The 71,941-nt window shown below is 44.2% G+C and overlaps 2 protein-coding genes across 2 annotated transcripts; both read left to right on the top strand.

The window, feature by feature from the left end:
- Positions 1-16,256: 16,256 nt before the first annotated feature.
- BCL2A1 (BCL2 related protein A1) lies at positions 16,257-22,360 on the top strand. Its single transcript, XM_068991529.1, has 2 exons — positions 16,257-16,813; positions 22,147-22,360. Exons 1-2 carry the CDS (start codon positions 16,301-16,303, stop codon positions 22,252-22,254), a joined length of 621 nt encoding a protein of 206 aa, XP_068847630.1. The 5' UTR covers positions 16,257-16,300; the 3' UTR covers positions 22,255-22,360.
- Positions 22,361-34,422: 12,062 nt separating this feature from the next.
- MTHFS (methenyltetrahydrofolate synthetase) lies at positions 34,423-60,207 on the top strand. The gene is made up of 3 exons (XM_068991250.1): positions 34,423-34,580; positions 50,320-50,581; positions 58,693-60,207. The coding sequence occupies exons 1-3, from the start codon at positions 34,461-34,463 to the stop codon at positions 58,914-58,916; spliced, it is 606 nt and encodes a 201-aa protein (XP_068847351.1). The 5' UTR covers positions 34,423-34,460; the 3' UTR covers positions 58,917-60,207.
- Positions 60,208-71,941: the final 11,734 nt, after the last annotated feature.

The raw sequence follows: 71,941 nt of genomic DNA, 5'->3' as shown, positions 1-71,941 counted from the left end.
ACAGCTCAAGGAATTTTTACAGAGTATAAACCCATGTAATCACCACTCAGATCAAGACAGAAACTTACAGCAAAATGAAAGACTTCCCAGTGTCTTTTCAAATCACTTAGCCTCCTTCCTAAGAGAACTACTATTCTAAATCTGTTTCTCTCTTCTCTGTTGGGGGATATCTGAGTTGTTTCCGTTTTTCACTATCATGAATAAGTTGCTATGAGCACTCTCTTATACACAGCTCCTAGCACATCTCTCCTAGGCTGCAGACCCCTTGGACTGCCTCCCTTGGCTATCCCTGCAGCATGTCCTGGGCAGCTCTCCTCCTCTCCAAGAGACACGCCCTCCCTCTTGGGTGTCTGAGAGTGTGTCGTTTACCTCCTGCGCGCCGCCAGCTTCCTCATCCCCCTGTCGCTAGTCATTGCTGGTCTGCTTCACAAATGCCTCTCCCCCATCTTTTCCTCTGCATCCTCAGGAGCTCTGCTTTTATTTGGGTCCCAAGTATCTCTCTCCTAGCTACACAAGCATTGTGTGTGTGCATGCTCAGTCGTGTCTGACTCTTTGCTACCCTATGGACTGTAGGTCGCCAGGCTCCTCTGTCCATGGGATTCTCCAGGCAAGAATACTGGAGTGGGTTGCCATGTCTTGCTCCAGGGTGTCTTTTCTGTCTCCTACATTGCTGGGTGGGTTTTTTACCATTAGAGCCACCTAGGAAGACCACACAAGCATTACAAAATCATGAAAGAATCCTAGGTCTTCCCTAGTGGTTCAGTGGCTAAGACTCCACACTCCCAATGCAGGTCCTCTGGGTTTTATCCTTGAGCATGGAACTAGATCCCACATGACTCCATATAGACCTGTTGCAGCCAAATAATTAAAAATGAATATTGAAAAGAAAAAAACCCAAAGCATCCTACCCGGCCTTCATCCTTCCCAGTCCTCTCCCATCCAGCGTCTCCTCTGTTTCTGAAATGTTTTTTCTCAAATGCAAATTTGACCTTGTCAGTGCCTTACTTCAAGCCCCACTATCCACAAGATAAGTACTACTCTTGTTACATGGCTTAAGACTCTATGACCTGGGCCCCTGACCACTGCTCCTCTTTCTTCCCTTGGTTTTTGATGCTCCGTTTGCAGGGCACCTTCGTAGGATGATACTGAGCTTGCCCTTGACGTCTATTCTCTTTCCCACCCTATCTCTCCATGCCTCCTTCTCAGCCTGATAAACTCCTACACATGCTAGAGTGCCAGTTCCCTGGTAATCTCGTGGGGAGGCTCTCCAACCTGCCCTGTGTTCCCTTCTATCAGAGCACTTGGCACGTGGGATTACAATGCTCATGCACTTGGCCATCTCCTTTCTAGACTGTGAACAACTCAAAGGACAACCTCTTCCCTTCCAAATCTCTGGTGCCTCCCAAACAGCTGTGACAGACAAGGGATTTCTTAAAATACAAAGGACTTTATTGTAAACAAAAGAGATAGCCACTTAGATTTGCAGGTGTTTCCCCATGAAGGGTTGCTATTGCCCTTGCCAGAGGCTTGGATTTTTTTCAATTGAAGCCAAATCTTTGGTAATGGGCACTGCAGCCGTTTCCACGCGATATTGTTGGTGTTGTTCAGTTGCTCAGTCGTGTCCAACTCTTTTCAACCCCATGGCCTGCAGCACGCCAGGGTTTCTTGTCTTTCACTATCTCCCGGAGTTTGCTCAAACTCATGTCCATTGAGTCAGTGATGCTATCTAACCATCTCATCCTCTGTCATCCCCTTCTCCTGCCTTCAATCTTTCCCAGCATCAGGGTCTTCTCCAAAGCGTTGCCAAAGTACTGGAGCTTCAGTTTCAGGATCAGTCCTTCCAATGAATATTCAAGGTTGATTTCCTTTAGGGCTGACTGGTTTAATTTCTGCATTGACAAGCAGATTCTTTACCATCGGAGTCACCAGGGAACCCCCTCCCCCTCTCTGGATATTAAACTTAGACAAAGGCTTCTGTTCCTCCACTGCAGTCCCACCTGGAAACACGAGGTGGCGATCTACGGAGGCCAGTGGAGGTAGATTCTGGGCTAGGAGCTTGCTTAGTTCAGCAACAAAGGAGCCCTGATGATCCAGAGCAAAACTGACACTTCACGTGTTTGTCATGATGTATAGAGCTAACAGACGTTTGCATCTCTTCATTTATGTGTGTATGTGAATGTAAGAAAAACTTACAAGCAGCATTTTAACTATGTATTTTGGATTCAGACCATGCCGGTTTCACTCCTGGTTCTGCTGCTTCTAGCTGTGTGACCGGTCAGGTTCTAGGGGTCAGATTCCGTCCCGGTGTAATAGAGTTGATACATCAATGAGCTTTGAATGAAATGAAATTTTCAAGGTTTCTGGCATCCTTTCTGGCACATGCTAGATGTTCAAAAAATATTCATTTTCCTTTTAAGCACTTTTGTATCACCATCTATGCCTCCTTGATGCTTTCTATTTTCTTTTCTTTTCTTTTCTTTAGTTCTACCAGTTTATTGCTACCAACCTATTTCCCTCCACCCTCATGCACTGCTGCTGCTGCTGCTGCTAAGTCGCTTCAGTCATGTCCGACTCTGTGCAACCCCATAGACAGCAGCCCACCAGGCTCCCCCGTCCCCGGGATTCTCCAGGCAAGAACACTGGAGTGGGTTGCCATTTCCTTCTCCAATGCATGAAAGCGAAAAGTGAAAGGGAAGTTGCTCAGTTGTGTCAGACTCTTAGCGACCCCATGGACTGCAGCCCACAAAGGCTTCTTCGTCCATCAGATTTTCCAGGCAAGAATACTGGAGTGGGGTGCCTTTGCCTTCTCCGCCCTCATGCATGCATGCTCAGTTATGTAACCCTATAGACTGCAACCCTCCAGGCTCCTCTGTCCATGGATTTTTCCAAGCAAGAATACAGGAGTGGGTTGCCATTTCCTTCTCCATCTATTTTCTTTTTTAATAGCTTCTATATCTGTCTCGGGCTCCCCAGGTGGCTCATTGGTAAAGAATCTGCCTGCTAAACAGGAGACAGTGGGTTCGATCCCTGGACCAGAAAGATCCCCAGGAGAAGGAAACGGCAACACACTCCAGTATTCTTGCCTGGGAAATCCCATGAACAGAGGAGCCTGGCGGTCTACAGTCCATGGGGTCATAAAGAGTCAGACACGACTTAGCCACTCAACAAGAACATCATCTGTCTTGTTGCTACTTATTCTAATCTGGGAACTCCTTGAGGGTAGGGCTTGTCTGACCTTTCTCTAACTTCACCATGCAGCTCAGAACCAGGTACATAGTGGATATTTGGTAAATATTCCATGAAATGATATTAACTAAACACAGCACTCTTTTCCCCTCCCTCTCCTCATAATCCTCCTCTGGCACCAGTGTCCTCTTCCTGGGCCAGATAAAAACCTAAGTTATTCAGGTCTAGGTTCGTGGCTATTTTTTTTGCATTAAACACACAAAGGGGAAAATCTGGTAAAATCTGAACTGATACTTATGCTGCCAGCAACCCCGGAGGCTTGTTTGGCTGCAGGCACCATCTGCAGCCTGCCTGCAATCCCGTGGTTGGAAAGCCCGCCCTTCTGGGCTGTGCAGAGGTGCACAACTCCTCAAGGTATATGCAAACTCACCTGTTGTGGACAGGAGCCAGTAGGTGGCCCTTACAACCCTGGCTTGCTGGGCAGGGAGAGCACAAAGCGAGAGAGGGTGGGTGGGCTGTGGTTGCCCTCCTTCTGTTTAGGGTTCTGTTTTTTTCTTTTTTAAATATTTATTTGACTGCATCAGGCCTAAGTTGTAGCCCATGGGATCAAGTCCTGGGGTTCTGTTTCAGTTTCAGTAATCCTGCCAGCAGGTGGCTCAGTGGTAAAGAACCCTTCTGCCAATGTATGAGACGCAGGTTCAATCCCTGGGTTGGGAAGATCCCCTAGAGGAGGAAATGAAAACCCACTCCAATATTCTTGCCTGGGAAATCGCAGGGACAGAAGAGCCCAGTGGGCTACAGTCCAAGGGGTTGCAAAGAACTGGACATGACTTAGCGACTAATCAACAGCAATCCTGAAAACCCTTTTTTCCCGAGGGAAGAGGTTCAGGCATCTCCCTGGGAGCCCTTTCCTAGGCCTGGGGAGAGCAGCACGTGCCCTTGGGTTTTCCAGCCCAGCCAGGTTGGCAATGGGGAGTGACCTCAAGTCCTCTCAGGCTGAGGGAAGAGCTGAGCAGCTCACCCTAAACTGCAACCAGTTCACCAGTGAGCAGCTCCCCTGGGAGGCTTCCTTAAAGCCCCTAACTTGGCTGACCCTGGATTTGAGTTTGCCCTTGCTTGTGACTTTTTTCTTTAGAAATGTGATAGTTCATCTCTAGAGAAATGGGAAGTGGGAATTGAAGATTCTGGAAAGTCCCCAAGCTTTTCTAACATTGGAGCAGCATAGCAGCTGAAGTTGTCTGTCCCAGGGATGGAGATGCGGATGCCAAGGGCAACAAAGAGAGGGACTTTCCTTTGGAAGGTACCTGTTATTAGGATGCTTACTTCTCGAGGGTGCCAGAAAATAAAGATCATAGAGATACTCAGATTCAATGGAACTTTTATTTAAAAAAAAAACAAAACGTTTTTTAGTATAGAATTTTTAAAAATTTGTATTTATTTATGTGCTGGGTCTTCACTGCTGCATGCGAGCTTCCTCTAGTTTGAGTGAGAGGGGCCACTCTCTAGCCGTGATACATAGGCTTCTTGTCTTGGTGACTTTTCTTGTTGCAGTGCACAGGCACTAGGCACACAGGCTTCAGTAGCTGCAGCGCTTGAGCTCAGCAGTTTCGGCTCCCAGGCTCTGGAGGACAGGCTCAATATTTGTGGTGCATGGGTTTAGTTCTTCCAAGGCATGTGGGATCTTCCTGGATCAGGGATCAAACCCATGTCTCCTGCATTGGTAGGCAAATGCTTCACCACTGAGCCACATGAGAAACCCTAGCATAGAAAAATGGTATTAATAACATACACAAGGTAAAGAGAATAGAGAACTCCCAAGTGCTCCTCAACCAGCTTCACATATTTCCAGCCTTTTGCCTAGCTTGTTTCATTCCTCTCCCGACTTCTCCCTGCCGCCATCTTTTTTGTTAGAGTAGCCACTACCTGACTTATTTTAGGAGGCTAATAAGGCCTTACAAGGATTTGAGATAAGGACTGAATAATCTGTGGAGGTAGAAGGAAATCTGAAAATGTTCTGGTCCAACATTCTTAGGTTGTTGTTTAGTTGTTCAGTTGTGTCCTGTTCTTTGTGACCACATGGACTATAGCCCACCAGCCTCCTCTGTCCATGGGGATTCTCCAGGCAAGAATACTGGCTGCCATTTCCTTCTCCAAGGGATCTTCCTGACCCAGGGATCGAATCCATGTCTCCTGCCTTAGCAGGTGGTTCTTTACCACTGAGCCACCAGGGAAGCCTTTCTTAGGTTTCAGGTGCAAAAACTGAGGCCCAATAAGGAACATGGGCCAAGAAACCAGGCCTGGGCACTCCCAGTGTCATGGACTCTTCTGGTTCCAGGCAATGAAAGGCCACTGACCCCTGCAGCAAAATCTGCTGTGAAGGAGGGAAAATGTTAGGGGCACTCAAATCCCAGAGTCCTGAGAGCACAAAGAAGCAGCTCACACTGACATGGAGCTGCTGGTTATGGAATTTGGTTATGGAGTTTGATCCCCACATCTATAACGGTAGGTGTAATCATTCTAGGCGCTTCCCAGGTGGCGCTAGTGGTAAAGAATCCACCTGCCAATGCAGGAGACACAGGAGACTTGGGTTTGATCCCTGAGTCAAGAAGATTCCCTGCAGAAGGGAATGGCTACCCACTCCAGTATTCTTGCCTAGAGAATCCCATGGACAGAGGGGTTCACGGGGTCACAAAGAGTCAGACACGACTGAGCACACAGTGTGTATATATGTCAGTGCTAATCTCCCAATTCATCCTGTCCACCCCTTCCTCCCCTGTGTCCACTAAAAGCCATAGAAGCTTCTGGAAGGTAAGGGGGTTTAAGTGAGTGGCAGAGCCAGGACTAGCACCCAGATCTGAGAACATCTTTCCTGGCCCCAGGGTCATTCTCTCATCCGGGCTGTGTCTCTGCTAGAAGGTGGGGGTGGGGCTTTACTAATGGGTCCCTGTTCTCTGAACTCCAAGAGCCTTGGGCTTCCAAGGACTAATTATAGCCTTACCTTGAAGAAGAAAACCCACAGAGTCAGTGGCTTTGTCGGGGGAGGGAATCTGTTCTCCTTTGAGAGATCTGCTCATGGCTGATGCCACAATGACTTCTGACTAAGGCCAGGGTGCAGGGGGTTCCCCCCCAAGCAAGAGAGTATCTTCCTGCTTCCTGGTGCAGCGGAGCAAAAGAGCATCCCAGAAACCTTTGGGTATGAAGGAACACAGGCTTTTTCTGGAGTGAGTCTTCTCCCTCACTGCCCACTGGGAGGTATCCTGAAAGGCAGGGGAGAGGCTAAGACCCTGTGCTCCCAATGCAGGGGGCCTGGGTTCCGTCCCTGGTTAGGGCAATCCAGATCCCGCATGCCACAACTCAAGGCTGACCGTATGCTGCTGCAATAAGGATAGAAGATCCCGCATGCAGCAATAAAGACCCGGTGCAACCAAAAATAATAATAATAACAACAATGGAGGTCATGAGACCACCGTTCCACACTGGAAAGGGAGAAACACCGGACCTGACACTCACAATGCATCCAGCTCATGGCAGCCACTGTTCATCTCCCTCGATGATGAACTGTGTTTCTTAGACACTTCAATCTGGACCATTTTTTCAGGAACGTTCTTAACAGAGACAAAGCCTACTCTTCTGCTGGCACTGTGTTGGGGAAATACATTTGTCTGAAGCCCTTCCATGAAACAACTCTAACTTTGACAAGAAGAAGAATTTATTGGGCTTCCCTCGTGGTCCAATGGTTAAGAATCCACCTTGCAACACAGGGGACACCAGGTTAAACCCTGGTCCAGGAACATCCCACATGCCTTGGGGCTAAGCCTGTGAGCCACAACTACTGAGCCCACGTACCTCAGCCACTAAAGCCTACACGTTCTATAGTCCGTGCTCCACAACAAGAGAAGCCACCGCATTGAGAAGCCCACATACCCCACCCAACTAGAGAGTAGCCCCCTCTTGCTGCTACTAGAGAAAGCCTGCATGTAGCAACAAAGGCCCAGAGCAGCCAATAATATTAAAAAAAACAAAAAGAATTTAGAGGAAGCACCCTGAGATGTCTCAGATACCTGAACAGGGATGGAACAACCGGAACAAAGGGTTGGAAGGCCACGGGGACCGTCTCACCATCTGGCAGCCCCCCTCCTTTCTGCACATGGACTTCATTCACTTTTACCAACTTCCTTCCCAAAGCAGGAAGTATGGCCACATCCCAGCCTTCTCTGGGAAGTGCTTACTTTCTCCTTCAGGCTGAACTTTCACGTCTCAGAGTCTCAAGGCACTTATTCTGCATTTGAATTTTCCAGTGGTTTTATGTGAAATCCCCTTACACCTATGTTAATGAAACAAACTCCTTGCATACCCATCCCCAGCTCCAGGGCAGGGCTTGTGCTTGGTGGGTGCTTTGTAAAATTTGTTGAGCAATAAACCTAGTGAGTGGCTGTGGGCTGTCTGCGCTTCGCTCTTTGGGGAAATCTGAGTTCTGGCCTTTCCAACAGAGACTTGCCCTTAAGGGGCCCAGTTTCACTTGCTCTCACCAAGCACACTTCCTGCATTTGCTTTGTGTCTTATGGCCATTCCATTTAGGGAGTGGAAAGTCCGAGGCCCTCTACCGAGATCACTTGAAGGTCCTATTCAAATAGGCTTCTGTCTTGTACTTCCCCTGAAATGACATTTGGGGAAAGAAAAGATAATTTTACTTTTGCTTTGCCAAGTAAAACTTCACAGACATAGTAATACAGCTTCAGCCCCTCATGGCTCAGACGGTAAAGATTCTGCCTGCCATGCAGCAGACCTGGGTTCGATCTCTGGATCAGGAAGATCCCCTGGAGAAGGGAATGGCAATCATTCCAGTAATCTTGCCTGGAGAATTCCATGGACAGAGGAGCCTGGTGGGCTAGAATCCGTGTTGTTGCAGAGTTGGCACAACTGATCAACTGATTTTTCTAAAAAAAAGAAAATCCAAGTCCTTCTGCCTAGATCACTTGAAGGTCTTATTAAATAGGCTTTTCTCTTGTACTTCTCCCAAGGTAACATTTGAGGAAAGAAAAGATAATTTTACTTTCGGTTTGCCAAGTAAAACTTCACAGACATAGCAACAAAGCTTCAGCCCCAGGATCAGTCTGATTGTGAAGCAGGCAATTGGTCGAATATTCGGTGTTACTGGCAATGATGATAGTAGAATCCAGTCCATGTGTGTCTTGCATGTCAAAGATAAATAGACAGCTCTCTTCCTTGGGGAGCCACCAGCCAAGGGCATGAGACAGCACCATGGCTTCAGTATAAGATGTACCAGGAGATGTGCACAGGCACAGGGTTCCATGGGAACACATGCCGAGATTTCTTCTGGCTCAGGTGAGTGGGAAAGGCTTATTTTCACTGGACGTGGAAGATGGAGGAGGTTTGAAGACACGTGCATGAAAGAGAAAAGCCACTGCCATTGGAGATAGCTGGAAGAACAAGTTCCTAGAGACAAGAGAACACATCACAGAGTCAGGTTAGGGGGCAGAATTGCGGTGAGAGGAGGTCGAATCAGAGCACCAAGACCCTTCCAGGCTTTGGGCTCCTCTTCATAGTCAACACGAAGCCCTTCATTTGGGGAGCAGAATGAGCAATGGGTGTTCCAGTGAGATTCAGAGAGGGTAAAGGGAAAAAATGGGTCTGTCCACACAGGTGTGCAAAAGGGATGTATCACAAATCAATACATCAGGACATGTTGCACTCAGACATTCTACCTTATGTGCGACCATCTATAATTTTAACCTCTGCTGGGACTTTCCTGGTGGTCCAGTAGTTAAGATTCTACACTTTCACTGCACAGGAGATGTGAACTGTTTGATCCCTGGTTGTTGTTCAGTTGCTAAGTCCTGTCCAATTCTTTGTGACCCCACGGAATGCAGCACACCAAGCTCCCCTTTCCTTCAACTATCTCCCAGAGTTTGCTCAAACTCACCTCCATTGAGCCAGTGATGCCATCCAACCATCTCATCCTCTGTCGTTCCCTTCTCTCACCCTCAATCTTACCCAGCATCAGGGTCTTTTTTCAATGAGTCGACTCTGCATCAGGTGGCCAAAGTATAGGGGCTTCAGCTTCAGCATCAGTCCTTCCAATGAATATTCAGTGTGAGGGAACAAAGATCCCACATGCCATGAGGCACAGCCAAAAACTAGACCAAGAAAAAAATCAACCTCTCCTTGGCTTTCCCCTCTCCTCTTTTCACCTCCTTCTCCTTTGTAGCCTCTACAATGTTAGTCAAAAACCCACCCCCACAAGCCGCATTTATGACACCTGCCGTCTTCCCTCTCTATTTCTCAGCTTCCTTGGTTCACAACTGGTTGTTCTCTTCAGGGCCCACTTTCAGCCTTGTCTCCAAATTCGACAGGGGAACTGGGGGAAGTCCCCACCTGCTTTGCTCATAGGATTTCCTGGATATTGATCTCCCAGATAGGAACCAAGCTTCCTCCAGGAGCCCTGTCCTACTGAGCAACTCGTTTTTCCTGACACAGTGTGGACAAGCTTCCATCGTGCTTTCTGATGATCAAGGGTTGGCCCCACCAGACCCAGGGAGATGATGCCGGGATGGGGGGCACCCAGGTGACTTCTATTCCTCCCTCCCTTTTGTGTTACGACAGCATTCCCACTGAAGACCATTGTTCTCTTCTTGGCCCTAGTCAGAGGCGTGGAAAAAGGAAGTTGTCATGATAAGCTCAGAGGACCTGAAGAGTGAGCTAGGCTGGGAGTTTCCCAGGGCCACCTCCTCTGAAGCAGCTGAAAGCGCAGCAAGTTTCCTCCCAATGTCTGCATTTGGAGAAAAGAGAGCTTGACCTCAGCAGCCCCTCCCTGAAGTCCCACACACGGGCCCCTCGTCCCGGAGTTTTGGTTCCTCTGGCCACTTGTCAGCCAGGGTGGCTTCGGGGTTCTCCCCTCAGATTCCCCATCAAAACTCCACCTCTGTCAGTCGTTGCCATAGCAGGAGGTGGGCTCGTGACCTAATAAGATCTCCGAGGTCAGGAGGGAGATGAAATGAAATCTTCAGGCAGTTGTGCTTCAGGCCACTTAGAATACCTCTGTCTTCGGAGAATCTACTTCAGAGGATTCTCAAACCTCTAGTAACTTGATGGTTATAGAGGTGAGCAAGGTGGCTTTGAAGGACCTCCTGGATCACTCAAAGATTTGAACTGCCTCCCTGCTTTCCAAGTCCAAAGGATGGCAGGAGGGTATTGTTGTTGTTCAGTCACTAAGTCATGTCCGACTCTTTGGGACTCCATGGACTGCAGCACACCAGGCTTCCCTGTCCTGCACCCTCTCCCGGAGCTTGCTCAAATTCATGTACATTGAATCGGTGATGCTATCCAACCGTCTTGTCCTCTGTTGACCCCTTCTCCTCCTGCCTTCAATCTTTCCCAGCATCAGTGTAGGAGAGTGACACTGGTTAAATTGTACATGATTGTGCCTATAAATGACCTTGCATGTGAGTTGCATGCTGTGGCAGTTTTAAAACATGGCTACCAATTCTTGACACTCTTCTTATCAATAAAAATATCTATGTTTCCTTTCCTTGAATTTGAGCAGTCATGTAATAACTTAACTAGGTTAGTATAAAAATGATACTGTGTGAGTTTTTTTTTTTTTTTTTGGCTGTACAGCATGTAGGATCTTAGTTTTCTGACCAGACCAGGGATTTGAACCTGTGTCTCCTGCAGTGGAAGCAAGGATTCTTAACCACTGGACCACCAGAGAAGTTCTAATACTCCGTGAATTCTAACCTGGATTATAAAAAGCTATTCAACTCCTATATTGGTCACTGGCATGCTTGCTCTTGGCACCTTTAGCCACCACATGAGAAGTATGACCAATCTGAGATTGCCACGCTGGACAGACCACACGGAAAAATTCTGTGACTACGTGAAGAGAGATGCCCAGCCAACCCCAGCTGTTCCAGCTGCCACTATCTGAAACACTCCAGCTAAACCCCAGACACCATGGAGGAGAGACCAGTCATCCATCTGAGCCCTGCCCAAGGTTCATTTCATGAGCAAAATGCGTGATTAGCATTTGAAGCCACTGAATTTGGAGAACTCCTTTGTGAGGAAGCAGTTAGAAAGCAATAGATAACATATGTGTACAGATGTGGCAATTTACATAAACACCACATATAGACATGAAGGTGTAGTCCATGCGTGTGTGTGTGTGTGTGTGTGTGTGTGTGTGTGTGTGTTTAGTTGCTCAGTCATGTTTGACTCTTTGTGACCCCATGGACTGTAGCCCACCAGGCTCCTCTGTGCATGGGATTTTCCAGGTAAGAATACTGGTGTGGTTGCCATTCCCTTCTCCAGGGGATCTTCCCGACCCAGGGATCCAACACTGCAGGCAGACACTTTACTGTCTGGGCTACCAGGGAAGCCCTGGAGCCTGGTGAATGCAAAGCCAGGTCACAGTGGCATTAACAAAGGATACGTCCTTCTGTCTCTATACCTGCTTCATGATCAGCTACTTGTCTCTGTCCCACATGGCCCTCCCTCCCAACACACCTGAGAAATGGAACATTTCCTGCCCTATCAGGAAGTAAGAATTTCACAGTCATGGGCAGGTGCCACCTTCCAGAGTCAGGGAGCCTGAAGGAGCTTAAGAAGGAAAAAACACCTGCTATCTAGCAGCCATGCCCTACGGTAAGCCCTGAGGAAACTCAGGATGAGAGAACACAGGACATGGGTCCCAGATACCTGGGATGCACATCAAAGGAATGGTTTCAGTGAGCCCAGACTCTTGCATCTTCCTATACGAAGAAAAGCACTATCTTCAGATGTCTGGTTTTCCTTTAACAAACAACAACATTTTGACCTTCCCTTTGTTGCAAAACGTCTATAAACTGGCTCCCACCTCACCTCCTTGGAGCAGTTCTCTCAGGGTTATTTAAGATGCTACTTCCTAGCCTGAAGTCCTGAAAATTCCCACTGAATAAAACAACTCAACTTTTAGGTTGTGATTGTTTCTTAAGCCTACACATCCCTTTCCAGTCTTTTCATACTTTATATACAAATAATTCTTTCTGGAAAAGACTTTGTCTTCCCTCCACCTATCCTGGAAAAGTGATTATTTGGAAATGCTGCAAAATAAACTAAAGCAGACTACAATGTTTAAGACTTTTTACAACAATTTCTTTTCAGTTCTAGATAAGGAACCCAGAGCCCTAAATGTAGTTGGCTCCAGGTGTGACACTGGTCATGTTTTATTTATTCAACAGAGATCTGTCCCTGGCTTCCCTAGGTCCAGGCTTGAACACTGGCAAGAGAGGGGGAAAAAGGTAGACCCTGACCTTAGGAGACTGAATTGCAACTCTTTAAAGTCAGACTTTTTTTTTTAAGTCTTTATTGAATTTGTTATAACACTGCTTCTATTTTATGTCTTGGTTTTTTGGCCCGTAGGCTTGTGGAATCTTAACTCCCAGACCAGGGTTGGAACCTGCACTCCCTGCATTGAAAGGCAAAATCTTAACCAGTGGACCACCAAGGAAGTCCCCTGTACAATAACTCCTAAACCACCTGCTCATGCCATTTTTCCAGAAATGCTCATCACCACGGGAATGTAATTGGGCCGGGGTGGGGGTTGGCAGGATATAATAAATTTTCCCATCATTGCCATGATTCTTTTGGTGCTTGAGGATGATTTGAGGAGAAAAAGCTGGCTGTACTTGGCTTCCTGCTCCTGTGGGTCAAAAGGCATTGTCCTGGGTGGTGGGAGGAGGGGAGGAGGAACCTCCCCAGGGGAAATCCCAGAGAAGTGACTTGACCACAGGTCTGTGCGCTCCTTTGTTCTATAACTCTAGGCGGAAAATGCCCAGAGAGGATTAGATGTGTCAGAGATTTAGTGGGGGTAATGCCTGTGAGGGAGAACGGGGAGGGAGCTATCAGACCACAGTGTGGGCCGGCCTGGCTGAAGAAGAACCAGGAGGAAGGAGGGCCCAGGAGGAAGAGTCTCAGTTGGAGCAAAGTCTCAGCCATTCTTCACAAAGCTGATAAGGAGTCGTCGAGCCACCTTTCAAAGGAGGCTGACCTACAGGGATGGCTCTTCCTACTCCTGCCTTGACCAGTCATTGACAGGGACAGCCTGCAGGCAGCACAACCTCCGTGCCAAGTCATGGGGGCAATAGATTAAGGGCCCAGCTGTGGGGCCTTTGGTCAGTTACACCAATTATGCCACCATGGCACGAGGTTCACAGTGCATTGTTGTTTTCTTTCTTCTTTTTATTTTTTAATTTAAGTAATTAATTAATTCATTTTAAAACTTTTGGCCACACCCTGTGGCGTATAGGGTCTTAGTTCCCTGACCAGGGATCTGACCTGCACCCTCTGCATTGGGAGGCTGAGCCTTAAAACCACTGGACCACCAAGGAAGTGCCAGGGGTGCATTTTCATGGCCACCACAAGTCCCTCTCAGCCAGCACACTAAGCAGCAGCTCTCCCGTCCTCCTTAACCCCTTGGAGATAATTCAGAAATACAAGGTATGTGGGATTTTTTTTTTTTTTTTTCCTGTTTGCCACTCTTCAGAGACACGGAGGCGAAGAATTAAAGTTACTCCATATGTGGATAGAACAACAACAGCAACAAAACTAGTGAATCCCGTCTCTCAAGGGACCCTGCACTGCTTACTCTTTCTCCCACTGTCTACTGCCTAGTAGCAACCCTGGCTCCTCGGCCGACAGAAAGATGCGGCCAGCAGACGGGGATACGGTGCCCTGACTGCCTTCATTGCCACTTGCTCTGTTCCCCAGGGCTCTTCTTAGCCAACACTTTCACCATTTCCACCAACTGCTTCCCAGAACTGGTGCCAAAGCTAAATGAATGACAGGTTTGCAATTCATTTGAACCTAAGCGTTTAGGAAGTTATGTCCTTATTGGGAGGCTGAATTTCTCATTAGTCTGTAAAAGATTGATGGAGAATTAGGGCTGATGAAGGCCCCACATTGTGCCAGCTGTGGTCACAGGTGCTACACGGGTCATCAGTTGCATACCTCACCCCTGGGAGTTCATTGTGTATGGCTGGATTTTACAAACCCTGGGCACATACTGAGTAAGGGAACAGAGATTTGGGTGGGAATGAGGGTTGGGTCCTCTGACTCCAGGTTTACTGTTCCTTCTGGCCCCTAAATTCTATCCTCACATTGGACAATTTGGCTGACTTAAATAAGAGGAAATAGAGGTATTGGCTTATAGCAGGATTTTGTCTTTTTTTTTTTTTTAATTATTTGTTTATTTCGCTGTGCTGGGTCTTAGTTGGGGCATGTGGGATCTAGTTCCCTGTGTGTGTGCTCTATTGCTCAGCCGTGTCTGACTCTTTGCGACCCCATGGACTGTAGTCCACCAGGCTCCTCTGTTCATGGCATTTTCCAGGCAAGAATACGGGAGTGAGTAGCCATTCTCTTCTCCAGGACATCTTCCCAACCTAGGGGTTGAACCCACATCTCCTGTGCCCCTGCACTGGCAGGTGGACTCCTTACCCACTGAGGCATCAACCCAGGCCCCCTACATTGGAAGCCCAGAGTCTTAGCTACTGGACCACCAGGGAAGTCCCAAACCCCTTTAGTTTTGTCTGGAAATATCTCGTTTTGCAGTCTTTAGATTTATATGTGTTTAACACCTAACCCGTTGCTTAATGCTCTTGGGTAACATATTTTTCATTCTTGATTGTACTTTAAAAAAATTTGTGTTCATCTGGTAGTTATGCAACAGATATTTGCCTAAAAAAAAACAAAGTTCTAGGGTAAATGGGATGTGAGGGACGAAGCAGATACGTTTTTCTTCCCTCCCATGTCATCCTATCTGAGCACCAAAGTGTCAAGCTCCGTGTTGCCTCAATAGTGCTTGAGAGGCCCTGTTTACTGGCTGTTGCCTAATCTGTATTCCAAATTTTCATTAATTCAGCTTAGCCACTGGGCTATATTGAACTTTTTTTCTTTTGGAGGTTAAATTCACATAATGTAAAAATGATCCATCCTATTTTATTCCCTTTATTTTTTATATTTAATTTATTTATTTCACTGTGCTGGGTTTTAGTTGTGGCATGCAGGATCTTCATTGTGGCATGTGAGATCTAGTTCCCTAACCAGGGATCGAACCTGGGCCCCCTGCATTGGGAGCTCGGAGTCTTACCCACTGGACCACCAGAGAAGTCCCCAAATGACCCATTTTAAAGTGTTCAATTTAGTGACGTTTAGCGTCTTCTCAATGTTTCACAGCCAGCCACCACCTCGATGTAGTTCCAAACCATTTTCATCACAAGATAGAAACCTGTACCTACTCAGCAGTTACTCCCTTCTCCCCTCAGCCCCCAGCAATCATCAATTTGCTTTCTGTCTCTGTGGATTTACTTATTCTGGCTATTTCACATAATGGGATCATACAGTAGGAGAGCTCTTACATTTGGCTTCTACCATTGGGCGTCCTGTTTTTGAGGTTTGTCCATGTTGTAAAGTGTATGGGCACTTCATTTCTTTCTGTGGCTTAAGAACGTTCAACAGTTCATTTATCCCTTTGTCTGTGGATGAACATTTGGTTTGTCTCCACCTTTTGGCTATTGTAAGTGATGTTGCTGTGAACATTCGTGTGTCAGGAGTTGGGTGAGTCCCTATTTTCATTTCTTTTGGGCATATACTTATAACTGGAATTGCTGGGTCATATGGAAGTTTTATATTTAACTTTTTTAAAATTTGTTTTTGGTCACACTACTCGGCATGTAGAATCTTAGTTCCTTCACCAGAGATAAAACCTGCGCCCCCTGCGTTGGAAGTGGAAATTAAACACTGGCCCCCAGGAAAGTCTCTATATTTAAATTTTTGAGGAACTGCCAAACTTTTCACAGTAAAAGTTCATGAAAACTGTTTTACAATCCTACCAGCAATGCAGGAGGGTTCTGATTCCTCCACTTCCTTGAATTTAAGGCTTCAAAAACTACATTAATCACTTACAGGATGAGGAAGTGGCCTGCCTTAGAGACATTTTCCTCTTTGACATCTTATACTTTCTCTTTCACATGCAGCCCACGCCTGAAAGCGACCAGGAGGAAGGGTAGCTTTAGATGATGCAAACAGAAATTCCACCGGCCTCCAGATACTATCATGTGTCATGTTTCGCCAGGCTCCACAAGCTTGTGCTTCAGACTGTCTTGGTCACTTGCAGGTGAGCAGGCTCAAGACGCTACTCCCCAGCAAGGAGAAGATGACTGACACTGAGTTTGACTACGTTCACAAGCTGGCTGAGGACTATCTGAAATATGTGTTGCAGATACAGCAACCTGGATCCAAGCCAAGCAAAACATTCAGGGTGTTACAAGACGTGGCTTCCTCTGTCCAGGACGAAGTGGAAAGGACTTTGAAGCAGTGCTTGGATAAGTTTGATGTGGTGTCTGTAGACACTGCCAGAACAATATTCAACCAAGTGATGGAAAAGGAATTTGAAGATGGCATTGTTAACTGGGGCAGGATTGTAACCATATTCGCCTTTGAAGGTATTCTTACCAAGAAACTTCTGAGCAAGTGTATTGCCTCAGACATGGACATGTGCAAGGACATTTCTTATTTCGTGGCGGAGTTCATCACCGAAAACACAGGAGAGTGGATAAGGCAAAATGGAGGCTGGGTATGTGTGATGGAAGTATTCTTCTTTGTTCTTTACTTTCAGATAGGAATTGAAATAGCAAGTTTCTTTGCTAATTTAAAAAAGAAATCTACCTAAAGGATTATATTTTCTTTGAGTAGTTTGTTTTAAATTTTTTTTTTAATTTTAAAATAAAGGGGAATTTCCCTGGTTGTCTAGTGGCTAACACTCTGCTCTTCTAACTCAGAGGGCCCGGATTTGAATCCCTGGTCAGGGAACTAGATCCCACATGGTGCAACTAAGACCCAGCACGGCCAAATAAATTAAAATAATAAAAAAAAGACATTTCCAGCTGATTTCCAGTGAATCTTAAAACTTTACAGCTGAGAAACACTTGAGGTTTCAGTTTTTATTCCTACAGTGTAAATTGGAGAAGTGAGTTTGGGGGATTAATAAAGCGCCTCCCTAATGCTTCTTCAGAGTCTAGTCCACAGGACTGAGCTCTTGCCAGGGTTCTCATGACAATGCAGAATTAGTACAGAATGAGTTGGTATTAAAATCTGTTATATTTAGGTATTTATTATGTTGCAAAAGACAGGTGTAAATTTTTGTGAGTTTGTTGCTTCCTGCCCCCTCTCCCTGCCCCGCCCAGTTTTCTAATATACCAAATTCTGGCCAGTAAAGCTTGGCGATTAAAAAAAAAAAAAATGTACTATATCACCAGCTAGAATCTATTCAAGATTTTCCAAATAAAAATTCACTTTATTATCAATGCCTCAAAAACTGAGACCATGCAGGGGTCCTAGATTACAACTCAAATTGTAGCATGCTTAGTCGTGTCTGATTCTTTGCAGCCCCATGGACTATAGCTTGTCAGGCTCCCCTGTCCATGGGATTCTCCAGGCAAGAATACCGGAATAGGTTACCATGCTCTCCTCCAGGGGGCTCTTCCTGACCCAGGGATCGAACCCGGGTGTCTTGCATTGCAAGCAGATTCTTTACTGTCTGAGCCACCAGGGAACCCCCACACAACTCATTGATAAGGGGCCTGTCCCAGCAAAATGTACATACTTTTCTTGATATTCCAATAAACTTAATGCTCACTTTTCTTACAGCACTGATTTCCCATAGATCCCCTCTTCAACCCACAATCCCCGGCCTCCCCTCTTCTCAAAGCTGTCCACTGTTATCAGTTATTTTTCATGCAAAGCATCCCTGTTAATTAAAAAAATGCTTGTTGGCTATATCCATAGAAAATATACATAGCACTTCTTTGTAAAAAAAATTATAAGTTGTTAAATAATATTTAACAATACTAATACTAATATTTGAAGTGAAAGTTGCTCAGTTGTGTCCAACTCTTTGTGACCCCATCAACTATACAGTCCATGGAATTCTCCAGGCCAAAATACCGGAATGGGTAGCCTTTCAGAAATTGTTTGTGTAAATAGTTCTTGGTACTTATTCTGAAAGAACTTTTCTGTAAGAGTGTAAGAACCTTTCTGTAAGAGTAAACTGTCAGATACAATACAACTGTGAAGGTTACATGGGAAATTCCAAAAAGTTTAAATATGCAATTTCTTAAAACTACTCTAATACCAAAAGAAAGCCCCTTTTGAAAATAGGAATGTACAATCAGAACTGGTGCTTTCCATGTAACCGGCATGTTGAAGTCTGAGTCATAAGTGTTATGCAAAGTAGGTTTTATTTTGTTATGATCATCTTGCTCTCAATAATGGTCTGGTGAATTTGAGGGCAAATCAAAGGACCTACACAGGCATGAAGAGGATTAACCAAGTGTTCAGCCTGGCAAAGGCATTTCCAAAATGATGTAATACAAGCTCAAAATTTTTTATATATCCTTTGATATATAAAATAGATTTGAGGGCCAGATTCTTCTTGTATATCTTTTTGAATTTTAACTTGAGATTTAAAAATCATTTAATGAAGAATAAGGTTAGATGTGGTTCAGGTCTCCCTGAGGGCTCCTTCAGGGAATATCTGTTGGAGTATCCTTTCCACTTGACCAGCTCAGCTCTCTCCCCTTGGGAGTCCTCTGTGACTCCTCTGTGCATACCCTGCATTTGACGCATCAGCAAATTCTGATTCTGCACACCCAGCACATTGGAGCAACTGTCTCCTCTCACTTAACTGTGTCAATAGGCTCCTCCCAGCTTCTCTGCTTCCAAGTTTGCCCTGCGATGCTCTGTTCCCCACATAGCAGAGTGATCAGAGCCATCAGAGGAATTTTTAAAATAACTCACCTTACATATTCCATGTTAACACTTCCAATGTTTATAGACTATCCTATCATTTTTATGCATCATAATTTACTTAAGCAGTTTCCAACAGCTAGACATTTGGAGTGTTTTCTGTTTTTTCCTTAGAGATAACGCTTCAATACTAAACATGGAGATGGTTTTCCAACCGCCCCCCCTCCCCATAAAAGAAGACTGCCTTTCACTGCCCCTCCCTCTCCATCTGCCTTTTGACTTTAGGTCCTCACTGCTTCTCTCTCTGACACTAGAAAAGAACTTGGTATCCAGGGCCCAATGGATGGTTACTTTGAGACTAAAGTCTGCCATCTCCTTAGTCAGCTGGATTTCCAAATAAAGTCTTATTGCTTGCCTCAAAAAAAAAAAAAAAAAGAAGGCGGCCTCATGATCACCTTCTCACAATAGAATGATTGGTTCATCTATAATAGAATGATTGGTTCATCTATAATCATACTACTCATACATTTTGGAATACACATTGCCTTCAAAAGTTTTGCTACCAATGGGACAAGCTCACAACTTGATCAGCATTAGGTGGAACCATTAAACATAATCTTGAGGGTTTAATAGACTTCTATTAATAAGGTCAAGTTAATAAGTCTAAAAAACAGTGATTCCATTAAAATGTGAATTTAACAGCTGGTAATGTGGAGTTTTTTTCCCATGTACTTGCTCATGATTGATATTTATCTTCTCAACAGCCTTTGCCTTTTAAATTATTGAGGGCTTGATGATTTTCTCTTATGTTTGAATGAACTCTTTGATGGCAAATGCGTAATAAATAGTACCCTGGTCTGTTGTTCTTATTTTAGTTTCTTATAGCTTAAAAAAAAATGACTCTTCATATAGCTGAATTGTCAGTTTTCTTCCTTTGTTCTTGCTTTAGAACTTTAATAAATATGAGGGTGACATATTAACCCATTAACTGCCTGATCATAATGGTGATCATTGTGATAATAATAAAAATCATTGTAGAGTTGCCCCCACAGTACAGGGTTTATAGAAATTCTAGGAAGAGGAGCACTGAAGTGGATCCCACACCTGGGACAAGTGGGAAATGCCTGAGTGTGTAAAGGCGGGAGAAAGAGGAAGAAAAGCAGGAGCAGCCTGTCCCCTCTGTGAGCGTGTGACAGCAAGCGTCTCCAGGCATGACATCACACTTCACACAGAGGGGGAAGTTGGCTTTCTTATGCAATCTTTTCAATGGAAAATTCCTCTGAATGGTGTTAGTCTTCACTGCCGGTGATGCTCCAAAAGACAGTTCCACAACATTACAGAATTCTCAGTCAAAGAAATGTTTGGTTTACACTTTTGTGTTAGTCACACTAGACTGTGAACTTCGAACTACTTGAAGACGTTTGTAACCCCAGAAATGGAACTTTACTAGATGAACATCTAAAACAAATTTTTTAAACAATTTTCTAATCTTCTTGGGAGTGGTTTGAAAATTTATGGATTGAAAAGAGCAGTGCTTGCATTTCAGTACAGGTCCAGGTACTAAGAAATCAGGTAACCTTACTTACATAACATTTTTTTCTGGATCTCCGTTTCCTCATTAGTCAAAATAAGAGAGGACAATAGGCTGGATAAGCTCAGAGGTGCTTTTCAGTGAGGGTGCTCTATAATAATATATCAAAAGTTGATTAAATACAGTGTCCAGTTTATGTGTACATGCATTCTCAGTTGCTCAGTTGTGTCCAGCTCTTTGCAACCCCATGGACTATAGCCTGCCAGGCTTCTCTGTTAATGGAATTTTCTGGGCAAGAATACCAGATTGGGTTGCCATTTCCTACTCCAGGGGGTTCAGTTTATATGCTTCTTAAAAAAAAAAAGTCTGATTAAAAAAGGAATGAATGTAATCTGGCTTTATTGTTGCATCCTCATGACTCTCAGCACAAAGGAGTTTACAAATAAAGGCTTATTTCAGGGGCTTCCCTAGTGGCTTAATGGTAAGGAATCCACCTGCCAATGCAGGAGACATGGGTCCTTATCCATGAAGATCCCACATGCCTTGGAGCAACTAAGCCCATGTGCCACAACTATTGAGCCTGTGCTCTAGAGCCGGAGAGCCACTACTACTGAGCCCACATATTACAACTATGAAGCCTAAGCACCTACAGCTCTTGCTCTGCAGCGAGAGAAGCCACTGCAATGAGAAGCCTGAGCACTGAAACTAGAGAGTTACCCCTCATTTGCCACAACTAGAGAAAGCCCACATGCAGCAACAAAGACACAGCACAGCCAAAAGCAAATCAATAAATAAGATTATTTAATACATGCATTTTTAGTCCCAAACATTCAGAAGAAAAAGAGGGGTGGGGGTCAGGGGGGAAAAGATAGACTCTCTACCCTCTAGCGCTATGCCATCCAATACAGTAGCCACTTGTCACCAGTGACTGTTGAACAGTTTCAATGTGGCTGGTCTGAATTGAGATATGCTGTAAGTTCAAACACACATTGGATTGTAAAGATATGGTACCAATAAAGAAAATATCTTATTTCCATCGTGCTTACATATTGAAATCATAATTTATTTGGTTGCTTACCTATCTATTTATTTATTTTTGGCAATGCGCAGCAAGGCATGTGGGATCCTAGTTTTCCACCAGCCATCAAACCCATGCCCCCCACATTGGAAGCACAAAGTCTTAATCACTGAACCACCAGGGAATTCCCAAAATCATAATATTTTTAGAAAAATTTATTATATTTTAAAAATTAATTTTGCCTCTTTTTACTTTTAAATATGTGGCTACTGGGAATTCCCTGGCAGTCCAGTTGTTAGGACTCCATGGTTTCAATGCCAAAGGAGAAGATTCAATCCCTGCTTGAGGATATAAGAAAGATCCAGCAAAAAAAAAAAAAAACCTGTGGCCAAAAAGATTACATATGTAGCTTGCACTATATTTCTGTTGGACAGCACTGTTCTAGGGTGGTCTGGAATTGAAGACAGAGAGTGGTAATGAGGCTGAAAAGAATGAAACCAGTGAAAATATAGAGAAGACTACCTATATTAATTAAATGAAAGTTTATTTGCTTTTCATTCCAACAAATTTAGTCTCCACTGATTTTTAAAATGTTAACTTTGTTCTCTTGTAGGAAAATGGGTTTGTAAAGAAGTTTGAAACCAAATCTGGCTGGCTGACTTTTCTGGAAGTTACAGGAAAGATCTGTGAAACATTATGTCGTCTGAAGCAATACTATTGACTGAAAAGGACACTTCACATTGTGAAATCTGTCTAATTTTTTAAACTCATACAAGAAGTACTGTCAACACTTACTTCTACTTCTAAACAGAGAACTTTGATGATGTAACTTGACATTCTGGAGTTATGGAAATTTTGTCCCCGTTTTAGTGAATAAATTTTATATATTACTTGCAGCTATGTGTGATGTGTACTGTCTGGGAGTCTAGCAACAAAATGATAAAGCTCAATAAAGGGAACAGGGGCTGAACTAAGAGAAGGATGACCCAGAAGGTGACGTCTTTGGCAGATTTTCTTAAGGGTGTGTCCACTACCCCCAAATCATTTCCAGTGTCAGTAGTCTAGATTGATGGGCTTCCCAGGTGCTGTGCTCAGTCACTCAGTTGTGTCCCGATTCTTTGCAACACCATGGATTGTAGCCCGCCAGACTCCTATGTCCATGGGAATTCTCCAGGCAAAAATACTGGAGTGGGTTGCCATGCCTTCCTCCAGGGGATCTTCCTGACCCAGGGGTTGAATTACAACTAGATTCTTTACTGTCTGAGCCAGCAGGGAAGCCCCTTCCCATGCTGCTCAGTTGGTAAAGCATCCACTGCCAAGAAGGAGATGCAGGAAACATGGGTTCGACCCCTGGGTCAGGGAGATCCCCTGGAGGAGGAAATGGCAACCCACTCCAGTATTCTTGCCTGGAAAATTCCATGGGCCAAGGAACCTGGCAGGCTATGGTCCTTGGGGTCGCAAAGAGTCAGACACAACTTACCGACTAAATCACTACACCAGTCTAGACTGGTAGTGGATGAGGTCTGCTGCCCACATGCCTCTGGGATCCAAGTTTTCTGAAGACCCCAGGGCCCCTGAATGGTTATGTGTGGTTTTCCACTGATGCCCTCTCAGCTCACTTCAGAGGTGTCTTTTAAAGTTTATGAATATGGCAGCGAGATATGGAGGATACCTTGGGAGAATCTGAACGAGGATAGTCAGGTAAATGACTCAACGTTGAGCCACTGTTAAACTCTACATTTAAGAAATTTCACAAAGTAGGGACTCCCTTGTGGTCCAGTGGAAGGTCCATTGGAAGGTCCATTGGAAGGTCTGCCTTCCAATACGGGGGACATGGGTTCAATCTTTGGTTGGTGAACTAAGATCCCACATGCCACAGGGCAACTAAGCCCGTGATCTACAGCTATTGAGCCTGTGTGCCGCTACAACCTAACCTTAAGATCGGATGCAGCCAAAAACAAACACAAAAACATTTTCACAAAGTGGAAAATGATGTCATTTAATAGCCCCTGTGTTCTGATTTTTACGTCAGCGCATCTGATTACAATATGGGAGCACTGTACCTTGTTCTAGACTTTCTCCTTCTTCCTCTCCTCCCACAACACAATCTCTACTCACCCTGGGGCTGTTTTACCCTTCCTCTGGAGTTGTTGATGGATCCAGTAAAGAAACCAGAGCCTCCTTTCCCCATTGCCCTTCAGGCTATGGGCATGTTCACAGGGGATTTCAGTTAAATGTTTTACCTCTCATGGTGATTCTTTTTCTTTTTTTTGGTTGTGCCATGCAGCATGTGGGATCCTAGCTCCCTGTTGTTGTTCAGTTGCTGTAGAGTCTGTCTCTTTGCAATCCCATGGACTGAAGCATGCCAGGCTTCCCTGTCCTTCACTTTCTAGCTCTCTGACCAGGGGTCCAATCTGTGCCCCCTGAAGAAGAGTTGGATACAATTTAGCGACTTAATAGCAAAAACTGCATTGGAAACTTGGAGTCTTAAGCACTGGACCACAGGTGATTCTTAACAGTGGGGATTAGGACACTGGGGTGAGTTAGCAGGGAAATATTTCTGATGAAAGTAGCTCTGGCTACTGAACAAATCCTAGGTCACCTGGGCAGTGTCTGCAGCAGGTGAAGAGCATTTTCCTTTTCCTCCTTCACCTCCCCTCCCCCTACCAAACTGTGTTCAGTATTAATCACTTTTTGGATTAATCAGCACTAATGGTGGGAATGAATAGTCATGAATGGATGTCAACAGGAAATGTGTGTCAGAGCAGTGCTACCTGGAATAGGTTTGCACAGGAAACCACAAACCCTGGCTTTTATATTCTGCGATAATCTATTTAACAAAGTGACGGTGAGATATCACTGACCGTTTCTGGCTTGGCTGGTGACCTGGTCTTTCAAACTACAGCTTGCTACGTGCTTTGCTTAGCACCTTACTTAAAAGAAAAAAGCTTTGAGGAACCTCAACTTCTAACTGATGCCATAAACAAAAATGAAAGTGAAACAGATCACAAACATATATGTTAAGTTGAAACTATAAAGCTTCTGGAGGAACACACAGGAGAAAACCTTCACAAACTTGGAATAGGTAGATTTCTTAGAGACAACATAAAAAACCTGAACTGAAAAAAGAAAAGATTGGTAACTTAGAAATCACCAAACTTTTAAAAATTATTTTTAAAAGACACAGTTGAGCAGTCAGAGAGGGTATGTGAATTATATCTCAATAAAGCTGTTTAAAAAATAACTCAAAGCAAGTCACAGAATGGGAGATAATATATGTCACATAACTACCTGACAAAGGACTTGTATACAGAATAAATATAATACTCTTACAATTTGATAAAACATGACCACTGACCTAATTTAAAAATTGGAAAAAATTTGACCACACACTTTGCAAATGTAGATGGGCAACAGACATGAAAAAGATTCTGGACACCATTAATCATGAGGGAAATGCAAATTAAAACCACAATGAGAGGACTTCCTTGAAGGTCCAGTGGTTAAGAATCTGCCTGCCAATGCAGGAGACATGGGTTCGATCCCTGGTCTGGGAAGATTCCACGTGCTGTGGAGCAGCTAAGCCTGTGTGACACAACCAACAGGAGCCCATGCACTGCAATCAGAAGTCCACATGCTGCAACTCAAGAGAAGCCCCTGCAAGCTGCAACTAAGACCCAGTGCAGCCAAAGTATAAAAAATCTCAAAACAAACAAACAAAAAAACCCACAACGAGACCATTGCACACCCTCAAGGATGGCTAAAATGAAGAAGATTGATAATACCATCCTTGGGGAAGATATGGAATAACTGGAAGTCTTGTCCACTTCTGGTGGTAATGGAAAACCACAATTGCTTTGGAAAACAGCTTGGCAATTTCTCATAAAGTAAAAGTATACTTACTGTAAGACCCAGACTTTCTACTCCTAGGTATTTACTCAAAAGAAATAGAAATATATGTCTGTACTGTTCATCACAATTCTATTCACAATGGCCAAAAGAAAGGAAGAAAAAAAAACAACACCCAAAAGCCTGGAAACAACCCAACCCAAATGTTTATTTGACAGGTGAGTGGTTCAGCAAATTGTAGCATATCCACGTCATGGAATATTACACAGGAAAAAAATGAATGAAGAACTGATACACACAATGGAACGGATAAACGTCAAAAGCATGTTGAGCAGAGCAGCTGGTCACAAAAGCAGTATATGTCATACTATATCATCTAAGTGAAATTCTAGAAAAGACAAATCTAATACATAGTGACAGAGAGCAGCTGAGTAGTGGCCTGGGACTGGTGTGTGGGTGAAAGGAGTGAAGAAAACATTCTATGTCTTGCTTGAGCTGGTAGAAATTTGCCAAAATTCAGAGAGGTTCACACTTAAAAATAGGTGCCTTTTATTGTAGGTAAATAATATCTCAATGAAGTTGACTTAGGAAAAAAGTTCTTGTGTGAGGGAAAAAAATGATAAACACTCATTACAAATGATGTAAACAATAAGGAAAAATACACAAGGAGAGAAATAAATACCACTCTCAATACTAATTTGAAGTGAAATGCTATTCACACTCAGATAAAATCCTGTAGCACTTGATTTTCACCTCCTAGTCATGCAAAAGGACTTGGCCAAATATTAAAGACTTGCTGATGCCCTACTAGGCACTGTGTGTGTCTGGCCCTCCCTTCATTCATCCCTCTTGTTTCCAATGCTTCCTCCCAGTGGCTTGTCTTTTCTGCAGCTTCGCTGGTCTGTTTTCATAACCCTTGAGACCACGGTCTTTTCATCTGTTATTCCCTCTGCTCAGGACACATCTTTGCCCCCTGCACCTGGTCATGTTTACTTGCCCTTTGGATTTCAGTTTAAAGGTCATTTGCTTAGGGATGCCTCCCCTGACTAGGTTAAACTCTCCTATTATAGTCTCTGGAAACACCACAATCTCAATTACAGTTTCATATTTGTGTGAGTTTGGAATCTATAGACCTCTTTCCTCAACAGGAGGGCAGGATCCATGGCTCTCTGTACTCACCATTCTCTCACAGAGTCCTGTTCAGAGCCAAATGAAAATTCAATAAACATGTATTTCAAAAATAAATGAATGAGGACTTCCCCAGCAGTCCAGTGGTTAAGACTCTGCCTTCCAATGCAGGGGGTACAAGTCTCATCCCTGGTCAGGAAGCTAAGATCCTACATGCCCTGAGGCCAAAAGAAAAAAAAAAGTAAAACAGAAGCAATATTGTAACAAGCTCAATAAAGACTTTTAAAATGGTCTACATTTTTTAAAAATCTTAAAAAAAAATGAATGGATGTCAACTGGTTTGGGGATGGGTCACACACGAGGCTGCGGTGGGGCTGAGTGTTGTGCATGGAAGGGAGTGATGGCTGTTTATTGGTTGTCTTCCACGTGCTAGGAGCTTCAGAATTCAATCTCTTTCTATTTTCATGGCAGTTCCCTGAAGTAGCTCAAACAAGTCAATCCTAAAAGAAGTCAATCCTGAATATTCATTGGCAGGACAGATGCTCAAGCTGAAGCTCCAATACTTTGGCCACGTGATGCAAAGACCCAACTCATTGGAAAAGACCCTGATGTTGGGAAAGATTGAAGGGCAGGAGGAGAAAGGGATGAAAGAGAAAGAGATGATTGGTGGATGGCATCATTGATTCAATGGACCTGAGTTTGAACAAACTCCAGGAGATGGTGAAGGACAGGGGAAGCCTGGAATGCTGCAGTCCATGGGATTGCAAAGAGTCAGATAGGACCAGAGACTCAACAACAATACCAAGAACAAGGTATTACCTCCATTTTGTATGCGTGTGTGTTAGTCACTCAGTCATGTCCGACTCTTTGTGATCCCATGGACTGTAGCCTGCCAGACTCCTTTGTCCATGGAATTTTCCAGGCAAGAATACTGGAATGGTGAGCCATTTTCTTCTCTGGGGGATCTTCCCAATCCAAGGATCAAACTGGGATCTCCTGCATTGAAGGCAGATTCTTTACCACCTGAGCCACCAGAACAGCCTACTCCCATTTTACTAACTGGAGAAACAGGCATAAAGGCAGTGAGAAACTCGCCCCAGGTCCTGGAGTTGCATGGGTGTGTCACACTGGCCCCTGTGCCCCAGACTGGGGCTCACTGCCCTGGGCTTCCTCTCTCTGCTGCACTTCCTCCTCATCTCCTGGTGCCGCCCAGACCCTCCACTTCCTTCTCTAGCCCTTTCACAAGCTGGAGTTGTGTGTGAAGGCCAGCTGGCTCCCAGCTGACTGCACGTCTTTAGCAACCCCGTGGGTGTCCTTGGCCTCTCCCCTCATCATCTTCACTCCACTATGCACGTCCTCCTTGGAGCATCAGCCCAATTCATGTTGGCCATTATGATTCTGGATCTGGAAACTTTAAAAAAAATTAATTAATTAATGGCTGCACTGGGTCTTTATTGTTGTGTGTGCTTTCTCTAGTTGTGGTGAGCTGGAGCTCCTTTCTGTTGGGGTGCTTGGGCTTCTCATCTTGCTGGTTTCTCTTGTTGCAGAGCATACATTCCAGGAGAGAGGGCTTCAGTAGTTGTGGTGCACGGGCTTGGTTATTCCCCCACATGTGGGATCTTCCTAGGCCAGGGCTGGAACCTGTGTCTCCTGCACTGGCAGGCCAATTCTTTACCACTGAGTCTCCAGGAAAGTCCTACATCTTGAAACTGTTGGCTGCAAAGCTGCTGACAGGGAAATGTTGCTTTGTATTAATATAATTTCACAGAACATAAAGATAAAACAGATCGTTTCCTTATAATCGTTGCTCTGTTTGGCCATTTCTGCTGGAAGATGCAATTAGGGATTGGGCATTGGGGTTAAATCATTTCCCCACAGTGCTGGCGGGTTTCTCCGATTCATCTGCCTGATGACCAAAGGTGGGACTTCAAGACAGCTTAATGAACCTACGGCTACGATTTATTGCCTGAACAGCATAAATGCAACCAACTCACATGAGAGTCAAACCCATTACCAACATTCTCTGAAACTACGTTCATATTAAAGGTTGATGATTGTGACATGAGGACATCTATACGAGAAGCATTTTTTAGAAACACTTGCAACATGATTATTTTGACACAATTTGATTCCTGTTGACTAAGCTTTTTATTTCACTGAGAATTTCCACAATTCTTCCCCCACTCCCCCACCCATATCTAGTTAACTCAGTATGGGTTAATATCCAAGTTTTTTAAAAAAATTTTCTTTTGTATTGGCATATAGCTGATTAACAATGTCGTGATAGTTTCAGGTGAATAGCGAAGGGACTCATCCATACATATACATGCATCCATTCTCCTCCAAATCCCCCTCCCATCCAGGCTGCCACATAACACTGAGCAGAGTTCCATGTGCTATATACAGTAGGACCTTGTTAGTTATCCATTTTAAATATAGCAGTGTGGACATGTCCATTCCAAACTTCCAAACTATCCTTTCCCCCATCCTTCCCTCACCCCCGGCAACCAAAAGTCCATTCTCTAAGTCGGGGAGAATCTTTCTGTTTTGTAAGCAACTCCATTTGTATCATTTATTTTTAGATTCCATATATAAGGGATGTGACCCAATATTTCTCCTTCTCTGACTCACTTCACTCAGTATGACACTCTCTAGGTCCATTCATGTTGCTGCAAATCGCATCATTTCATTCTTTTTTAACGAGTAGCCAATTCTTACAGCCTCAAGTCAAAGAAAATTTCTGCTGGAATGTTGGTGTTAGGTGATTTGTTAGGGTGCTATGAGGTGGGCGTTTTTGCTTAATTTGGGGCCAGGAAGCCTGTTGGTGATGATCGGGAGGCTTTTGGCAATGGTTACAAAGGGGCTCCATCAGTTGTAGAGGTGACCTTGGTTCAGGGCTCCCCGTCTGTGGCCTTGGCGCAAGGCCTCCTATCTGTGGCCTTGGGGCAGGACTCCACACTTCTCTTCCCTCAAACGCAGTGGAAACTAGCTTCATGAGCTCCACAATCTCTCTCCTTCTTCTTCTTCTTCTTCTTTTTTTTCAATTTGAGTCACTACCCTCCTTCTCTTCCTTTGTGGAGCAATATAAAGTCATCTTATGCACAGCAGTTTAGGGACCATCTTTTCAGTACTCTGGTTTTCACCCTCTAACCCAAGTGAATGAAGCTTTCTCTATATCAGCACATTGTGACAGCTGTGACATCAGCCATGCCCAGAGGTCTATAGGAGCACTGCACACTGTGGGCCAAGTGGCAAGTTATGGAGCTGTTCAGTTCACCTGGGTCCAGGCTGAGAGGAGCCGTGTGTCCCATGATGTGAGGCTGGTTTTGAAAGTAATTTTTGAAAGAGACAGTGATATGGACAGAATGTTTTCTTTGTAAGGAAGCTGGGTTTGGTAGTGGTGGTGTGCCCTGACTGCAGGAGAGCTTACTGGCTGGGAGATGTGTGAGGAGCCTGCTGGAATGGATGGTTAGTGAATACTTGTTGATTTACACCTTGGTCAACTAAAATTTCACAGTAGGAGCTTTCCCATTCCATGCTTTCACTAGTTTATTTCTCAAACTTTTATTGTAAATTGGGATTTCCCTGGTGGTCCAGGGATAAGACTCCGACTTCCCAGTGCAGGGGGCCTGGGTTAGATTCCTGGTTGGGGAACTAGATCCTGAATGCCACAACTAAAGATCCTGCATGTCTCAACAAAGATCAATAAGCCCGTGTGACAATGCAGCCAAATAACCGCCTGCTCCCACTATATTTAAAACCATGGGTTCATACTGACACTTCTATTTTTGTGTGTTAAATACTGACACTTCTTTTTCTTTTGGCCATATCACCCAGCATGTGGCTCTTAATACCCCCACCAGGTATTGAACCTGTGCTCCCTGCAGCGGAAGCGCAGAGCCTTAACCACTAGACTGCCAGGGAAGTCCTGGTACTGAGACTTCTAATTACAACCCTTTATTTTCTTGGACTCCAAAATCACTGCAGATGGTGACTGAAGCCATGAAATTAAGACTCTTGCTTCTTGGAAGAAAAGCTATGACAAACCTAGACAGTGTATTAAAAAGCACACATCACTTTGCTGACAAAGGTCCGTATAGTCAAAGCTATGGTTTTTCCAGTAGTCACATATGGATATGAGAGTTGGACCATAAAGAAGGCTGAGCACCGAAGAATGGATGCTTTTGAATTGTGGTATTGGAGAAGACTCTTGAGAGTCCCTCGGACAGCAAGGAGATCAAACCAGTCAATCCTAAAGGAAATCAATCCTGAATATTAATTGGAAGGAATGATACTGAAGTTCCAATACTTTGTCCACCTGATGCGAAGAGCTGACTCATTAGAAAAGACCCTGATGCTGGGAAAGATTGAAGGCAGGAGGAGAAGGGGATGATAGAGGACGAGATGGTTGGATGGCATCACCAACTCAATGGACATGAATTTGAGCAAGCTCTTGGAGATGGTGAAGGACAGGGAAGCCTGGCATACTGCAGTCCATGAGGTCACAAAGAGTCAAACACGACTGAGTGACTGAACAACAGCAACAACAATTACAACCCAGCACTAGAGGGTTCATTCCCCAATTTTCTATTTGTGACTCGTTTTTCCAACAGGAAGAAACCTGGCTCTCATTATCCAGAATATCTTTCATTATTGTTCAATTCTAGAATAAAGTCATTTCACAACTGTTAATACCCCTGTGAAAAACAAATGTACTAACTAGAGTGCAATATTTTTATAGTTATTTTTTGTCTTCGGCCTTATGGTATACAGTCAAAATACTCTTCTCCAGTTACTTAACTTAGTTCTTCTCTACCCACTTCATTGTGGTTGTTAATCATTTACATTACAATTCAGTTTGTTTGTCCCTGCATGTAATATTTTGACATCTCTCCACACTTGGCTTGCATGTATATATATGTAGAACATTATAATAGTTTCAATTTCTCCGAACTCTTGTCAACATTTGTCTCCTGTTTTTTTTGACTGTCGACACTCTAGTGAGAAGTGGTATTTCTCTGTGGTTTTGATTTGAATTTCTCTAATGACTAATTATGATCTTTTTAAGTGCTTATAGGTCATTTGGATATTTCATGTGGAGAAATGTCTATTCAAGTCCTTTACTCATTTTTAAATAGGATTATCTTTTTTTCTTAAGTTGCTGAGTTTTATGAGTTTTTGTATATTTTAGATACAGGTCCCTTTTAGATATATGACTTGTGAACAGTCTCTCCCATTCTGAAGGCTGTTTTTTCATTTTATTGATGGTGTCCTTTGATGCACAAATGTTTTAAATTTTGATGAAGTCCAATGTACTTTTCTTGCTTGTGGTTTTGGTGTTATAACTAAGAAACCATTGCCTAATCCAAGGTGATGAAAACTTGTGCCTATGTTTTCTTCTAAGACTTTTATTTGAGCTCTTACATTTAGGCTTTTTAAAATATATTTTGAATTAACTTTTGTATGTAGACATTCAGTTGTCCCAGTATCATTTGTTAGAAAAGACTATACTTTCCCTAAAGAATTATCTCGATACTCTTGTTAAAAAAAAAAAATTGACTATAAATGTAAAGGCTTATTTCTGGATTCTCAGTTCTGTGACATGTTCCTATCTCCCTTTAATCAAACACCGTAGTGTCTTGATCATTGCAGCCTTGAAATAACTTTTAAAGTTGGAAAGAGTGAGTTTTTCAACTTTGTTCTTCACGATTGCTTTGGTTATTCTGAGTTCCCTGCATTTACATATGAATTTTAGGACTGGCTTATTGGTTTCTGCAAAAAGGCCAAGTTTGATAGGTATTGCATCGATTCTATAATTTGTGGAGTATTACTATTTTAAAAATACTAAGTCTTCCAATCTACAAACATGGGCTGTCCTTTTGCTTATACAGGTCTTTCTTTCAATGCATTTGGCTTTCAGAAGTTTAACACTTTGTTAAATTTATTACTAAGTATCTTGTTTTTTTAATGTTGTAGTGGTGGTGGTTTAGTTGCTAAGTCGTGTCCAACTATTGTGACCCCATGGACTGTAGCCTGCCAGGCTCTTTTATCCCTGGGATTCTCTAGGCAAGAATACTGGAGTGGGTTGCCATTTCCTTCTCCAGGGGATCTTCCCAACCCAGGAATCAAACATAAGTCTCCTGCATTGCAGGCAGATTCTTTACCAACTGAGCTACGATGGAAACCCCTTTTGATGCTATAGTAAATGAAATTGTTTTTTAAATGTCAGATTGCTCATTGCTAGCACATAGAAATCTGTATTAATCAGCTTTCTTCAGAGAAGCTGATCCTATAGAATATAAACACATATGCTTTCAGTTCAGTTCAGTTCAGTTGCTCAGTCGTGTCCGACTCTTTGCAATGCCAGGCCTTATATTTTATTATATATACTTAATAATGTATCTATTATCTTTTGATATGTGTGTATATATATATAAATAAATATATACACTATGGTTTTTTCAGTAGTCACAGATGTGAGAGTTTGACCATAAGGAAGGCTGAGCACCAAAGAACTGATGCTTTTGAATTGTGGTGCTGGAGAAGAATCTTCAGAGTCTCTTGGACAGCAAGATCAAACCAGTCAATCGTAGAAGAAATCAATACTGAATATTCATTGGAAGGACTGATGCTGAAACTAAAGCTCCAAAACTTTGACCACCTGATGCAAAAAGCTGACTCACTGGAAAAAACCCTGGTGTTGGGAAAGATTGAAGACAAAAGGACAAGGGGGAGGCAGAGGATGAGACAGTTAGGAGCATCTCTGACTCAACAGACATGAGTTTGAGCAAAGTCTGGGAGAAAATGAAGGACAGGGAAGCCTGGTGTGCTGCAATCCATGGGGTCGCAGAATCGGATACGACTTAGCCACTGAGCACACTCAACAGAATCTGTTGAGTCAATGATGCCATCCAACTACCTCATCCTTCCAGCTTCTGGAAAAGAAAAAGAGGAAGGCACTGAAACAGTAGGGAAAGGAAGCAGGGCATAACCTTGAACAGAATGACACAGCTCAAGGACAAAACATAAACTGATTAATAGATCCAAGATGGGATATCTCAAGAGATCTTGAGCCTCAGTATAGGCTCATTACAACACATCAGAAAGTAGATAACACACCCACCAACATCAAGACAGTTCCAAGGTTGACCACAAAGGTCAAAAAGTGGGCAGTAGCCCACTTTCTGGAAATCCCCACCCCTTTACCACAATAGCTGGAATAGGCCTCCTACTCATTAGTCTTTCCCACCCCTATAAAAAGTGACAACCTGGTAACCCCTGAACCCTGAGGCTGCTCTTGCTTTCTGAGCGGGCTCACACTCTGTGGACTGTCTTCAAATAAATCCACTTCTTACCTTTCACCTCATCTCCCTCTTAATTCTTTCCACAATGAGACATCAAGAACCTGAACTTCTTTAAGACCAGAGGCTAGGTTTAAGATCTCAGTTAACAGATCATGGTTTCCGGTCCTGATCTGAGTTACACAGTTTCAGAGTTATTACAAACAAAAATGGTCATTAGCTAGTAGGACTGCCATGTCATGTGACTTTCTCAACTCTACCTGCCTCTGCTTTTTCAGGCCCCAGTACTTTCAGGGGCCATGGCACCCAGGGAATCGAGAGAGAGAGAGAGAGAGAGAGAGTGAGAGAGAGTGTGTGTGTGTGTACAGGGGGGCCCTACAGTGCTCCTTTCAGCAGTACCCCAGGCCGAGAGGTCAGGCGTGTACACCTGTCACCGGTGCAGAGCCAGTGAGCAGCAGGGAAGCCCTTGCCTTTCATCTGCTGGGGGTGGGGCGCGCATCGATCGCGAAGGCTGCAAGATGCCGGGTCGCAAGGGCGGGAGGCGTGGTGCGCCTAGGGCCGGAAGCGGAGGGGGTGGCGGCGCACCAGGTCCCTCCCTTGGGCCGGCGGACCTCGCGGAGTGCGGACAGGGGCAGGATCGCACCAGGAGATGGCGGCAGCGGTGGCCGTGAGCGGCGCCAAGCGGAGCCTGCGGGCCGAGCTGAAGCAGCGTCTGAGGGCGCTGAGCGCTGAGGAGCGGCTGCGCCAGTCCCACCTCTTGGCCCAGAAGGTGAGACACCGCGACGACAGCCATCGCAGCGCCCGGGGTGCAGCCACCCACGCCAGACCTGCGGATCTGCGCAGGCGCGGCCCTCTGGGCGCGCGCACGTCTGCCCGCCGCGCGCACGTCCGCTGAGCGCGCTCATGCCTGGTCCCCGTGAGCGCGCGCAAGTCCCACGATGGTTGTGGGGTATTGTTGGGCACAGTGTGGAGGGAATCAGCTCAACGTGGAGTGTTATGGGCCTTGTGAGGGAGACGATGGAGGTGGGTGACAGGGTGCTGAGGCAAGAGCAGCGTGAGAACAGAAAGATCTGGAGGGCGGGACCACCTGGGTCCAAGGTACCTTCAGTTCATTTCAGTTCAGTCGCTCAGTCGTGTCCGACTCTTTGCGACCCCATGAATTGCAGCATGCCAGGCCTCCCCATCCATCACCAACTCCCGGAGCTCACTCAAACTCATGTCCATCGAGTTGGTGATGCCATCCAGCCATCTCATCCTCTGTCGTCCCCTTCTCCTCCTGCCCCCAATCCCTCCCAGCATCAGAGTCTTTTCCATTGAGTCAAATGTTCGCATGAGGTAGCCAAAGTATTGGAGTTTCAGCTTTAGCATCAGTCCTTCTGATAGGTAGGTAGAACAGGGAAAAGGAGTCCAAAATGGCAGTGGCTACAAGATAAGGAAGGGAAGAGCCCGCGAAAATGAAACAAAAGAAGGTCCCAGGACCAGAGTGAGGACCTCAGGTAAAACAACACTCCTGGCTGGCCCAATTTACATAGGACTGGCCCAGGGAGAGATAAACATATAAATAGAGGAGCCAAAGCTAGCTTACTCTCTCTCTCTCTCTCTCCCGCAGGCTAGGGCGCTCTTCTCCTCGTGTCTTTAGATCGACATGCCCTCACGCCTCAAAGATGGATTTTCCTGCTATCTTCTAAATAAAATAGAGCTGTAACATTGAGCTGTAACACTGATTTTTCTAAGAGCTATAACGGTCCATTTGAGACCTGAGAGGTATAACACGGTCTATCCAAGACCTGAGAGCTGTGACACGCTGAGGGGGCTTTAATGTCCGTCACTCCAAATCTTTGTTGTGACGAGACAAAGAATCGAGGCACATACACTCACGTGACACTTCCAAAGAACACCCAGGACTGATTTCCTTTAGAATGGACTGATTGGATCTCCTTGCAGTCCAAGGGACTCTCAAGAGTCTTCTCTAACACCACAGTTCAAAAGCATCAATTCTTCAGCGCTCAGCTTTCTTCACAGTCCAACTTTCACATCCATCCATGACCACTGGAAAAACCATAGCCTTGACTAGACGGACCTTTGTTGGTAATGTCTCTGCTTTTGAATTTGCTATTTAGGTTGGTCATAACTTTCCTTCCAAGGAGTAATCATCTTTTAATTTCATGGCTGATTCCACCATCTGCAGTGATTTTGGAGCCCCCCAAAATAAGTCTGACACTATTTCCACTGTTTCCCCATCTATTTGCCATGCAGTGATGGGACCAGATGCCATGATCTTAGTTTTCTGAATGTTAAGCTATAAGCCAACTTTTTCACTCTCCTCTTTCACTTTCATCAAGAGGCTTTTTAGTTCTTCACTTTCTGCCATAAGGGTGGTGTCATCTGCATATCTGAGGTTATTGATATTTCTCCCAGCAATCTTGATTCCAGCTTATGCACTCTTAAAGAATTACAGGGACTTCAGATAGTTTGGACTGCGGCCTCCCAAAGCAGGCATGGATCTCTGGTCTTGGAGAACTAAGATCCCTCATGCTTCGTGATGTTGCTGGAAAAAAAAAGTTATGAAAAAGAGTCCATAGCAGTAAAATGACCAGAGAAAGATACGATTACTTCAGAGGAGCACCTGCAAAATAGGGTGCAGAGATGGTCAAGGATGGAAGCCCTTCGGAACCTGTGGAGGGCTGGGCCTTGTCTCTGTGGCCTCGGGCCTATCCTTGTGTCACGCAGTAGGTGAACGTTAAGTACATTTTTGAATTAATGACAGAAAGAACTGATTTCTCATACTCAGCCTGCTCAAGAAGATAGGACGCAGGAGAGATGAGGGAACTGAGTCTGGTTTCCTGTCTCTTGGTTATGATGCCTCCAGTTTGTTACTTTCACAGATTAACTTGCTGTGTATTAATACTTTGTTCATGTGATGATACCAGTTTCTCTTATCAGTAAAACAGTCGATAGATCCTGTCCCAGAGGCATGTGCCAAAGGTGTCTGTGAGACTGGTTTTTGTTGGACACCAGAGAGGGGAAAAATGAGTGTCCTATGAATAACTAAATATTAGTGATTCTGTGTCAAACTAGTGATCCATCTTCCTCAACATCTGGATGTTATATTTGGATGTTATCAGGATGTTATATACCAATGTTATATTTGGAATTAACTTCTTTTCCTTGATGTGCCTTGAAATTAGATGTGCCATAAGAATTTCTTAATTACCCTTCACTAATATACCATCCATTAGTTTCTCAAAATTCCTATGGGTTAAAACAGTAAAGCAAATACAAGCATTTCATTCCACTTTTTGTGTATATAGGTGTGCATGAGGTGGGGGGGGGGGTCTATGCAGATGATGTCTATGCAGATGTTGGTTTATTCAAACTCAGTATTTTTAGCGATTATGAGGAAGGCATTGGTTGCTTTAGTGAATGTGGAGACGCATATCATCTTATCCTTACTCTAGGTGCTTAAAATTTAGCTAATTAATTCACATATACTGAACCCTGTCGGGGTCCAGCCCAGGTGGATCCAGGGAATTCGAAGCGGGGATGGTGTCGGCGTCTGAGGAATTAACTGCTTAATTAAAGATATGGAGGGAGATTAGAAAGAAATAGTGTAGTAGGAAAATAAGTGGAGAAAAGAGGCTGAATAACTTGGTTTATGCAGAAAACCAATAAAACTCCAAGACAAGAAGTTTGCACCACCTATGTAGGCCACCGGCTCCCGCTTGAATAGCGGAGGATGCCCCGCCTTGGGCTCCCTCTCGCGTGGGTCTTAGAAACCAGGGCAAGTAAGTAGACATGGCGAGCCTCCACACTCCAGATCGGAATTCAGCCAGAAAAGAAGAGAATGAGAAAAGACCACACGGGGGAAACCAGTCTTTCCAGGAAATGATCCGTTTCTTTATTTTCCAGGTCCACTTTTATACTTTTAGTTATACATAGAGATAAATGTGTTCTCAGCATATCTTTGTTCTTACAAGGGTCTTACGTTTGTTTTACAATATCTTCTGGTCTGGAGACCGATTAACATTTTATGGCTCCACCTTTCTTTCTATCGATAAAGGTTAATCGATCAGAAAACTTGTTTTCCCTTAAGATCTGTTTAGTCTTAAGATAGTGATAAAGTTACATTTTTACATAGCAAGGACACAATGATTTATAACAAAGAAAGAGGAGTACAGTGATCTATAACAAAAGAGAAAATTCATTAACTCAAAAGTCTAGTATTGCTAACATCAAAACTACTATATTTCTTTTTCTACATTCCAATTATATCGATTAACATACTCCCAGGTGCCTAAGGATATGGAGGCCTGGCAGCAATCATTAACTCAGCAATGAAACCCTTCACCAACATGATTTTTGTCTTTAGAAAAATGCTATGCTAACTAAGACTTTCAAAATACTCCAAACTCTCTGTGCTGTTTATGGTTGAGAGGTTGTAAACAATCATGTAGGTAGTAGCAAGAGTGTGGATAAGCCTGTCACACAAGCTAGCCTGCCAGCAGAGAGGTTTTTGAACTGAAACACCCTTGTCACACCCAGGAGATTTAATAACTGGAGTCCTAGTTAACTCCTTTTCAGAGAGAGGTGGTGGAGAATAGCCCCCCATAATGTCAGAAGTGTAGGTGAAAGGCATAATGCAGCAAGGCAGGCAAACTCTGGTGTTTGGGGCAGATGCACGAGCAGATCCAGCGAGGCTCCCTTAAGGCCTGACTCGCCTTTGCCTGTCGGGCCCCTTAACCTCATGACCTTTGCCACAGGCGGGACTCCTCATGCTCCGGCAGAACCCTTTGTTGTTGTTTAGTTGCTAAGGCATGTCTGACTCGTGACCCCGTGGACTGTAGCACGCCAGACTCCTCTGTCCATGGAATTTTTCCAGCAAGAATACTGGTGTGGGTTGCTGTTTCCTTCTCCCAGGGATCTCCCTGGACCAAGGACTGAACCCATGTCTCCTGCACTGAAGGAGCCATCAGGCTTTACCTCTGAGCCACCAGGGAAGCCCATATTGAACCCTACTGTGGCCCATACTTTGCCATGTACTTAGTTATAGGATGAAAAAGATAGGATTGTTGCTCTGAAGGAGCAGAGTCTGGAAGAAGAAACAGACATGTGAATAAAGAATTCCAGTGCTTTCAGATAATCTGGTAAACATCAATTGTAGAACTATAACTTAGGGGAGGGGGACTCAGAAGGCTTTCCTTCTATAGGAAGATGTTTGAGATGTTTTTTGTAGTACAAGATGAATTTTGTCAGGTGAAGGGAACGTGGGATGGGTGAACATGTACAGGAATATTTTGGCAAGAGAAGGAAAGGCACAATTGAACATGGATTTTGGAGCTCTGCAGATCTGAATTTAATCTGGCTACACTGCATTTCAGCTGCCTAGGGCCTTGGACAAATCCCTTAATCATTCTGAGCCTCTGGTTCCTTATCTGTAAGAGGGATAATGCCATCCTTGCAAGACCTATGGTGAGGATTAAAGAAGTGGCTAAGGGATGTATTGATAAATCCTGAAGGAAGAGAATATTGGCAGCACTTTTGGAAAATAGGTTGGGGATGGAAGAATGAAGAAAAAATATATAGAGGGCAGTAGGGGGCTGTTGTGATAGTTTGGATGAGAGATAATAAAGCTATAAACAAGGGTGTGGATGGTGAAGCTGAGGGGAAAAAGGCAGGTGAATGGGAGACTATGCAGTGAGACCCACCAGGATTGGGCAGTTAATTGGATGACATTAGAAAGTACTGGGAAAGAGGAGTCACTTACGATTTCAGAATTTAGAGCTGGAGGTAAATGTTTGTTTATTTATTTTTAAATACTTACTTATTTGGCTGTGTTGGGTCTTAGTTGAGGTACATGAGCTTAGTTGTTCCCCAGCATGTGGGATCTTAGCTCCCAAACCAGGGATTGAACCTGCTTTCCCTGGATTGCAAGGTGGATTTTTAAATACTGGACCACCAGGGAAGTCCTGATAAAGGGTTTTTAACATTACTAGGTGCAAGGAATGTAGGTGTTGGAGTAGATTTTGGAGGGGCATGGGGAAAATAAAGATGAGTTCAATTTGGTTTCTTTGTCTTATGGTACATTAGAAACAAAACACTCCAGGTGGGAATAGGAGCCATATAGAGACAGGACCACTGGTATATATATATAGATATAGAGACAATACACTGGACAGCTGAGCACTGGCATCTGAGGAGAGACCCACAGCTTTCAGTAATAAATATACTTGAGCACATATAGCCAGATGTACTCATGTAAGACATCTGTTTCATAACCAAAGATTTCATAACTCTTACTGTATATGATGAACTCTAATATTTTCTGTTTCATTTGCTGATTATAACTCACTGTTGTTTCATGACCAACCATGGATCAAGGCCCAAAATATCAACGTACTCGGACTAGAACAGTGATTTGCCATAATGTGTGTACAATACAATAAAAGTATTAAATGATGTCTTTCTCCAGTAATTTTAAAGTAGGCATATTCTTGTTGACAGAGAAATAAAACAAAATAATTTAGGATTTTACCAGAAAATGACATATAGTAAAGAAATCAAACTTTGTGCTGTAGTTTGACTCCTCAGCAAATAAGATGAGGAAATTAGTGCCCAGTACTCATTTTGTCTTATATCCTATGTGCCAATTTCTTTCTTTTTAAAAAAGTATTTATTTATTTAACTGTGCTGGGACTGCTTCCCTGGTGGCTCAGATGGTAAAGAATCTGCCTGCAATGTGGGAGACCTGGGTTGGATCCCTGGGTTGGATCCCTAGGTTGGGAAGATCTCCTGGAGGAGGGCATGGCAACTCACTCCAATATTCTTTTTTGTTTGTTTGTTTTAATATAAATTTATTCATTTTAATTGGAGGCTAATTACTTTACAATATTGTATTGGTTTTCCATACATCAACATGAATCCACCACGGGTGTACATGTTCCCCATCCTGAACCCCCCTCCCACTTCCAATATTCTTGACTGGAGAATCCCCATGGACAGAGGAGCCTGGTAGGCTACAATCCATGGGGTCGCAAAGAGTCAGACACAAGTGAGTGACTAAGCACACCGGAGGGACTTAGTTACAGCAGGTGGGATCTAGTTCCCTGACCAGGGATGGAACCCAGGACATTGGGAACACAGAGTCTTAGCCACTGGACCAGCATGGAAGTCCCACTTCTGAATTGTTTTAATTTTGGTAATCTTAATTTTAATTTCCAAGTATTACAAAAAAATTATCTGCTTTCTTTCCAAAGCAGCTTTTTTTTGCCCTATAGATGCATCTATCTTCTTGAACTTGTCTGAGAAGACTAATTAGAATTTTTTTAAAAAAATCCATGTTCTCTGAATTATAATTATCTGTTTCCTGCTGGATCACTCTCCTCACCTCCCCTTTTAAAAAATCCTTCTAATTAGTGTTTGGCTTTCTAAAATGTTTGATGAACCTTTATTGTCTGTACATATTTATGAATGAAGGTGTGATCACTAAAGTGGGGATTTCCTTTGCTTTTAGTAGCCACTTTGGAATTCTGTGGTAAGAACGGACTCTTGTCTGACCTACATGCTTGTTCTCCCAGTGTTGTAATTTGTTGCTCTTATCTGTAAATATTGTCCTATCCAGGGCTTTTCTGGTGGCTCAGTGGTAAACCCACCTGACAATGCAGAAGATGCAGGTTCTATCCTTGGGTCAGAAAGATCCCCTGGAGAAGGAAATGGCAACCCTCTCCAGTATTCTTACCTGGGAAATCCCATGAACAGAGGAGCCTGCTGGGTTACAGTCTATGGGGTTGTGAAAGAATCAGGCAGGACCGAGCACTTATGTGTGCGCGCGTGTGCACACACATGCACACACGGGCACACACACACGCACACACACGGGTTACAGTTCTGTAGAACTCAAAGACATTGTTATGCATATTTCTTTGAGTAGGAACCAGGATCCTATCTCAAGGCTGTACCACCATTTGATTGTTTTTCCTGTTTCTGTAACCCCTCCCCTCCCTGATTAGCAATTGTTTGAATCCACCCTTTGGAACTCAGGGAAAGTCAAGGAGGCTGAATGAAGCCTATATCTTACAGATAAGAAATGGAGAACACACAACAGATCTGTACTCCAGAGCCCCACAGAGTCCTGCTCAGTTTGTATTTAGGGAACTGGGCAACTATGACTGTGATAACTTCCTGTCAAAATGGGGCATAGGACTGCCCCAGCTTGGAGAATAGACACTGAATTGGAAGTATTCCTGAGTTCCCAGTCCCAGATCTGACTCTTGGTCTGCCATTTTGTTGTAACAGACCCAATTAGAAGTAGCTGGAGGAGGGATAACTGGAATTTTAATAGACAAAATAAATGTCACTTCTTTTTAGAAGAATAGGCCTGAAACCCAGTCTGGACCTGGCACTTCGGAGAGACTTGTAGCCAGGTAGCCAGTTGCCCAGTTTTATAAAAAGTAAGGTAGAAAAAAATAAAAAATAAAAAGTAAGGTAGAAGTTCAGAGAAGGCAATGGCACCCTACTCCAGTACTCTTCTTGCCTGGAAAATCCCATGGACGGAGGAGCCTGGTAGGCTGCAGTCCATGGGGTCACTGAGTCAGACATGACTGAGCGACTTCCCTTTCACTTTTCACTTTCATGCAATGGAAAAGGAAATGGCAACCCACTCCAATGTTCTTGCCTGGAGAATCCCAGGGACGGGGTCGCACAGAGTCAGACACGACTGACGCGACTTAGCAGCAGCAGCAGCAGCAGCGAGGTAGAAGTTACTAGCCTCCAGCAGACATTGTTTTGAGAATGGTGACATCCAAGCCTGACGTGACTCAAAAAACTCGTGTTTAGCAATACAAGGTCTAATCTGAAAGTACACCCATAGCATCACCTAGTTATTTCCCAGAATGTTTGAGCCATAGCTACTCTATTTTGACTTTTAATTGTAAACTTTTTCTTAATAGCCAAAGCAGATTTCACCATTAATGATGTCAGTGTTTTTCTACGTATGAGAAGATGCAAGAATTGGAACTCGTAAAATCTTTTCTGGAAAAGATCTAACTACCTGAAGGCCTGTTTTGCCAGTTTTTCCCAGAGCACGGAGTGCCTCATTCTTGATTTTCACCCTGAACTCCTTTCAGGGGAGTTGAAAGTCAGCAGTTGCAGTGGCCATGATTTAATCTTTGTAGATGTAGATGGCAAGTACCAGTTTTCAGTTGGCAGAGCCCCTTTTTGGTTATAAACTTGACCATGATTTTGAGGGAGGCATTTCATGACTATTTTATCCCATGGTGCTGTGAATGTCCATTTTCAGGTTTGGCAAAGATTTTGTTGACAGGCCACTCAATGTGCTGTTACTGGACTAGGCCATAAAATAGTATCCAGAATTCTCTGGACCACCTGTCTTACTAGCCTCTTGGTCCTGGAAAAGATTCCCTCTTGTTGCTTCTTCCCATATCTAGAGTTACACTGTTACCATCATCGATCTCATATGGAATTATATATTATTTTATCACAGGCCTCAGTCAGCATTTGGCAGTGTAAGAAACAGCAATTTTGTAAAACAGGTGAAATACAAATAACATAGCCAGCAGTATTAGTAAAGTCACAAGTAAGACTTAAGAGCTTCCATTAGATGTAGCTCAGTATATCAGAGGTCATTGTACTTAGCCTACTCTGTACGAATCTTTATCTTCCAGGGAAATTATATATTGGCACTGTCTATAAGGCACATAGCCCAGTTTTCTGGTGTTACTAGACTGATCATCTTTAGTATGATTTAATTGTTTCCAACATAGAGGAGCCTTTAAACCTAAATTACCATAGCCTGGTGTTATCTATATAAATCCATCCTATAATTGTGGGAGATGTTTTTTCCTCCTTTGCTGAAACTTTGCTTGTTGATCTGTTTGAGCTTGAATAATAGAAGAAAGCTCAAATTTATGGCCAGAGTCAGAGCAGGCATTATTAATTGGCCTGGTGAGGGGATCCCATCTAGTAATATCACAGTGATCTGAATATGACTATATATATATATATATTTTTTTTAAGTAAATTTTCTCAGGGCCAACCAGTTAGAGTCTTATAGTAGAGAAATTTAACAAGGTAACCCAGAACTAGACACAGGTAATTGGCCACAAACCCAACAATTGGATTGATTTCTAAAACTAGCATCGGATCAGGTCTATGATAGAAAAGCATTTGATTTGTATGCAAATGTCTAAGAAGTCAAGAAAACGTTATAAATGATCATACGAATCAGGTCCAGCATCTTGGACAAGCTGTCTGCCTCTGATGTCGTCATCTCCTCATCCTGGTGTAGTGTAGTTTCTCCTCTGTTTGAGCATCATTTTAAGGAGAGATCAGGTCAGCTGCCTTCTCTATAGACCAGTCCAGTGTAGTGGCCTTTGGAAGTGGGAATTAATCTAAAAGTTAATTTCTCTTCAGTTTCATGCATGAGCTAGTTAAGAGTACCTGATAAAAAAAGTCCTTCCATCCAGGTTGGAGATAGGCCCTAAAATTATGTCTTTTTCCAGTACTGGTTGTAGGTCATGAGGCATCTGATCTTCATCCAAAGATAGATTACTGAGATAAGCTTCAGAAACAAACTTAGGGTGTCCTTTAAGAATTCAATTAAATTTTACATTAATATCACATAACAGCAAAAAACTATCCAAGAAATGAGTCTTAGTAGATGCATACCTCCATTAACAAACTGGGATTTAACATTTATTGAAAAGTCCTTTTTTTCCCCCTAAAATTACCCTCATTTTTTATAAAATATAACCAAATTAAGGCTAGTTTGTTTGCAAAATAGGTCTGTTCTTACTAATTTTGGTCTGATGATTTATATAACCATAATTGATCATAGACTTTTTGTTTTGCTGAAACATTTATAGAGTCTCAGACTGAATTTTTAAAATAAAACAGGGCTGGGAAACTTACACCAAAGGCTTATCACAGATTTTGCCTAACAAATCTAGGTGAATTTTTCCCCTTTTAAGGTCTCAAAAATTCCTTGAGATTTTTTGTACCTGTTAGTGAGATAACCTTCCTAACTCATTTGATAAACTTACTGGAAACCTAAGAGTTTCCAATTTCTGGAGGAGTCAGATAGAGAGAAAATATAATTGTTTTGTTTATAACATATAATTTTACCAAAGTATTGTCATAATTAGTTTGAGAGAAAGGTTTTCCCTATTCCCAGAAAACATAAGAAGATTCAAACCCGTAATTTTTTAGATAGAGACCATAAAAGTTATAAGCATATTTGCTGGTTCATTCAGACCTTCTGCTAACTTTTGTGTAGTTACCAGGTTTTCCATTAGAATACCAGGATATATCAGAATGTTAAGAACTCCATATAATTTCTAGGATATCTGTATTAGTAATTTTACCATACATTATAACATGAGTGGATTTATTACTCATTTGATAATCTTTTCCATGTAATTTAACCAACCAAATAAATACAGTTTAATATCTCTCCTTGGGACATTTCAGGGGCCCTCTGAAGCACCCCAAAGTTAGCTAGAGGTCAAAAGAACTTCAAAAGAATTCTATTTAGGAAGTTTTATCGAAAAGATCAATTAAAAGGGTTTAGAACATGTGGTCAGATTTAGTCAATGTTGGCGGGTGTATCATTTAGCTTGTTGATATGTCAAAATAGGGGTAAATACCAAGGCTCAAGGTCTAGTGAAAGTCAGCTCCGCCATCTTGGACCTAGTTGACTGTAACCAGTTTTTTGATGGCTGTGTCATTTCTAACAAAATCCATTTATCTAACTAATTGTAATCCAATTTTAGAAAATCCTAATCATGCATAACTCTTTTTAGTATTTTTTTATACCTTTTTTTTTTTTTAACTGAAAACATATTTCCTACTTCCCTTTAGCAAACAAGAACTAACTTTTATATTAGCATTGTATAGATTGGTGAGCGTAAATACCAGTGATAATTTCTAAAACCCTTGCTTTCTTAGAACATTTTAGGATGGCAACAAACATTATTCATTTATAGTCCCAAATCTCTTTAGTTTTCTTTAAAGGAAATTAGTGTTTAGTAGTAAATGTTTCAAAACCTTATTTTATTTGGAAATGACCTAACTATTCAATAGACTTCCAACACTTAGCACACTTGGCACAACCCTTAGAAATTTAAGTTACGCCAATCTGGAGAGACTATTTTAGACAGATATTTCTAAAGAATAATTATTCTTAAGAGTTTATATAAAAGCTCATATCTCATTGACATTTTTTTAGAAGTTTCTTCACTTGAGGTAATTTCCTTGTTGATAAACTTGTAACAGATATGATAATATTTAATTTATATTAAACCCAGGTACAATGAAAATATTCTACTTAATGTTAATTACTCTAAGACATGTTTATATTAGATAGGTCAACAAACAAACATTAATACAGGTATTTAATACTGAATATTTCCCAGTTTGCATGAACCTGGAATTTATTGTTTAATTTAGAATTATTTGATTTGTAAGCACTTACTTTTCTTTAAGCCAATTAAATAGAGCTCATTTACAAATTAACCTCAAAAATATTATCCAGAGACAAAGACATACCAAGACATATTTAGACAGACACAACACAAGACCTAGCTTCATTTTCTTAGTTTAGTCATGAATTAGATATTACAATATAAAATTTACTAGTTTATTAAAAAAAAGTTGAAATAAATAAAAATTGTAAAGTCTTTTTTCCCCTTTTCCCTCAGTCTTAGGAGTTAGAGATGGTCTAGATAAGTGTTCCTGAGAGCCCTGGTCTCAAGGCACAGGGAAAGAAAATCAAGTTCTAACAAAATGGCGGCAGGTCTGAACCAAATGGTGGCCAGACAAAGCAAAATGGCCATCAAAAATCACAACACGGTACACAGAGTTAAAACACACACATATAAACCTGGCAGTCCTCATCAGATACTCCCTTAAATACAAGAATACAGTCTCTCAGAAAACCTCCTATAGAGACACAACTTCAGATCCAAGTACTAACAGAGTAAAGGAAAATATCTCGGGTCTTCAAAGATTTCAAAGGGAGGAAAGGAAGCCAGGTTGAAAGAAGGGGGAGGAGGTGGGGGGGGCAAAAGGGGTGGCCTTACAGACGTCTCCTGCCACCTGCAGATACCCAGGCATTATGGAACTTTACCCTGGGCCTCCAGAGAAGGGAGGATGGGAACTCGGCCCTACCAGAAATCAGACCAGACCAGAACCAGAATTCGAGTTCTCTGCCAAGAGGAGGTGATCAGTCTCCAATCCTCAGTTCAATCTGAGGCCCTTCGACCAGATTCCTGCGTCCAGGACCGGGGGACTAGAAAAACAGGGAAGGATAGGAAGGGTTAAGGAGAGGAAAGAGAGAGGGAAGGGGAGAGAGGTCAATAAAGTCTCTTGTTCCTTACTAGTCGGGGCACTCTGGCCAGTTGTCCACGTCAGGAAGAGACCAGGGACAAAAGGGTCCCAGTTATGGCCGCTGGGTCTGGTCCATGGGCAGGCAAGCTGGCCCCTGAGTACCCCGAGTGGTCAGTCTCAATGAAGAAGAATCCCCGCCAGAGTCGCCATTTGTTGCAGCAAAGGGGACCCCTGCTGCTGCTGCTGCTAAGTCGCTTCAGTCGTGTCCGACTCTGTGCAACCCCATAGACGGCAGCCCACCAGGCTCCCCCCGTCCCTGGGATTCTCCAGGCAAGAACACTGGAGTGGGTTGCCATTTCCTTCTCCAATGCATGAAAATGAAAAGTGAAAGGGAAGTCGCTTAGTCGTGTCCAACTCTTAGCGACCCCATGGACTGCAGCCCACCAGGCTCCTCCATCCATGGGATTTTCCCAGCTAGAGTACTGGAGTGGGGTGCCATTGCCTTCTCCGAAGGGGACCCCTACCAGGGCCCAAAACTGGGCTCTTGTCTAACACTCGGAAATGAATTGTCCGAGGAGACACATGCTGACAAAGCAAGAGATTTTACTGGGAAAGGGCACCCGGGTGGAGAGCAGGGGGTAAGGGAACCCAGGAGAACAGCTCTGCCACTTGGCTCGCAGTCTTGGGTTTTATGGTGATGGGATTAGTTTCTGGGTGGTCTTTGGCCAATCATTCTAATTCAGAGTCTTTCCTGGTGGCGCACGTGTCTCTCAGCCAAGATGGATGCTAGCGAGAGGGATTCTCGGAATTGGACAGATAAGCTGTGTCTCCTTTAGACCTTTCCCGAACTCTTCCGTTTGGTGGTGGCTTATTAGTTCTGTATTCTTTATTGGGATCTCCTGTCATAAAACAACTCATGCAAATGGTTACTATGGTGCCTGGCCAGGGTGGGCGGTTTCAATCAGTGTGCTTCCCCTAACAGTCTCACAGTGAATTTTAACTGATGTTTGTTACTGCTTGTTCAGGTTTTGATTTTCTATGTTCTGCTTTAAAGAGCCCAAGATAGACACTTAACTTTCCCAGAAAGTACTTGGGTGCCAAAAGCCTCAGGTCTGCCCAGTGTCTAGCTCTTACAGTTCCACTTGCTTTGCCCACTTCAGGCCTGATAACAGCTTTGTAACTGCTCAGAAAGATGGAGTTAGCTTCCTTCCTTGGCACTGGGTTGGTGTGCTTTTGTCTACTTAACTCTGTGTCCCTTTTTATTAGGAATAACTGGGTATTCTGTGCCTGTGTCTTTCTGGCACTCATATTTATAAGCCACCTTTGCAGTCACTTTTCCTTCTTAGCTCGGAGAACAGGGAAGAACAGAAAAGGAAGAAAAAGGGAGCTGAGGGCTAACTTCAGAGACTAGGGATGTTCTGGGATTATTAACATTTCTATAGTGAGCAAAGCTCAGCCCATTGCTTCTGCTTCTTGTTAAACTGAGTACAAAAGAATGCTTTCGCCCAGGTCCTCCTTCTTATTAACACAACATGACACTCATTTTAGAGGGCCTTTGCTTCTCCAGGATCCCCCACCTTCCATTTTTATGAACACTTTTATTTTTTATATTATTAAAAAAAATTATTTTTGGTGCACCTATTAACCCTAAATATTCATTGGAAGGAATAATGCCCAAGCTGATGCTCCAATACTTTGGCTACCTGATGTGAAGAGCCGACCCACTGGAAAAGACCCTGAGGCTGGGAAAGATTGAGGACAGGAGGAGAAGGGGGACAGCAGAGGATGAGATGGTTGGATGGCATCACTGACTAAATGGACCTAAGTTTGAGCAAACTCTGGGAGATGATGAAGGACAGGGAAGCCTTGTGTGCTGCAGTCCATCGGGTTGCAGAGTTGGACACGACTGAGCGACTGAACAGCAACAACTGTGGCATGTGGGATCTTAGTTGCCTGACCAGGGATCAACCCTTGCCCCCTGTGGTGGAAGTCTTAACCACTGGACCATCATAGAAGTCCTTGTCTTTGTTAACATTTTAACATTCATTTGAATAGAAGAGCTTTAGCAATTGGGAGGGGGGTGGGTAGTGCCAACAGAATTGTACGGTATGTCATCTGCCCTGGGGAGTTTATAGACTGGCTAGGATGCTATGTTTAGGACACAGAAAACAATGAATAATTGACTTATGATAGCACATAGCTGTTAGGTTGTATAGTGACTACACATAGTAAGGGTTCTGCAGAAGTCAGGAAAAGTTAGGACTTGAATTGGGCTTAAGTGGTGGAATTTGAGAGGAGAGAAGCCTGACAGTCTAGGGAGTAGAGAAACTTGTGCTGGTTGGGGGTTTGAGGGTGGCTTCCCTGGTGGTCCATTGCGTAAGACTATGTGCTTCCAATGCAGGGGGCTGGGTCAGGGAAATAGATCCCACATGCTACAACTAAATATCCCACATGTTGCAACTAAGATCTGGTACAGTCAAATAAATAAATATTAAAACAATGACAACAACAGCCACAGAGGAAAAGAAAACAAGCTTGTGAGAGCCAAGGTTCAGAGTTAAAGCAGAGACTCTCAGGGAAAGACACACAAGTCTGCTAGAATGGGCACTACCCATTCTACCCATTGGCACTACCCACCTCCCTCCCAGTGGTGGGGGTCAAGTTTGGAATTTTCCATATTTTTAGACAGCAGTGTCCCACCGTGACCTTTTAATGAAATTTTGCATCTGCTAGAGTAGGAAAAGATCTGGGAAGATTGAAGGCAAAAGGAGAATGGATCAGCAGAGAACGAGATGGTCATATAGCATCACCGACTCAGCTGACATGAATCTGAGCAAACTCTGGGAGATAGTGGAGGGCAGGGGAGTCTGGCGTGCAGCAGTCCATGGGGTCCCAAAGAGTCAGACACGACTTAGAGACTGAAAAACAACAACAACAACAAAGAGTAGATGTTCCAGAGAGGTGTTACGGGATCAGAGAAGTAAGCGTTGGGTCCAGAAGTAAAAGTCAGGCTTCGGGATGCAATATTATTTGCCATATTGTATCACCCCACTGTTTGTGTGTTTGTTTTTGGTTAAAAAGTCTGGAGAAGGCTGAGAGAAAAAGGAGGAAGTGTTAAAACTGTTAAGGGGAGCCACTTGTTTTAAAAAGTATCATTTCTCGCTTAGGTGTTTACCCATAGTGAATATCAAAAGTCCAAAAGAGTGTCCATCTTTCTGAGCATGCCAGATGAAATTGAGACAGAGGAGATCATCAAGGACATTTTCCGACAAGGCAAAACCTGCTTTATCCCGCGGTACCAGCTGCAGAGCAGTCACATGGATATGGTGAAGTTAGCATCGCCAGAGGAAATCGCTTCACTGCCCAGAACTTCCTGGAACATTCAGCAGCCCGGTGAGGATGAGGTTCTGGAGGAGGCCTTGTCAACAGGTGAGCATTACAGTATTAGAACTGCCATGTTAGGATGCTGTCCTGCTGCATAGGCTTGTTAGACCTCTGATCCGCTTGTCGTGGTTGAGTCGGGAGGGTCACTTTTTCTACAGGGATGAATTTCACTTAAGTTCCAAGTATTCTACAGGGATGTATTTCACTTAAGTTCCAAGCCACCCACCTAACCTGGCTTACGGTGAGATGCCCTCTGTAAGCTGTGACATGTCAACTGTAATAGGAAAGTATCAAGGTATTGTTCAGGGCTTCCCTGGTGGCTCAGTTGGCAAAGAATCCATCTACAATGCAAGCAGACCTAGGTTCGCTCCCTGGGTCGGGAAGATCCCCTGGGAAAAGAAATGGCAACCTACTCCACCTGTCTTGCCTGGAGAATCCCATAGACAGAGGAGCCTGGCGGACTGCAGTCCATGGGGTCACAAAGAGTCAGACACGACTGAGTGACTAAGCAGGACGAAGGTATTGTTCCTTTCCACAGACTCTTGCCCTGAACTTCTGGGTTGGATAATACATCTTTCCTAAATAATACTCTGTTTCCCAGGACTTCCTGGAGGTCCAGTGTTTAAGAACCCACCTTCCAATGCAGGGGATGCGGGTTCAATCACTGGTTGGGAAACAGATCCCACATGGCTTGGGGCAACTAAACCCTCCGGTTGTAGGAAGAACCCTTGTGCTGCAGCAAAGACCCAGCTCAGCTAAATTAAAAAAAAAAAAAACCTGCATTTTCCGTGGTTTCAGTTGCAGTCTGTCTGGTAATGAGTGAGTGAGTGAAGTCGCTCAGTTGTGTCTGACTCTTTGAGACCCCATGGACTGCAGGCTCCTCCGTCCATGGGATTTTCCAGGCAAGAATACTAGAGTGGGTTGCCATTTCCTTCTTCAGGAGATCTTCCCAACCCAGGGATTGAACCCAGGTCTCCCACATTGTAGGCAGATGTTTTACCGTCTGAGCCACCAGGGAAGTCTGGTAATGAGTACATTACGATTAATGCAATAAGCATTTGTGTCTCCAGCACAGACTTGTCAGCTACTTGGGCGTCCCAGGGTCATATCACATACAACATGTTCCAAAGTGAATCGTGCTCCCTCATGCCTCCTGTCTTGTGTTTCTCTTAGGTTTAGTACCATCACGCACCCACTTGACCGTGTCAGAAGTCTCAAGATCACCCTTGACTCTTCTCTTTCTCGCATGTTCCATGTGTGGCCCATTGCCAACTCCTGGTGATTTTTCTTGTTGTTCAGTCACTAAGTTGTCTCCAACTCTTTGTGACCCCATGGACTGCAGCCCGACATTCTTCTCTGTTCATGAGATTTCCCAGGCAACAATACTGGAGTGGGTTCCCATTTCCTTTTCCTGGGGATCTTCCTGATCCAGGGATTGAACCCAGGTCTCCTGCATTGGCAGATAGGTTCTTTACTACTGTGCCACCAGGGAAACCCCTGTGGATTAATACTTATTCAATCTGTCCACTTCTCTCTTATCCCACTGCAGTCCAAGCCACCATACCCCCTTGTCTGGGGTATTATAATAGCCTCCCAACTCTTCTTCCTCTCCACGCCTTGTATTCTGTCCTCCCTCTCAGTCATATTATTTATATAGTCATTGCAACAAGATTTCTGAAATGCAAAGTTAACTTCTTCTCTCCCCAGTTTAAAGTCTTTCAGTGACTTTCTGCTGCCCTTACTTTGAAGTAAACATTCCTTAACAAGGTTCTTCCTGGACTTCCCTGAAGGTCCAGTGGTTTAGAGGCCACCTCCCAGTGTAAGGGGTGCAGGTTAGATCCCTGGTGAGGGAACTAAGGTCCCACATGCTGCAAGGTGTGACCAAAAAATTAAAAATGAAACAAAAAATCCAAGACTCTTCCTGATTGAGCCTTGCTATTCTTTCCTTTTGTACATCTTTCTACTCCCTTACTTTATCATCTGAATTCCAGCCACTCTAAATCTCTTTCAGTTTCCCAACCCTATTTTTTAAAAATTTGAAATATAGTTAATTTACAGTATTGTGTTAGTTTTAGGTGTGTAGCAAAGTGATTCAGTCATACATATGTTCAGTTCAGTTCAGTTCAGTTCAGTTCCGTTTAGTCGCTCAGTCGTATCCGACTCTTTGCAACCCCATGAATCGCAGCACACCAGGCCTCCCTGTCCATCACCAACTCCCGGAGTTCACTCAGACTCCCGTTCATCGAGTCAGTGATGCCATCCAACCATCTCATCCTCTGTCGTCCCCTTCTTCTCCTGCCCCCAATCCCTCCCAGCATCAGAGTCTTTTCCAGTGAGTCAACTCTTTGCATGAGGTGGCCAAAGTACTGGAGTTTCAGCTTTAGCATCATTCCTTCCAAAGAAATCCCAGGGTTGATCTCCTTCAGAATGGACTGGTTGGATCTCCTTGCAGTCCAAGGGACTCTCAAGAGTCTTCTCCAACACCACAGTTCAAAACCATCAATTCTTCGGCGCTCAGTCTTCTTCACAGTCCAATTCTCACATCCATACATGACTACTGGAAAAACCATAGTCTTGACCAGACTAGTTGGCAAAGTAATGTCTCTGCTTTTGAATATGCTATCTAGGTTGATCATAACTTTTCTTCCGAGGAGTAAGTGTCTTTTAATTTTATGGCTGCAGTCACCATCTGCAGTGATTTTGGAGCCCCCCCAAAATAAAGTCTGACACTGTTTCCCCTGTTTCCCCATCTATTTCCCATAAAGTGATGGGACCGGATGCCATGATTTTAGTTTTCTGAATGTTGAGCTTTAAGCCAACTTTTTCACTCTCCTCTTTTACTTTCATCAAAAGGCTCTTTAGTTCCTCTTCACTTTCTGCCATAAGGGTGATGTCATCTGCATATCTGAGGTTACTGATATTTCTCCCAGCAATCTTGATTCCAGCTTGTGTTTCTTCCAGTCCAGCATTTCTCATGCTGTGCTCTGCGTATAAGTTAAATAAGCAGGGTGACAATATACAGCCTTGACGTACTCCTTTCCCTATTTGGAACCAGTCTGTTGTTCCATGTCCCATTCTAACTGTTGCTTCCTGACCTACATACAACTTTCTCAAGAGGCAGATCAGGTGGTCTGGTATGCCCATCTCTTTCAGAATTTTCCACAGTTTATTGTGATCCATGTAGTCAAAGGCTTTGGGATAGTCAAGAAAGCAGAAATAGATGTTTTTCTGGAACTCTCTTGCTTTTTCCATGATCCAGCAGATGTTGGCAATTTGATCTCTGGTTCCTCTGGCTTTTCTAAAACCAGCTTGAACATCAGCAATTTCACGGTTCATGTATTCCTGAACATCAGGAAGTTCACGGTTCATGTATTCCTGAACATCAGGAAGTTCATGGTTCAAATTCCTTGGAGAATTTTGAGCATTACTTTACTAGCGTGCGAGATGAGTGCAATTGTGCGGTAGTTTGAACATTCTTTGGCATTGCCTTTCTTTGGGACTGGAATGAAAACTGACCTTTTCCAGTCCTGTGGCCGCTGCTGAGTTTTCCAAATTTGCTGGCATATTGAGTGCAGCACTTTCACAGCATCATCTTTCAGGATTTAAAATAGCTCCACTGGAATTCCATCACCTCCTCTAGCTTTGTTCGTAGTATAGTATTTGATATTATATCCATCCATGATGGGCTTCGCTGGTGGCTCAGTAAAGAATCTGCTTGCAATGCAGGAGCCACAGGAGACATGGATTGGATCCCTGGGTTGGTCAAGAATATCCTTTGGAGGAGGAAATGACAACCCACTGCAGTATTCTTGCCTGGCGAATCCCATGGACAGAGGAGCCTGGCAGGCTACCGTCCATGGAGCCACAAAAGAGTTGAACATGAGCGACTGAGCGACCAGACAACAACAATAGCATATCTTGCACCCTGCACCCCCCTCTTAGGTGCTTGCTCTTGTCCTCTGTCCGTTAGACTGAGGTCACCTGTGCCTTTCAGCAGCAGGAGCAGTGTATGCTGTGGAATCCACCTGGACTGCAAGCCCTCAGCTTCATTTCTTGTGAGCTGAATGCCTTGAAGGAGCAGTTAGACCTCTCTGAGCACTGTGTATGTTTCTTTCTTCAGGGGATGGTAGTAATACTTGCCCTCCTGCCTCACCAGGTAGATGAACTGATCAGCTTATGTGAATCATCCTTCTGTCCCTGGGGTATAGATCGGTGCATGCCACATTGTAGACACTTCACAAATGTTAGCTTCTGTGCTTCTTTTCCTCTTCTAGAAGCTGGACTTTGGATAAGAGTCAGATGTTGCATAGGATGATCTGAACAGGTAGCTACTTGAGTATAGTCAGGAAACTTAGATAAATATGATCAAGGGATGTCTTATTTTATCTTTCACTCTCATTCTTCCCTTCATAGTAAATAGAACGGAGATCAGCGTCTTTCCGGGGAACCACAAAAACTGTTCCCAGAGGTAGGGGAAAGGATTCCACCTGCTTAGTGGACCACGGGCACCTCGCAGTGTAGGATACGAGCAGGTCACACCAGATTGTGTGGGCAGGGATGGATGGATGGACATTTCACTGAGGTCCGTGAGGACTGTTACGATTAGATAAATTGATGAAAAGATTAGACATAGGCACCCTGCTATATTTAAAATGGATAACCAACAAGGATCTACTGTACAGCACAGGGAACTCTGCTGAATGTTATGTGGCAGCCTGGATGGGACGGGAGTTTGGGGGAGAATGGATACATGTATATGTATGGCTGAGTCCCTCCTCTGTTCACCTGAAACTATCACAACATTGTTAATTGACAATACCCCATAACAAAAAGTTAAAAAATAAAAAGATTATTTACAGACATGGAAAATAGCATCCCAAGAGCAAAAGCAGGAAATCGTGGGGCAGGTGTGTTGGACAAGGAATCTATCCATTTATCTAGGATCGCCCAAGTGTAATGGGTGATGCTATGGGTGAGGTGATTGGGGTGAGAGTGTCGTGGCTGTGCACCCAGTTAAGGATGTGGATGTTACCTTTAGGAGATTGTTACTGATGGAGAGTTTTGGGGCATGGGGAGTCATGGTGAAGGATGGATTGGGACCAGCAGGGCCTGGAGGTGGGATGACAGTTGGAATTCCAGGAGAAATGCCATCTTCAAAAAGCTGAGCTGAGGTTTCTGGCAGTATGCAGAGCTGGCTTGGAGAAGTTTATCATGTTCCTGCAGAGGACTTTGTGGGAGATGTGGCCAGGACACTGAACTTAGCAAGAAGAGCAAGGAGAAAGAGAGAGAAGGTTATGCATAGGATATGTTGAAAGGAGTGTTAGAAAGCTCCATTTAACTGCCGGACTCTCACACTTACTGTTTTCAGTTTTCTCTTTAGTATTAAAGGGAGTCCTCTGGCCAAGCTGATTATATTGTCCTGCAAAACCCAGGATGGACAGTCTGAATTCAGAGCATCCTAAGAGGTGTCTGTGGCCCAACTGCCGCCTCCTTGGCCAGAGGTAAAAAGGATGTTTTGTGAAGGTTAACTGAATCCTCAGTGCCTAGTGTGTACTTTCAGTCTCAAGAATAAATCAAGGCCTTTAGAGAATCCTCTTTCCTCATTTTCTTTCAGGGCCTAGGTCCTGGGCTTTTATTTTTTTGCCAGGGGGCAGGGGGTGTCGATGAATTCTACAGCTCAGTGTCTGCCCCATTTCCCAAAGTTAACCTTACCCTGCCAATTCCCTTGTTGCTGACTCTGACGATACTGTCCTGTCTGCACGTTACTGTCCTTTTTGCCAGCTACTGACATTGTTTCCACTTCCTTCTATGGGAAACTCTTTCCTTATGTTCTGTGATGTGGGTCCGCAAAGGAACGGAGGAAAAGATGTGTGCAGGTATGTTCTGGGTGTGATGACAGAGCTGAACTTTAAGCTCAGGAGGAAGACTTGGAAGGGGCGGAGTCTGAGCCAGAAGTCACTGTGATTTCTGAGAGAGAGATGAGCAGAGCAGGGACAGGGAGGGAAGGTGACGATCAGTGGCCAGAGCCCTGTAGCAAGTTGGGATTAGAGTAGATGAGCAGGTGTTGATGAGCAGGTCATCAAGAAGGTGACCTTCCAGATGACCTTCCCCAAGAAGGTCATGCCTGTCATTGGAGGTGTGCTCAGCCAGGTTTTTCAGGCAGGGGTTGACAGGTGTGCTGGGTACCCAGGAGAAGCTGAGTTCATCTCGCAGTTCTGCAGGAAGTCAGAACAGCTGCTGATAGTGGGGGCCCAGCCTGGCTGGCAGTCTGAACACCTCTACCCTGAACAGCCCATTCCAAAGAATTCATGGCTCCCAGCCCTTGCTGGTACATCTTTGCCAGCAACACTGCATGCGTGGTCAGTCCTTGCTAAGCTGGAGGTTACTTGGACACCCCCAGGACAGCCCTCAGAAGGCTGAGGCTCAGTACAGGATGGCCACCTGGTAGATGATTGGGTTGGGTGTGTGCTGCTGCTTGCGAGCAGTGCTGGTGTGTCCAGCTCCCCGCCAGGGGCTGGAGGGTCACTCCCTGAACCTCACAGAGTCTACGGAGCTCCTCACGACCTTTGTGGCCTTCTGCAAACCTCCAACTGTGGGCAGCTTTTTGTAACTTTGAAGACCCTGCCTTCCTCTCTGAGCCCTGTGCTGACAAGGCCGTGGCCAGTTCTGGTCCTTGTGTCCCTGGGAGAGTTCCAGCCAGAGGACCAACCATGGGACCCCATCTGGTACCTTCGGAATGTTCCTGAATAGGTCAAAGGTCGCACTCATGTGAATCCAGGAAAGCAGGACAATTTGGCCTCCCCGCTTCTGTAAGAGGGGAGATGAAAAGGGTCAGCTTAGCCCTCCTAACAGCTCACCCTACTGCTGCTAATCGACTTTGACAAGAGCTCTGTCCTTCCTGACTTCCCTCTGACCCTCTCCAGCTCTGCCAGTTGTCAGCGCCCTGGGACACTGACTCCCAAACTTGGCAGGAGTGTGTGTAGAGTCATCTGTATGCTTAGAGAAAGAAATTAAGAGAAAAAGGACTTAGGCCCTATCCCTGGAGATTCTGTTTATCTTCTTTAACATTTGTTTTTATTTTATTTATTTGGCTGTACCAGGTCTTAGTTGTGGCATGTGGGATCTTTAGTTGAGCCATGTGAACTCTTAATTGTGGTTCGTAGGATCTAGTTCCCTGACCAGAGATAGAATCCAGGGCACCTGTATAGGGGTAGCAGCCTTTCAGCCACTGGATCACCAGGGAAGTCTTGAGATTCTCTTTAACTAGGTGTGGATAGGGCCTGGGAATCTGGCATTTTTGTACATGTGTGCATGAAAAATGGAAAAGGGCATGGCAACCCACGCCAGTATTCTTGCCTGGAGAATCCCATGGACAGAGGAGCCTGGCAGGCTACAGTCCGTGAGGTCGCAGAGTCAGACACGACTGAAGCAACTTAGCATGCATACTTGAAAGAACTGCCAGAGGATGGATGATGGGCTTACTAGTTGCTGAGTAATTTTTATTTCTTTCTTTGTCTTTTTAGTTTTTTCAGATTTTCTACAAGGATCGTGTATTTCATTAAAAATCATAGGAAAAATAGACATCATTTATCAATCGTTATACACACCACCATGTGTAAAATAGAGAGCTAGTGGGTAGCTGCTGCATAGCACAGGGAGCTCAGCTCGGTGCTCTCTGATGACCTAGACGGCTGAGGGTGGCAGATCCACGTGGGAGCAGACATATGTTACTTTGCTGTACAGCAGAAACACAACATTGTAAAGCAGCTGTGCTCCAAAAAAAAAAAAAAAGGGTGTCGTTGCAAAACAAAAACCAAATCGGGAAGTGATCGGTTTTTTCTTGCCCACATTGGACATTGTGCCATGGTAGGGCCCGAGGAGAAAGGTGGGTGGGTTGTCACTGAGGTCTTGCATCTCGATAATGAACTCTGATGGGGGCTCCAGGGGTCAGTTGGCGGTCTGATCCAGGGCTTGGGCCAGTAGCACGTACTGTGCCTCCCTCTCCTGGCCCAGGCTCTTGGTGACATGGATATTGCCTGTGGCCTCATCAATCACAAATACAGTAGCTGGCCCCTCTCCAGTCAGTGGGTACCTGGTGTGGCCCTAGTCCCGGTCCATATTAACCTTCCTTATAAATTTGCTCCTCTTTTCCACAGGGGGACTTGACCTCATCTTCGTGCCAGGTCTCGGGTTCGACAAACAGAGCAACCGTTTGGGACGGGGCAAGGGCTACTATGACACCTACCTGAAGCGCTGTCTGCAGTCCCAGGACGTGAAACCCTACACCCTGGCCTTGGCTTTCAAAGAGCAGATCTGCCTCCAGGTCCCGGTGGATGAGAACGATGTGAGGGTAGACGAAGTGCTTTACGAAGACTCCTGAGCACCTTTGGCTCTGACGACCGCAGCTGAATAATCAAGGTTTTGTGCCAGAAAAAAGTCGAATATGTGTATTTTCTCTTTGTCAGAAATTAGTGGAAATTGCACACTAATGTGAATATGGGCTGTATTGTTTTCAATGTAAGATACACCTAACATGAAACCAGTTTTTAAAATCAATAGCCGTGTGTGTAATAGGACATTGATTAAAACGGAGACTACCACCATGTGATTTTAAATTTAACTTTCTGGCCTTAATGTCCCAGGTTGGTCTCTCTGCTTTGTGGTGGTGGTGGTTTAGTTGCTCAGTCGAGCCTGACTCTTGGTGACCCCATGGACTATAGCCTGCCAGGCTCCCCTGTCTATGGGATTCTCCAGGCAAGAATACTGGGGTGGATTGCCATTACCTTCTCTCGACCCAGGGATTGAACCCAGGTCTCTCACGTTGCAGGCAGATTTTTTTACCATTTGAGCCATTAGGGAATCCCTGGTTCTGCTTTGAAGTGTAAGTTGAACATTCATGAGGCGCTGTGCTCTAACTCAGAGTGTGAGGGGAAAGGAAACTTATGGGGAATGGACACTGTCATGAGGTCCTGTCAGGGGTCTGAGTCAGTCTGGCAGGCACACAGAGACCGAGCAATTACTAAATGATTTGGAGTTTGTTTTGCATTCAAAGTTCCCCAAGAATATTCTCCACTTTTATCATGGCTTCACTTACTCAACTGGAAATCATGTCTGACGCTTTCTAACATTTGATGGACAACAGACTAAAACCTTTTATGATTTAAATATTTAAATCTGGCTAATGTGTTCCCATCTCTGCTGTTCCGGGTGTCAGTCACTGATGAATTTAAGATCTGGTGTCTTACTAACAAACACATGAAAAGATGCTCAACATCACTCATTATCAGAGAAATGCAAATCAAAACCACAATGAGGTACCACTTTACACCAGTCAGAATGGCTGCGATCCAAAAATCTGCAAGCAATAAATGCTGGAGAGGGTGTGGAGAAAAGGGAACCCTCCTACACTGTTGGTGGGAATGCAAACTAGTACAGCCACTATGGAGAACAGTGTGGAGATTCCTTAAAAAAATTGCAAATAGAACTACCTTATGACCCAGCAATCCCACTGCTGGGCATACACACCAAGGAAACCAGAACTGAAAGAGACACATGTACCCCAATGTTCATCGCAGCACTGTTTATAATAGCCAGGACATGGAAACAACCTAGATGTCCATCAGCAGATGAATGGATAAGAAAGCTTTGGTACATGTACACAATGGAGTATTACTCAGCCATTAAAAAGAATTCATTTGAATCAGTTCTGATGAGATGGATGAAACTGGAGCCGATTATACAGAGTGAAGTAAGCCAGAAAGAAAAACACCAATACAGTATACTAACACATATATATGGAATTTAGAAAGATGGCAATGACGACCCTGTATGCAAGACAGGAAAAAAGACACAGCTGTGTATAACGGACTTTTGGACTCAGAGGGAAAGGGAGAGGGTGGGATGATTTGGGAGAATGGCATTCTATCATGTATACTATCATGTAAGAATTGAATCGCCAGTCTATGTCTGACGCAGGATACAGCATGCTTGGGGCTGGTGCATGGGGATGACCCACAGAGATGTTATGGGGAGGGAGGTGGGAGGGGGGTTCATGTTTGGGAACACATGTAAGAAGTAAAGATTTTAAAATTTAAAAAAAAAAAAAAAGATCTGGTGTCTTAAAAGGACGCATTTGAATCAGTTCTAATGAGATGGATGAAACTAGAGCCTATTATACAGAGTGAAGTAAGTCAGAAAGAAAAACACCAATAGAGTATATTAACGCATATAGATGGAATTTAGAAAGATAGTAACGATGACGCTATATGTGAGACCGCAAAAGAGACACAGATATAAAGAACAGACTTCTGGACTCTGAGAGAAGGTGAGGTGGAATGATTTGAGAGAACAGCATTGACACATGTATATCACAATCTGTGAAATAGACGACCAGTCCAAGTTTGATGCATGAAACAGGGCACTTGAAGTCGGTGCACTGGGACAGCACTGAGGGATGGGATGGGAGGGAGGCGGGAGGGGCGTTCAGAATGGGGGACATATGTACACCCATGGGTGATTCATGTCAATGAATGGCAGAAACCACCACAATATTATAAAGTAATTAGCCTCCAATTAAATAAGTAGATTAAAAAAAAAAGATCTGGTGTCCTGCAAGCTAGACATTATTTCTGTTGATTGGTAGTGTCTGCTCAGGAGATGAGATTTGAGCTGATGGTTGGTAGATGGCATCACAGCCAGGGAACAGGAGTCTCATGGGGGAAGTCTGGTTATAGCCAGAGACCCAGGAGGCTTCCAGGGTGCTGCTCTTTCACTCACATCCCACACTGTACCTGTCCCCAGGTCCCATTGATTCTGCCTCTGAGCATGCATACGAGCTCAGTCTCTTCAATCTCTTTGAGACACTATGGACTGTAGCCCACCAGGCTCCTCTGTTTATGGGATTCTCCAGGCAAGAATACTAGAGTGGGTTGCCATGCCTTTCTCCAGGGGATCTTCCTAACTCAGGATCAAACCCATGTCTCCTGTGTCACCTGGATTGCAGGCAGATTCCTTAACCACTGAGCTACCTGGGAAGTCTCTCTTAACCTGTTCCTTCCTCTCCTCATCCTATTGTCCCTTTTGTCCAGACTCTGAGTGTCTAAGCTAAACTGAGCAAGAGCCCCATTCTTGGCTCCTGCCATCAGTCTACTTCTTTTCACTTTATTTCTCAGATCACAGTCAAGGTGATCTTATCAGACATGAACCTGACCATGAAGTACCCCTACTCGTCTCCTTCCAGGCTCAGCTCTCCCTGCACTCTTCCCCGTCCCAGTTGTGTGGACAACCACACAGCTCCTCAGACACCACCAGTTTCTTCCACCCTTCCTGCCTCTTGGGCTGCTTTTTCTCTGGCTGCAGCGCTTCTTCCTTTTTTGTTCATCTGGGAGACTCCTGTTTATCCTTCAAGACTTAGCTCCGTTGCCTGCTCTTCTGTGAAGTCTTCCCCTGTCCCTTCACTTGCGTAAGTGGCCCTGGGCATTGTTCCCCTCATATCATAGTACATTGCCATAGAGCTGCCAGAACTTACACAGGACAGGGGAGACAGACTCCTGGAGGGCACAAACAAAACCTTGTGTGCACCAGGACCCAGGAGAAAGGAGCAGTGACCCCACAAGAGACTGACCCAGACTTGTCTGTGAGTGACCAGGAGTCTGGCAGAGGCATGGCTGGCCGTGGACTGGTGCAGGGTCGGGGGCACTGAGTGTGGCAGTGTCTGCATGGGACCTTTTGAAGGAAGTTGCCATTATCTTTATTACCTCCACCATAGTTTGGCCTCAGGTCAAACAATAGGAAACACAGCCCCACCCATCAATAGAAAATTGGATTAAAGTTTACTGAGCATGGCCCCGCCCATCAGAAAAAGACCCAGTTTCCCCCTCAGTCAGTCTCTCCCATCAGGAAACTTCCATTTGCCTCTTATCCTTATCCATCAAAGGGTTGGACAGAATGAAAACCACAGTCACAGAAAACTAATCAAACTGATCACATGGACCACAGCCTTGTCTAATTCAATGAAACCATGAGCCGTGCCGTGTAGGGCCACCCAAGACAGATGGGTCATAGTGGACAGTTCTGACAAAATGCAGTCCACTGGAGAAGGGAATGGCAAACCACTTCAGTATTCTTGCCCTGAGAACCCCATGAACAGTATGAACAGGCAGAAAGACAGGACACTGAAAGATGAACTCCTCAGGTTGATAGGTGCCCAATATGCTACTGGAGAACAGTGGAGAAATAACTCCAGAAAGAATGAAGACACAGAGCCCAAGCAAAAACACCCAGTTGTGGATGTGACTGGTGATAGAAGTAAAGTCTGATGCTGTAAAGAACAATATGGCATAGGATCCTGGAATGTTAGGTCCATGAATCAAGGTAAATTGGAAGTGGTCAAACAGGAGATGGCAAGTGTGAACATCAACATTTTAGGAATCAGCGAACTAAAATGGACTGGAATGGGTGAATTTAACTCAGATGACCATTATATCTACTACTGTGAGCAAGAATCCCTTAGAAGAAATGAAGTAGCCCTCGTAGTTAACAAAAGAGTCTGAAATGCAGTACTTGGGTGCAAACTCACAAAATGACAGAATGATCTCTGTTCATTTCCAAGCAAACCATTCAATATCACAGTAATCCAAAACTATGCCCCGACCAGTAATGCTGAAGAAGCTGAAGTTGAATGGTTCTATGAAGACCTACAAGACCTCCTAGAACTAACACCCAAAAAAGATGTCCTTTTCATTATAGGGGACTGGAATGCAAAAGTAGGAAGTCAAGAGATATCTGGAGTAACAGACAAATTTGGCCTTGGAGTACAGAATGAAGCAGGGCAAAGGCTAACAAAGTTTTGCCAAGAGAATGCACTGGTCATAACAAACATTCTCTTCCAACAACACAAGAGAAGTCTCTACACATGGACATCACCAGGTGGTCAATACTGAAATCAGATTGCTTATATTCTTTGCAGCCAAAGATGGAGAAGCTCTATACAGTCAACAAAAATAAGACCAGGAGCTGACTGTGGCTCAGATCATGAACTCCTTATTGCCAAATTCAGACTTAAATTGAAGAAGTAGGGAAGACCACTAGACCATTGAGGTATGACCTAAATCAAATCCCTTATGATTATACAGTGGAAGCTACAAATACATTCAAGGGATTAGATCTGATAGAAAGAGTGCCTAAAGAAGTATGGATAGAGGTTCATGACATTGTACAGGAGACAGGGATCAAGACCATACCCAAGGAAAAGAAATACAAAAAGAATAGCTGAGAAAAGAAGAGAAGCTAAAGGCAAAGGAGAAAAGGAAAGATATACCCATTTGAATGCAGAGTTCCAAAAAAAGGCAAGGAGAGATAAGAAAGCCTTCCTCAGTGATCAATGCAAAGAAATTGAGGAAAACAATAGAATGGGAAAGACTAGAGACCTCTTCAAGAAAATTAGAGATACAAAGGGAAAATTTCATGTAAAGATGGGCTCAATAAAGGACAGAAATGGTAGGGACCTAACAAAGCAGAAGATATTAAGAAGAGGTGGCAAGAATACACAGAAGAACCATATGAAAAATATCTTCATGACCCAGATAATCACGACGATGTGATCACTCACCTAGAGCCAGACATCCTGGAATGTGAAGTTAAGTGGGCCTTAGGAAGCATCACTATGAACAAAGCTAGTGGAGGTGATGGAATTCCAGTTGAGCTATTTCAAATCCTGAAAGACAATGCTGTGAAAGTGCTGCACTCAATATGCCAGCACATTTGGAAAACTCAGCAGTGGCTACAGGACTGGAAAAGGTCAATTTTCATTCCAATCCCAAAGAAAAGCAATGCCAAAGAATGTTCAAACTACCACACGATTGCACTCATCTCACAGGCTATCAAAGTAATGCTCAAAATTCTCCACGCCAGGCTTCAACAGTACATGAGCCGTGAACTTCCTGATGTTCAAGCTGGTTATAGAAAAGGCAGAGGAACCAGAGATCAAATTGCCAACATCTGTTGGATCATGGAAAAAGCAAGAGAGTTCCAGAAAAACATCTATTTCTGCTTTATTGACTACACCAAAGCCGTTGACTGTGTGGATCACAACCAACTGTGGAAAATTCTTAAAGAGTTGGGAATACCAGACCACCTGACCTGCCTCCTGGGAAACTTGTATGCTGTTCAAGAAGCAACAGTTAGAACCGGACATAGAAAATCAGACTGGTTCCAAATCAGGAAAAGAGTACATCAAGGCTGTATATTGTCACCCTGCTTATTTAACTTATATGTAGAGTGAAAAAGTTGGCTTAAGACTCAACATTCAGAGAACTTAAGATCATGGCATCTGGTCCCATTCACTTCATTGCAAATAGATGGGGAAACAATGGAGACAGTGACAGACTTCATTTTGGGGGGCTCCAAAATCACTGCAGATGGTGATTGTAGCCATGAAATTAAAAGATGCTTGCTCCTTGGAAGAAAAGTTATTACCGACCTAGACAGCGACATTGCTTTGTCAAGAAGGTCCATCTAGTCAAAGCTATGAGTTTTCCAGTAGTCATGTATGGATGTTAGAGTTGGACTACAAAGAAAGCTGAGCGCTGATGAATAGATGCTTTTGAACATCAGCTCCAACATCAATGTTGAAGACTCTTGAAGTCCCTTGGACTGCAAAGAGGTCAAACCAGTCAATTCTAAAGGAAATCAACCCTGAATATTCATTGTAAGGACTGATGCTGAAGCTGAAACTCCAATACTTTGGCCACCTGATGTGAAGAACTGACTCATTTGAAAAGACCCTGATGCTGGGGAAGATTGAAGGTAGGAGGAGAAGAGGACGACAGAGGATGAGATGGTTGGATGGCATAACCATCTCAATGGACATTAGTTTGAGTAAACTCCAGGATTGGTGATGGATCAGGAGGCCTGGCTTGCTGCAGTCCATAGGGTCACAAAGAGTCGGATACGACGGAGGGACTCAACTGACATGTCCATCCCAAACTACCTAACTATCCCGTCCCCCCAGCAACCATAAGTTTGTTCAGAAAGTGGTATTATTTCAATGACTGTAGTGTCAAGATCCCTTGGAGATGGGAATGGCTGCCCACTCCAGTATTCTTCCTGGGAAAATCCCATGGATAGAGGGGCCTGGTGAGATACAGTTCATGGGGTCGCAAAGAGTTCGACATGACTGAGTGAGCACACAAACACACAGACCCATTTTAAGAAGATGGATTTAGTAAAAACTACATAATATAATACATAAATCCACATATATGGGAATATTGAAAAAACACAATACATCACAATATGCTGAAAGGAACCTAACACCTCTGTTCACACTTCCAACAACTATTTTCTGGCTTGCGTCCTAACTGGACATGAGGCCCTCTGATGTGCCAGTGGAGTTCAGGGCAGGTGCCAATCTGTGGTTTAAGTTTTAGCAAAACTTAATTCATTGTCTTTTGAAGTTTAAAAGTTTAAGTACAAATAGAGATTCTAATTTCTTCTTCTGAAGCCCCAGTGGTTCACCTTGCCCACTCCCTGGGACGTGTCACCTTGTTTGGAGACCACTACTCCAAGGACTTGTCCTCCTAGTGGGGTTGATAGAGGTTTCAGTTCACTGGTCCTTCCACTAACAGACTTGCCTGAGCTTTGGGGCACTGACTTCATCCACCTCTTCTCTCCTTGCCTCTTTTAAAAAATTTTTTTATTGATTTATTATTTTTGGCTGTGCTGGGTCTTCATTGCTGCTTGCAGGCTTTCTCTCGTTGCAGCGAGTGGGGGCTGCTCTCGAGTTGCAGTGCACAGGCTTCTCATTGCAGTGGCTTCTCTTGTGGAGCACGGGCTCTCGAGCACAGGCTCAGTAGTTGTGGTGAACGGGCTTAGTTGCTCTACAGCACGTAGGATCTTCCCAGTCCAGGCATTGAACCTGTGTCCCCTTCCACAGCAGGTGGATTCTTAACCACTGGACTAACAGGAAAGTCCCTCTCCTTGCCTCTTATTGACCACATGTATCGGGTCAATACATGTCTTCTGAGTGCTCTGCTGGGCTATTCTCTTGCCCATTGTGTTCGAGTACTGGGAGAAATCATTTCTCCATGTTATTCTTTGAAATACAGCATGGCCTAAAGAACCCTGTTGCCTAGAAAACAGCAGATTCCTATCTCTTGGTTCTTTCCCTCTCAGAGACCCTGGCTGACCAATCTCCACCCTTTGGGTGCATCAAAGGACTTCTGAGCCCAGATAAAAGATGAGGAACACTTTTTAAGTCCTTCATTTCCTTGCATGTCAGCCCTCAGTCCACCCCCAGTTGCAGCTATTTTTCATTTTCATGTTTGTGACAACAGACCACATGAATACTAATGGGAAAGATATCTAAAGGAAAGTCCACTGTTTTGATTATGTGTGTTCCGTGAATATCCTCCTTGTATTTTAGCCTTAAAATGTGTAGAAAGTACACTTTATTTTAAATGTGTATTTACATTATTTTTGCTTGAGTGTAATTGGTTTGTAATGTTGTGTTAGTTTCTGCTGTACAACGGAGTGTAAAAAAGTGTACTTTATACCTATGGCCAATTCACGTTGATGTATGCCAGAAATGAAACCAATATTGTATAGCAATTATCCTTTAATTCAAAATAAATAAAATTTTAAAAAAGTATACTTTTGAAGCAAACAGTTGTTGCAGGGGTGAATCAGATCCCAAATAGTTCACTACTAGAAATGGTGGACGTCTGGTTTATTGCTGAGAAATTATCTCTTAGGGATTAAAATACAAAAATCGTCTGTTATTTTCTCTCAAGAAAAGAGAGTACTACATTATTCTGAAGATCTGGGTTGAGATACTTGTGGACATGGATGCTGGAGGATAGATAGGTTTTGTAAGTCCTAAATATTTGCCATTCCTCAAATCTAGCAATAAGATTAGATAGCAAATGCTTCTCCCTGTATACTTCATATAAGACCCTTATACTTCATATAAGACCCAATGGACAATGGAGATTCCTGTGTGACCAGCCATCTCCTCTACCCCATCCTCCACAGTTAGGAGCCTTATTGTCAGAAAACAACCCTACTTATTTTATCTGCCTGCTTAACATCTTTGATGGTTCTCTATTGCTGAAACCCTTGGCTAGCATATAGGACCCATTCTAACTTGACCACACCATCACTTCATCTTTCTCTTTCCCTCTTTATATTAACACGCACACACATCCTCTTATTTCTTCTAAACCAATAATGCTAGTTACATCAGAATCCAGCATTCTGGGTAAAAATTGGGTTAGACTGTTAATACAGTTGGATATTAGAATTTGTCTATAACAAGAGAGTGGTATTAACAGATGGTAAGTGGCTCAGAAATGGGGCATCTCAGTCAGGCACCAAAATGTTCTTGAAAGTGAGTGTCAACCTTCATTGACTTATGGTTTGCCTGGGGATCTTGTTCGTTTTAAAATTTTTATTTATTATTATTATTTTTTGGCATGTGAGATCATAGTTCTCTGACTAGGGATCAAACCCACGCCTTGCTGCAGTGGAAGCTTGGAGTCTTAGCCACTGAATCTCCAGGGAGCTCCTGCCTGGGCATCTTGTTAGACTGCAGATCCTGATTCAGTAGGTCTAGAGTGGGACCTGAAATTCTGCATTTCTAACAAACCCCCAGGAGCTGCTATTGGTTTACTGGGCACTCTGGGCATCAAGGTCCTAAGCTGTGCTGTTCAAGACGGTGACCCTTGTCACATGTAGCTATTTAAATTGAAATAGATTAAAACTGAATGGCTACCCACTCCAGTATTCTTGCCTGGAGAATTTCATGGACAGAGGAGCCTGCTGGGCTCCTTCGTGTCCATGGGGTTGGGAAGAGTCAAACACGACTGAGAGATTACACTTTCACTTTTCAGAACTGAATAAAACTTAAAATTCACTCCCTTGATCACACTAGCCACCTATTAGGTGCCTACCATACTGAATAGTGTTGAGAGAAAACATGGCCATCACTGCAGAAAGTTCTATTAGACAGCACTGTTTCCTAGAGTGCTGTTTTTCAATGGTTTTCTACAGGCCATCTACTGAATCAGAATCTCTAGGGGTAGCGGCCTAGAAATGTGCATCGTAAGCAAGCACCCCTATGGGTTCTTATGCATGTTAAAGCCATGGGAAAGCTTTTATGGAGAACTAGAGTCTGATGTTTAGAGATAAATGTAATGTTTACTTGCTCAGTCGTGTCTGGCTCTTTTTCAATCCCATGGATTGTAGCCCACCAGGGTCCTCTGTTCATGGCATTTCCCAGGCAAGAAATCCCATGCCATTTCCTTCTCCAAATGCGAGGATAGGTAATGGAGCAGCTCAGCTTAAACTGGAATGCCCTTTTTGCCAGCCATGAATAGTATATGGAGTTGTCTACAGGTATAGTAGGTTTCACCTGGTGGGGCTAACCTCTGACATCAAAGTTGTGTAGGGTGGAAGAGGTGTGAACCCCTCAAGGCAGTAGTATTCTGCAGGTGTGCGGCCAATCCCAGTTGTGTTTTGTGGTCCCATGTGCATTCTGCACTTGCAATGCAGGGGGTCTGGGTTTGATTCCTGGTCAGGAAACTAGAACCCATATGTGGCGACTAAGACCCGGCATATGGACTTCCCTGGTGGTTCAGACGGTAAGGAGACCGCCTGCAATGCAGGAGACCCAGGTTCGATCCCTGGGTCAGGAAGATCCCTTGGAGAAGGACATGGCATCCCACTCCAGTATTCTTGCCTGGGACACCCCATGGCAGAGGAGCCTGGAGGGCTACAGCCCAGGGTGGGGGTCACAGAGAGTCAGACACACACACAAGACCCAGTGCAGTAAGAACAACAATAACAAAATGTAGATACCTGTCTCCCATTGTCCCTGCCTTGGAGATTCCAGAAATTCCACACAGAAGGAAAAACCCCATGTAACAACCCTTTTCACAGGGTAATTGGACCTGGAGGGTTGACAGGCAGGGACTTATGCCAAGGCAAAACTCTACGATGGTTAGCAGTCTGCAGAGTTTTCCTGCTGATAGAAGTTCATGTTCTTGTGCTCATTTTTAACTGGGGCCATGCACAGTGGACAGACAAAGCTGGAGTTAGTTGTTGAAGAGAGCTCTCCAAAGGCAGGAGGTAAATTTAAGTCTACTGTCCGAGATATCTCTGTGTCTGAATAAATCAGCTGTGATCCTTTACTTCAAGCAGAGACTGAACTTAAGTCTGCGAAGATGATGGAAGGAGCAGCGGCTGCTGTGACGAGCTGCCTGACCCCTCCTTGAGGTCTCAGCTATGCTTTCCTCCAGGTGCTGGTGGCCCAGAGCTGAGCCCCTCCCCTGGAATTGCTCCTGGTTAAACAATTGCTCCTGATGCTGCAGCTCCAGTACTTTGGCCACCTGATGCAAAGAGCCTGATGCTGGGAAAGACTGAGGGCAGAAGGAGAACGGGGCAACAGAGGATGAGATGGTTGAATGGCATCACTGACTCAATGGATGTGAGTTTGAGCAAACTCCGGGGGATGGTGAAGGACAGGGAAGCCTGGTGTGCTGCAGTCCATGGGGTCGCAAAGAGTCAGGCACGACTTAGTGACTGAACAACAACAAAAAACAAAGGCATCTCTCCCAAGGTTAGAGCCCCTTCTTGGTGACAGCCCACACTAGCATCTGGTCACTGAAGAGGTGGGAAGGTCTGGCCCGTTTGCTTCAGGGCAGACCACTGGTGAGGGACCATCCCAGGACAGCCGCCATGGGCCTGCCTGAGGCCGTGTGCCCGTGCATGCCTGCACTGCAGTTCTACTTCTCCCCTTGCCCGGTCCTTTTTAAAAATTATATTAACTTTTTATTTTTTTGGCTGTTCTGGAGATTCTGCACTCTGGCTTTCTCTAGTTGCAGACAGTGGGGGCTACTCCAGTTGCAGTGTGCCAGCTTCTCATTGTGGTGGCTTCTCTTGTTGCAGGGCACAGGATCTAGGACTCACGGGCTTCAGTAGTTGTGACACGTGGCTCAGTAGTTGCAGCTCCCAGGGCTTAGTTGCTCTGCAGCATGTGGGATCTTCCCAGATCAGGGATCAAACGTGTGTCTCGGGCATTGACAGGCAGGTTCTTTACCACTAGCGCCACCTTGGAAGCCCCTTCCGCAGGCTACTTTCCTCAAATCTGGGTTTTCTCTTGATTTTCTTATCAGCCTTTCTGTCACCACCGAGTGATGATGTTTTTTGCTTTTCAATTTCCACATATGGTCCAACCATTACACATCTGCATCCCTTCCCCTTCTCTTTCTTTTCCTTCTTTCTTCTTCCCCCGACTCCTGCATCTCTTTGTCCCCTCTCTTTTGTTCTTTCTCTCCTTCTTCCTTTGTCTCCCTCTGAATCTGTCTCCCATCTCTGTCTCTCTCTTCCTCTCTCTTCATCCCCAAGCAGCTCACTTTGAATCCTACAGGGACAGGGCTGTTTGCAAAGGAGGGGTCTCAGTCACATGAGTATGAAGCACCTCCCTATGTTTTTTTTTTAATTAAAAAAATTTTAAACAGAGTGTCATTGCTTTACACTGCTGTGTTAATTTCTGCTGTACAGCAACATGAATCAACTATATGTACGCATATATTCCCTCCTTCTGGAGCCTCCCTCCCACCCCCATCCCACCCTCTAGGTCATCACAGAGCACCAAGCGGAGCTCCCTGTGCTATCCAGCAGCTTCCTGCCAGCCGTCTATTTCACACATGGTGGTGCGGGGCTTTCTAGGTGCTGCTACTGGTAAGGAACCTGCCTGCCAGTGCACGAGATGCCAGAGACTTGGGTTCAATCTCTGGGTTGGGAAGATCCCTAGAGAAGGAAATGGCAACCTGCTCCAGTATTCTTGCTTGGAGAATCTCATGGATAGAGGAGCCTGGCAGGCTACAGTCCATGGGGTCACAACGAGTTGGGCATGACTGAGCTCATACACACACACACACACACACACACACACACACACACACACACACACACACACAGAGTGTATATATGTCAATGCTACTCTCTCAATTTGTCCCTCCCCTTCCCCCTCTGTGTCCAAAAGTCAGTTCGAGACCCCTTCTCCCTTTATCTAATAGAAAGCAGTACCCTGGGAATGTTCTGCTGGGGGCTGAGGGTTCCTGAATATGATGGAAACTCTCTGGAAGGTGCTGGGTTTGGGGCAGCTGCTGTGGGAATGAAGGTGGGTATCTGCCCCTCCCACCCCCTGAGTGAGCAAGAACATGACAGAAGGAGAGGGGAGGGGTTCCCCCACCTCATTTTATCCTCTTGACAGTTTAGCCCAGAACTAGTCCTGCCAGTGTTATTTTTGCCTGTAAATGCGATTTATTTCTACTGTCAAATCAATCCTTTTTTAAAAAAATTATTATTAAAATTTAGATAAAGTTTTTTAAAAATCCCCTCAAC

This window comes from Capricornis sumatraensis, chromosome 19 (assembly GCF_032405125.1).
Source record: "Capricornis sumatraensis isolate serow.1 chromosome 19, serow.2, whole genome shotgun sequence".
Lineage (NCBI taxonomy): Eukaryota > Metazoa > Chordata > Mammalia > Artiodactyla > Bovidae > Capricornis > Capricornis sumatraensis.
This window is presented reverse-complemented; position numbering and strand designations above follow the sequence as displayed.

Excerpts from the sequence above, each read along its gene's own strand:
- BCL2A1 (XM_068991529.1), top strand. The coding sequence starts at position 16,301 with ATGTTTCGCCAGGCTCCACAAGCTTGTGCTTCAGACTGTCTTGGTCAC. Across the intron at positions 16,814-22,146 it reads TAAGGCAAAATGGAGGCTGG|GAAAATGGGTTTGTAAAGAA; the intron begins GTATGTGTGATG and ends GTTCTCTTGTAG.
- MTHFS (XM_068991250.1), top strand. The coding sequence starts at position 34,461 with ATGGCGGCAGCGGTGGCCGTGAGCGGCGCCAAGCGGAGCCTGCGGGCC. Across the intron at positions 34,581-50,319 it reads CCCACCTCTTGGCCCAGAAG|GTGTTTACCCATAGTGAATA; the intron begins GTGAGACACCGC and ends TTTCTCGCTTAG. Across the intron at positions 50,582-58,692 it reads GGAGGAGGCCTTGTCAACAG|GGGGACTTGACCTCATCTTC; the intron begins GTGAGCATTACA and ends TCTTTTCCACAG.